This window comes from Musa acuminata, chromosome BXJ3-1 (assembly GCF_036884655.1).
Source record: "Musa acuminata AAA Group cultivar baxijiao chromosome BXJ3-1, Cavendish_Baxijiao_AAA, whole genome shotgun sequence".
Classification (NCBI taxonomy): Eukaryota; Viridiplantae; Streptophyta; class Magnoliopsida; order Zingiberales; family Musaceae; genus Musa; species Musa acuminata.
This window is the reverse complement of record NC_088349.1, coordinates 37,556,659-37,628,747: the sequence shown is the minus strand read 5'-3', so window position 1 is coordinate 37,628,747 and position 72,089 is coordinate 37,556,659. Positions and strand designations below refer to the sequence as shown.

Here is a 72,089-nt window from a genome sequence, read left to right as displayed (position 1 = left end):
CTGGGATATTCAGATGGATGAGATACTATAGTTATACGGTAACTGAGGACAGACAGGTCTAATGGATTGGATTCACATGTATCGTCTGGGGACTACGACGTAGTGGCTTAGTACGTTCATAGTCGATGAGTCGAGTGAATTATTATGGAGATAATAATTCAATGAGCGAGAAGAAGTTCTGATAGGTATAGCTCATGGCCAGCTCAATATTGGGCCTAGAGGGTCACACACATATGGTAGGTATTACGATGAGTAGAGGTTCGGATATGAGATATCCGCCAGAGCCCCTGACTTATTGGATATCTAATAAGCCCCTGAATTATTGGATCCTATGGATGAGATTCAATAAGAGCCCATAAGAGATTATTGGATAGAGATCCACTAATCTAAGAGGCTTGGATAATTGGATGCAGATCCACTACCCAATATGAGAGGATCCATTAGGGTTTGACAGGGGACCTCTATAAATAGGAGGGATTCAGTTATTCATAGGCTAGAATCTTTGCTTGCCTCTCATATTCTCCTCCCCCTCTCCACCTCAAAGCAAGCCTGGAGTTTTGAGGAGCCTAGTCGCAGCCCTATTGTGTGGATCACCGCTAGAGAGGAGGACGCTTGACTTCCTTCACCCTCTCCTAGAGATCTGCAATGATTCAGAGGTATACGATCTCTCTAGGTAACACAATCTACTATATACGCAGTTTTAAGTTTCGTGGATTTTTCAATCTTCACACGACAACGAACATCTCTTTGAGAATAGGGGATTTTGTTTTTGTTCTTCCACTGCGCATGTGATGTCGTCCTAAGATTTTTCAACAATGGTATCAGAGCCAAGTTGTTCGTGCGAAAATTGGTTTTGAATGTTTGTGTAATGATTTTGATGTCAAAATTGTTAACGCATTAGGCGAGGAAGGCCAGCAACTATTGATGCCCTTGCTACGCTCGAAGATGGCTACCTGCTTGCTGCCATCTTCGTGTAGGCAGGTCGCCTACAGCGGTGGCCGCAAGGGCAGCGCTCGCCCACCTACGTAGCAACTGCTGATGCACGCGGTTGCAACCGTCAGCTGCCGGCCACCCGTAGGCAGAGCCGCCTATGGCACGCAGACGGTGGCACCCGCAGGCGCTGCCTGCGGGCACAACGCCCGCAGCGGCGCTCGCTCACGGAGCAACTGCCTGCACGGGCGGTGGCTGCGGGAGCAGCCCCTGTGGGTAGAGGCCCCTGCTCGCGAGCAGAGTCGCTAGCGAGCACACCGCCCGTAGGCAGGGGCAGCGCCCCCGCTCCCCGCCGTAGAGGGCTACCGCCGGCAAGGGTGGCAACGCCCGCACCAAGCAAGGAGAAGAGAGGGATTAGGGCAGTCTTGGGCCAAAGATAGTTTTGCCCTTGGGAATTTAAGAAATTCCAGTTTCTGTCCTTTGTCTAAATTATGAAACTACCCCTCAAAATTCTAAAATTCTCTACATATCCCTTATTTCAGAAAATATTAATTAATTAAATGGTTTAATTAATTATTATTTTTATTATTATCTAGTAGTCCTATATGATGATGATTTATACATGTGATGTATGATGTGTGAACAGATGATCATGGACCGTATGATGTGTGTACTTATGATTATTATTATTGAGGTCTATGAGCCTCCATTATATTTCTCATTTATTATCGAGCCTGCGTGTTTATGATTAAGATGTAATCATACAAGGAGGCATAGCGGGAGCGTGGATGTGATAGCGGGACCCACGAGACGAATGATCGCAATGCATGGAGATGTATCAAGATGTCGACGGAACCGACAAGGATGAGATGGATGATCACAGGGCATGGAGATGCACCGTTGCACACATAGATCTTGATGTAAGTGATTAGGCCTATTGGCTCGGGCCTGATCACATTAGGTTGTGGTCTATGATCATCTGGTGTGATTGCTTATACACATATTAGATATGTATATATATTTGCATGCGATGTAGATATATATTAAATATGTATATGTGTGACATATCATATTAGGAAACCAAATCATAGAAACCCCTCTCTCGATAATATTAAGTCGGTAAACGTGAGGTAATTAGATTGACCCACGTGGCCCTCCATCGTTATAAGGACCGATTTTCGGTGTAGGTTGAGTTGGTCGAGTCCCTCGAGGCTCACCTATATCGCGATTCGCTATCTTGCCTACGACATAGAGATGTCACCGGTGACCTGAGGACATGGTATACTTGGTCGAGTCCCTCGAGGGTATATCATCGAATTAGACTTATCTTGTAACGATGGTGTTGACTTAACCGAGCATCTTGGTTGGTCGAGTCCCTCGAGACCATGGTGATTCGGAGGCCGAATAGGACGGGAATCACAAGGAGTTGTGATCGGCAATAGTTGCCTACCTTTTGGGCTTAGTGTGATTGGTCGAGTCCCTCGAGGTTACTCTAAAATGCTGATTGGATCCTGATCCTCACTAGAAGCTTGCCGGAGAATTTTGTTTCACATGCTGAGGGTGTCGCGTGACTTCCCAGTAAAATAGTGGGAGCATATTAAGATAAAAGTCCATATCTTGATTTTTTATTTCTTACAAAATCTGTATATTATTCATTTCTGCGGCATCTTTGTTTTCAGAAAATGTCGCTTTCAAATCCCTTACGTGACATACTTGATGTCAACCACCTTACTGGTCCAAATTATACAGATTGGCTCTGCAACTTGAGAATTATTCTCACAGTAGAGAAAATCGCATATGTCCTTGATACAGTGATGCCTACGCCCGAGAAATGGGCAAGCGAGGATGAAATCGCTTTCTACGTAAAGTATATTGATGACTCCACTCTTGCTTAGTGTTACATGTTAGACTCTATAACTCCGAAGTTATAGAGACAATATAAAAAGATGGATACCAGATCCATTCTCCTACATGTCCATAAATTATTTAAGGAACATGGAAGGACTCAGCGATATGAGATATCCAAGAGCCTCTTCGGCGCTAGGATGACTGTGGGGATACTAGTTCAGAACTATGTCCTAAAGATGATTGAGTGGATAGAGAAACTCACAGGTCTAGGAATGGTCCTAGAGGATAACTTGTGTGTGGGCATTGTGCTTCAGTCCTTACCAGATTCCTTTTCACATTTCATAATTAATTTTAATATGAACAAGCCTGAGATTACTCTCTTAGAGCTCCTCAATATGTTGAGGGAGGCAGAGAGCACTATAAAAAAGGAGAAGCCAGTTCTCTACACTGGTGAGACAAAAAAGAAAAGGAAAGCAGAAAAGTCCCTTAAGAAGGGCAATGGCAAGGGTAGATCATGTAAAGCAAAGGTTGCTAAGAAAGACTCGACAAAGGACAAAGGCCAGTGCTTCCACTATGACAAAGAAAGGCACTGGAAGAGGAATTATAAATAGTACCTTGTAGAGAGGGTGAAATAGAAGCTTAGAGAAGCTTCAGGTATATTCATGATCAGTCTCCATTTGTCAGACTCTTATGATAACATATAGGTATTGGATATCGATAGTGCTTATCTTATATGCAATTCGTTGCAGGTTCTGGCAAGGCCCAAGAGACTGGAGAGAGGCGAGATGAACCTCAAGATGGGCAATGGAGCAAAAGTTGCTATAGTAGCTATTGACGAGGTTGCCCTACATTTGCCTGGTGGAGCTATTATTGCATTAGATGCTTGTTATTTTATTTCTTCTATTATCAAAAACATTATCCCCATTTCATGTTTGACAGTTAGTGGATATAAATTAGTTTTTTAAAACAATGGTTGTTCGATATTATTAGATGATGAGATCATCAAGAAAGAAACATTACATAATTGTTTATTTATGCTAGACACTACTCCACATATCATGAATGTAAGTGTGTCTAAGAGGAAACAAGATGAGGTGAATAGTGGATACCTATGGAATTGTAGGCTAGGTCACATCCATGAGGGAAGGTTCAAAAGTTGCTAAAGGATGGATATCTAGATCCATTCGACTATGAGTCATATGCAATATGCTAGCCTTGCCTTCGTGGAAAATTGACCAACTCTCTATTTAGTGGAATTGGAGAAAGAGGCACGGAGTTGTTGGAACTCATATATAGTGATGTATATGGACCCATGTCAATTGATGCCATTGGTGGTTACTCCTACTTCATTACCTTCACTGATGATTTCTTAAGGTATGGATATGTATACTTAATGAAGTATAAGTCTGAGGCCTTTGAGAAATTCAGAGAGTATAAGAATGTAGTAGAGAACCAGACTGGAAAGAGTATCAAGACTCTTCGATCAGATCGAGGAGGTGAGTACTTAAGTACAGAGTTTACCCAATTCCTCAAGGACTATGGGATATTATCCCAGTGGATACCTCTTTATACACCTTAGCTCAATAGTGTGTTTGAAAGGAGAAAACGTACGCTGTTAGACATGGTACGATCCATGATGAGTTTCACTGACCTACCCATCTCATTCTAGAGATATGCCCTAGAGACTACAGCTTACATTCTGAACAGAGTTCCAACTAAATCGGTAGTGTCTACACCATATAAGATATAGAAAGGGAAGAAACCCGATCTTAAGGTTATTAAGATTTGGGGCTGCCCTGTCCACGTTAAAAGACATAACCCCGATAAGTTGGAATCGAGGACAGAGCGATGCAAGTTCGTGGGATACCCCAAGGAAACTTGTGAATATTATTTCTATCATCTCGAGGACCAAAAGGTCATTGTAGCTAAGAGAGCAGTATTCGTTGAGAAGGAACACACTCTTAGCGGAGACAATTGGAGCATAATAGAGTTGAGCGCGGTTGGAGAACCTAACTCAAGCACCACTCTACAGCCCGAGTTTGTTCAAGTACCTAATACACAAGTTCCAACTTTATGTAGGTCCGGCAGAGTATCCCATCCTCCGGAGAGATATGTGAGACATATTAGAGGAGAGGATGTTGAAGATATTGATCCTTAGACCTACAATGAGGCTATTATGAGTATAGACTCTGGGAAGTGGCAAGAAGCCATTAATTCTGAGATGGATTCTATGTACTCCAATAAGGTTTGGAACCTAGTTAATGCGCTTGAAAGTATTGTACCCATCAATTGCAAGTGGATCTTTAAGAAAAAGATCGGAGTATATAGAAAGGTAGACTATAAAGAAAGGCTAGTGGCTAAGGGGTATCGACAAAGGCAAGGTGTTGACTATGATGAAACCTTCTCACCCGTAGTAATGCTAAAATCCATCTGAATTCTATTGGCTATTACAGCACATTATGATTATGAGATCTAACAGATGGATGTGAAAACTACATTCCTCAATGAGAACCTCGAGGAGGAGATATATATGATACAACCCGAGGGATTTGTGTCCAAGGACTGCTCAGATATGGTGTATAAGTTGCTTAGATCCATTTATGGACTAAGGTGTGGATGACATCCTGATCGTTTGGAATGATGTAGGAATGCTATCCACAGTAAAGGCTTGGTTATCTAAAAACTTCTCCATGAAGAACTTAGGGGAAGCATCCTATATCTTGGGGATTGTGATCTATATAGATAGATCCAAGATGATGCTTGACTTGTCCCAGTCTAGGTACATAGAAACCATTGTTAAAAGGTTTAGCATGAAAAATTCCAAGAGAGGTCTCGTTTTGATAAGACATGGGATATCTCTTTCTAGGAGTATTTCCCCAAAGACTCTTGAAGAAAGAGCGAACATGAATATGATACCATATGCCTCAGCGATAAGGTCTATCATGTATGACATGCTACGTACTAGGCCTGATATAGCGCATGCTCTGAGTGTCATGAGCAAGTATTAGGAGGATCCAGCCTTGGAGCATTGAAAAGCAGTAAAGTGTATCCTTAAGTACTTGAGAATGACTAAGGATCTTTTACTAGTATATGGAGGTAGTAGCCTTAAGGTTGAAGGCTACATAGACTCGAGCTTTCAGTCCGATGTCGATGATAGCAAGTCAAATTCGGGGTTTGTGTATACCCTGAATGGAGGAGTAGTATGCTAGAAGAGTTCCAAGCATGATACTACTGCTGACTCTACCATAGAGGCGGAGTACATTGCTGCAGCAGAGGCAATAAAGGAGGGAGTCTGGATGAAGAAGTATATCACAGATCTAGGAGTCGGGCTAACTAGCAAGGAGTTGATTCATTCTATTGCGACAACTACGGGGCGATTACTCAAACAAGGGAACCCGGGTCTCATCAGAAGTGTTTTAAGGAGGTTCCAACTTATTAGAGAGATCATGACCCGAGGAGATATAATAATAGAAAGAGTTCCATCCGAAGATAATATTACAGATCCATTGACAAAGCCATTATCTCAGATTGTCTTTGAGTGTCACAATGGTCTAATAGGGATCAGACACATAGGTGATTGACTTTAGGTCAAGTGGGAGATTGTTAGTCATAGGTGCCTAGCAAGCCAATCACGTGAGTGATGGCACGTATAACTTGACACGGAATCTTTTTGCATATTATATTTTGGCATGTATCACTTTATATTGACTATTGCATATATGCATGCATATATTGTGATGTTCTTGGATCTATACAATGGGAATTGAATCGTGATAAGATCATGATAATAAGATCAATTCACCTTTAAACACATATCCTAAATAATCTCGATCATAGGTTACTCGAGAGGGATATCGAGATAACCGAACAGACTGGTGTGCTATATACCCATCCATATGATAGATGCAGCTGGTCTCATAGTTGCACATGTGGGGACACTAGAGATACAGTACATGTGCTCATTAGAGAATGAGTTCACTAATTAATCCGCTTATGAAATGCTGCATGGTTGATGATGCCTTATTGTCAGACAACGATTTTGTAGTCCTAGTGGTATATTCAGTCCTTAGACTTAAGACACAAAGGATGTCCTATATGAGTGCTCCATTCTTTGATACCAAACTTATAGGCTTGGATGTCCTAGATCTATTATAGTTGATCATTGGGAGTGACAGTCGACCTTACGAGGGCTATTGAGTGTCGAAAGAGGAGCATCCACTTTCGACGTCATGAAAGGAATATTCCATGTGTGCTTGCTCAAACAAATCCCTGGCCAGGGTCATTCGAATTGAGAGAGAAAAAGTTCTCCGGGAGAATCCGATTAGAGCGAGACTCGAGTAGAAACCATATGGGTCTAACAGCACCATACCCGGTATATGGACTTTGGGATATTAGATAAATGAGAGACTATAGGTACATTAAAATTGAGGATAGACATGTCCAATAGATTGGATTCCCTTGTAATGTCTGGGACTACGGCGTAGTGGCCTAGTACGTCCGTAGTCGATAAGTTGAGTAAATTGTTATGGAGATAATAATTTACTAAGCTAGAAGGAGTTCTAACAGGTATGACTTATGGCCAGCTCGATATTGGGCATAGAGGGTCACACATATATGGTATGCATTGCGATGAGTAGAGGTTCGGATATGAGATATCCGTCGGAGCCCCTAACTTATTGGATATTCAAGAAGCCCCTGAATTATTGAATCCTATGGATGAGTTTCAATAAGAGCCCATAAGAGATTATTAGATAGAGATCCACTAATCTAAGAGACTTGGGTAATTGGATGCAGATCCAATACCCAATAGGGGAGGATCCATTAGGGTTTGACAGGGGACCTCTATAAATAGGAGGGATTCAGTAGTTCATAGGCTAGAGCATTTGCTTGCCTCTCCTATTCTCCTCTCCCTTTCTAGCTCAAAGCAGGCCTAGAGTTTTGAGGAGTGTCGTCATAGCCCTGTTGTGTGGATCACCGCTAGAGAGGAGGATGCTTGACCTCATTCACCCTCTCCCAGAGATCTACAAGGATTCAGGGATATACGATCTCTCTAGGTAACATAATCTACTCTATATGCAATTTTAAGTTTCGCGAATTTTTACGCATCAATCTTCGCATGACATCGAATATCTCTTTGAGAATAGGGGATTTTGTTTTTGTTCTTCAACTGCGAATGTGATGTCGCCCCCAGATTTCCCAATAGCATGCCTAGTCATGTGTAATGCACATGACCAATAGATGAGTTAGCCCAATCTAGCCTAATATTGTTATTCGATTTGAGCTCAAATATTGATTGAACTAAACTAGGCTTAATTAGTCTAGATTAATTCAGGGTGATTCCGAATCGATTGACTTATTTAAGTCAGTTTAACCTAAATTGAACCTAATCTAGTCCAAATTATACTAGGCTAGGATGGTTCTAGACCAGTTAAATAAGGATTAAAGATCGGTTCGGTTAGGTTCTGGTAAATTGAGTTCAATTGGATTGATTGAACTAGGGTTCAAGTCAATTGAGGACTAATTTGTATTATTTGATATTGATAATATTTGAAATAGATGTTTTAAATGTGTTATTTCATCCCGATATGGACATGACAAGTGTGAGATTATGTTATTTCTCTACAAAGAGTAGGTAGGGCGATTCCCTTCGGGGATTAGCGGGCCGTCAGACGTGACGGTTGGACGGTTCCTCCATCCGTTGTTGGGAGGAACGTGCCCCCACTTTGGCTGGTGAGGGATACCACTTCATCCGCTGTTGGGAGTGCGATATGAGATTGCCTCCATCCGTTGTTGGGAGAACACAAACTCATCCCATAGGATAAAGCCTCTCCATCCGTTGTTAGGGGAGTGCTCCTTCGGGTATTTGATATACACCAATGGGATGATTGAATTTTGATCATGTATTCATTTTGAGTTGACTTTTAGGGTTCCTACTCAGTATTGTTGAATTTTTTTTATTTTTAATTTTCAGAGTAACCTCCCTCTAGTACTAAATTGGATTCCAGTGGAGAGCAGACCTTCCTCTACCACTAAGTAGAGCCACTTGTATGATTTTTGAAGTTAACATCACTATGTTTATTTTTCTACTTGTGATTTGATGAATAAATGAATTATAATAAATATTTATAAATGATGAATAAAATGATGTTTATCTACTTGACTCTGTATAAAAAAATATGGAAAAAAAAAATTCACCATTGACTATTGCATCTCATCATCAAGACCCCTAGTTTCTAAATTTGGTGGTATTCAATAGTTGCAAAATTCATTTAAATATAGATCGACTTTGCATTTATTGTCGTTTGACTAGTATCATTTTCAATTTAGGCTTTTCATGGTTGCTAATTTTTGGCATCTAGAATTGATAGTAGTAATTAAATTTAGTCAATGAGATTAACTACAATAACATATATGTGTTAAGTATTTGTATTTCAAATTTAGAAGGGCTCATACGAAAAAACCATCAACATTGAAAAATCTGAATGCAATTTCCCAAATAAATAGAAACATAATTTAAACTTTTTAAATAAAATTAAGAAATCAAAAATTTACATCTACAAAAAGGGAATTATATTTTTGGGATTTTTTGTTCAATGAGTTTTTGAGAGGGATCAGAGGATCACACTAGAATATGACATAATATAAAAAATAAGCAAAAAGTTATCAATTAAACCATTCACCTTCCAAATCTAATTTCATGAACAAAAACTTGAATTTTCTTCAGCCACAAGGAGAAACTCCTGAAGGTATGATCTTAAATTCTTAATTATGGATAATTTTGTGGTGTCCATAATTGTATAAGGAAGACTTAACGAGTGGAAAGCATGATTTGCAGATATAACTACAGTTGAAGGTTACACAGATATAATTGTTTTAAAACACTTCAAAAGTGGAGTTGCTAGATGGCAGCTTCTACAGCCAATATTCTTTTTTATAAAAGCTGGGATGATCAAGGACAGCATCCAACACAGGTAAAAGGAATAGTATCTCAAGTTATCTTGTTCAGGAAGGATGATAAAAACAGAAAAACACAACTGGAGGTTTTTATGCTGCATTTGCTCTCTGATGATTCTGATTATGCATGATATGTAGACAGCTAGGTTTTCTATGTAGGGAAGTTTGCTTCACCATTAGAACTACATGTGAAAAAATACTTGAAACCTCAATGAATTATGATGACATAATTGTTCTTACTTGTCATATTAGGAAGTACATTACTTCATCAGAAAATATTCCTTAAGGTTGCTGTGAATTCTTTGAGGTCACCATAGGGAAATAGAAGTCAACCAGTTCATGATGCTAGTTGTAATAGAAAAATCAGATATTGGTATGAATTGCTAGCCTCAGTGTATAAGTACTATCGAGAGATATTTCACAAGCTGATAAGCACCACAATAATGCATTAATTTTCTTGGCATGTACATTGTGAACAAAGCTCTAGTTTTCTAGACGTGGCTTCGAGGAGTGATGTTGCCTATCAAGCTCGCAAGTGCATTGTGGAAAAAGAGGTGTTAGATGTGCTTCCTAAGCATCGTGCTTTCATGCAAATCCTCACCCAAGACCTGAACATGTCTGAAACCATTTCTTTCGTAGCATGTGGAACAAAAGATCCATCGTCTCAGCAACCAACACTTCATTTTCATAAAGATAATTGCTAAAGAAATACAAGGTTTACTTTAATTTGAGATTTTCTTTTTTTTCTTTTCAAATACTGCAATCTCTATTTGTATTTGGACCTCGTAAATAAAATCACTTGATATCTCTTAAGCAACCATTCATTGTGAAGTGACTAAAACTTGGTTAATGTTATGCAACAAAGGATCAAAATTTAAAATTTATGAAATTGCATGGATGGTGATCCTAGAGCTACATATTTCAGACAAGCCAAGAATGCTTTTTATGTTTGAATCACTCCATCGATGTTGTTGCTGCTTTGCTGGTAAGTATCGATACAAACTATGTCTTTTATTTGTTTTACGTAATTCGATAGGCCATTTTGACATTGTTCGTTGTTACATAATTATTTTTTCTGCTTCTGTGTCCAAAAAGTAAGTAGCATAATTTCATCAAAAGATTGTTGAGCTAATGTTATAAAGAGATTAGGTTGACTGATACTGTTTCTTAAAGATGTGATATGATCAACAGAAGCACAAAGGAGTATGAAAATTTAATACCATTTTGCCTATCTCATCTTGATGAGAAACACTAATTGTATTTATGCTCTGAATAATTGCTTGCTTGTTTCTTGTAAGATTAACTATGTATTTATTTATTTATTTTATGTATTTTGGATGGGATCCCTTCTAAAATATGGCTTTGATTGTAATAATATTATTCTACGTAGTAAATGTCAAATGAGTTTTATTTATCACAATGGAGTAATGTGGCGAAGTAATAAAGAGAGAAAAAAAACATCTTGATGATTAAGGTCAAGAATTTAAGTCTTGATCTAAATAATTGGCTATATTATATTTGAATAAAAATAATTAAATTTTAATATAAAATATGTGTTTTATTATTCTAATATAAAATTTTCATATGGCATCCCTAATAACTGGAATCATGTGTTATCTGTATTTTTAATAAGTCGTAATGCCTCAACTATTTAAGGTGGATAAATTCTTTTTATATCTAGTCTATTTTATATCATTCACATGACTTGTTTATTTTGTGAATATTTTATATATATTTTTAGTTTAATCTACTATTACAGTCATGTCTAGTCCCATACATAATATAACTTAAATATATTTAAAATAAAAATAATTTTTAAAGTATTCATATCAAATAAGATTGATGTAAATTATAATTTTAAGTGTTAAATGTAACTTAAATATATTTAAAATAAAATTTGATTATTTAAGAATTGTTGTCATATAATATAGAATGTTGATATAAATTAAAATCTTAAGAATTAAATAGATGGTGATTGGAGGGTACCTTAAAATTATAATGCTAATAACTATATTTAGACTCGTGTATTTGCAATTTTGTGTCACTGTGAAGGCAAATAAGAATTGAGATCGGCTTCTCCTTTTATCGTCTCTCTTTCGAAGCCAAACCTCCTATGCTTACTTTCGATCTCGAGCTCTCTCGGTGGTACTCCACAAAACCCTAGGTTCCATGGGCCAGGGAACCCCCGGAGGCATGGGGAACTAGGGGCACCCCGGCGATCAGAAGCACGATGGCGACAAGAAGGATAAAAAGATTGAGTTGGCAGCATCGTCGTCCCAAGTCAAATGGAAGCAATGCAGGCAGAAGGGTTCTGAGGTTGTTGCTTGGCTCCCCACCATCACCTTGCTCTATAAGTGCCGCCTCCACATCCTCAAGGTCGAGCTCGTCAAAGACTACCTCCTCATGGAGGTGGCGTTCGCCGCCAACCAGGAGCGCCTTTGTCCCTATGAGGAGAAGAACGAGGAGGATTGCTCCAAGTTCGATGATCTTCGGGAGTCGCCGATAAGTGTCAGAAACCTGGACGAGCTCATCGATGAGAACCATGTCATCGTTTTGTCGTCGATTAGAATGAAGTACTACGTTACGATCCTATCTTTTGTTGACAAGGATCAACTGGTATTGGACTATGCTATTTTTATGCACTACAAGGTCAGTTTTGCTGGTTTAATGATTTATGGTTTTGGTCGCATGATCTCGAATTGGTGAAGATTTTTAGTGTTTAGGGTGCGAATTGGTTGTGGTTTTCTTGATATACCTAATTTGCTAGTATTCTGATAAAAATAACTTAAAATATTATGTGTATTTACATAGATCACTGGTATTTAGGCTCGACGAACTTGGTTAACTAGAGATTTAGGGTTCGAGTGTTTTGTGGTCAATTTTTATGAGTGAGCATTGTGAAGCATTTGTAGGCATCATACGTTTGCCCATATAATTTCTATTGCCGGGGGTACCTTAAATCTCCAAAAGTTAAGAAGATAACAAAATAATTGAAGTCTATAAGGTAAATGGAGCCCCATTTTGCTAGGATAGATAGTAATATGTTAGATTCATGGGTTGGACTATAGGAGATCCAAGTTCTGATGCATAATGTCTGCTTAATAATCATCAAGTTTTTTTCTTTTTAGGCACTTTGTTTCTTTTGAATGTATCTAAAAGTTTATGTGTTGAATCACTCAATGGTTGCTCCCTCAGATTGATCAACCAGCAATACCGATTGCTATTTTTGCCCATTTCTTGACCTCAGTCAGGTTTTGATAGTCGCAACTGCTATGCTGATGAACACTATCTTTCAACTCTGTTGAGTGTAAGTACATTAGATCATTTTGCATTTTGGCTTTCCTGAGTAATGGCTTATCTGGAAATTTAATAGTATCACTAACTAGACAGGACATTTCGACATCCTACAGATAGTGGATCCTATTGGAAGTGCCAATTGGTCCGTGATGCGTGTTGATTGGTCTAAAAGAAAGTGGCATCCAAAAGCATATTGAGCACAAGATGTCACTTTTGAGCTCCCGAAGAATATTTCTGTAAGCATTCTCTCTTTCAAAAATTCATACTTTAGGATGTCCATATGCCTCTAAATTCTTGTTGACTGATATGGGTTTTGTTGACAGTCTATTGATGAGAGTTATCATGTCACCATTGATGAAAAGGTAAATCTTTTAGAACTTGTGTTCATATGCTGATTCTTTCCTTTTTCTGGTTCACCTATTCCTAATTTACTTTCATTAGTGTTGTCACAATCACCGAAAGCACATCAGATTAGGCAAAAGTAACTTAATCTTTGCAAGTTGACTGCCAAGTTCTATAGTTTTTCTTTTCCTCTGAGTTACTTCAGTGTATTCATGTGCTTAGGTTTAATGAAGCATATAAAAGGAAATTGGAACATGTTGCAGATATCCATCTAAAATTCTTGCATTTTTGTCATAGATAGTGATAAGTGGTAGGACTTTGCAAGAAAATGCTTGTTCTACATGACTACGTCAACCAAAACCTTTGAGACATTATGCAATTATACAGAGTAGCACGATACATGCATGAGGCACAGTACAAATTCGAAGGGATTGATGACCCTTAATCTGAGCCTTTAGAGAAATAAATAAAAAAATAATCCGATGGATGAAATTGAATTATTCAATTAGAAGCCGATATGACTTGTAAGAAAATAATGTCATATGTCAAAAGCACCAAAAGCATCAAAAGCATCTATTTTCATTTTTGTTTAGATAGTATTATTTGGTCCTTTACTATCTCTTACCCATTATGCAAATTCTGCATACTAAAATATTTATTCATGCTTAAAAATAATAACAACAATGGGTTACAAATCGTGACAAGCATGTAAACTACATTGGAATATCGGATAATTGTTCAAAGTGATCGACTATGCAGTGTTCCGAATACTGTTACTGTTGAAGCTATCAAATAATTGTTTAATGCCATCAACTGTAACAAATCTGGTTAGTTCATGCCGAATCATAACTAATACTAGAAGAATTTCATTTTCTTTCCATGTTTGACTTGTATTTATCATCACAAAATCATTGCTGCTATCTGTTTTCAGCTAACAATTATACAACACAATCTGGAAGAGAAACTAATCACTCAAACTTGAGTACACCAAATCTGCTATTTAACTGTCCTTCCAGTGTTTTATAATCAAAGACCAACCTCAGCAATCATGTATTTATTTATTTATTTTGCAGAAAGTGGTGACAGTGAAACCTTGTTTGTGGAATGGAATGAAGAGACTTTGCTACTTGTTTGCTAGGAAATTTTATCCTGAAGCTCTTCACAACCTGATGCAGTTGTTCTCTAATGACACCCTCATATGAGACACATCAGCAGGAACACCATTGTTTGGTCTGGTTGTGCCTCCTGACATCACATTGTTGAGTCAATTGCTCCATGAAATCCATGCCAATTCTTGAACTCAAGCCACCTCATTTTGACACCAAACTCCACCATGTAGCAGCAGAAGATTGTTGGAGGCAATTGGGATGATTTGAATCTATGTTTCTCTCTAAGTAGGGATGAGGTGGATACTACTTTATTTGATGGTGCACTCCACCAAGTACTGGTCGTCTCTCTGTTTTGTGTTTTCCTGGTTATTTGATCTCTTGAGCAGCATTGTTAGTCCATTTAACTTTATAGAGTGCTCAATTCTTTTGTAGAGAGAGAGAGAGAGAGAGAGAGACATTATAAAACACTTTCTTTGTGAAGTCTTTATGGCAAATCTCTTTTTTTTTTTTTGAAAGAAAACTGAAGCAAAAAAGAAGTGAATAATTTGGTTAGCAGATTCATAAAAGATGTCATTAAAAAAACTTAAAACAATAGAGAACAACTTAAAAGTTCTGAACAACTTAACTACTTTAACTCAATGAACATTGTCAAATTATTTCTCGATATAATATTGCCCATGTTAATGGATAAGGGAACCAAACATATGCTTTATTTCTCTGACTGAACTTGCCAATTAATTAAGCATTATCATTCGAGTGCTGAACATTGACTTATAGTTTAATGAAAAGGATTAATGGAGGTGAAGTCCTATGATATTGATGTGAAAAATGAGACCATGGGAAAATGGAAAGCTTATTTAAATTATCTATAGCAATATGAATCAGTGAAATCTAAAAATGCACTTTGTTAAGGATCATTTTCCCAGTGGTTTGGACTGACCATTGACTGATGCATATCATCATCAAGACTCCCAGTTTCTAATTTTGGTGGTATTCAACAGTTGTAAAATTTATTTAAATATAGATTGACATAATATTTAGAAACTTTAAGACCAGAAGGGTGGATGAAGAACTCATTCATACATAATATCCTTATAAATGCACTAATAAGATGCATAAAGCAAACTCGCACTATAATTTCTTCATTCATATTCCTTATGGCAGATAAATTGATGAGTTTCTTTAAGCTAAGGCAAAAGTGAGGTTATACATTCTATGAAACCAAGTTATAATTAAGTGTACTATCTCATTTTCGTTCTATACTATAAGAATTCCAGAGGAGTGTAACTGGGTTTATGTGATAAACTTGAAAAATTTCCCAAGGATATAAATAAACAAACTGTTCTACTGTCGTTGGTGTTTGCTAATGATAGGTTTTCAATCTCTCCCTTATTAGAACAAGTATAATTTTGCTGAGTATTGGTTGCCAATGAAGAGTGATGTCTGGAGTAGAGAAAATTGGCTCAACATGGTCTCCAAAGATCTTTCTACGGTAGAGGTAACTGAGGCCAACCTTTTGAGGTATTGGATCTTCTATTTATAATATGAAGAGATTTGTTTGCATATCTTGAGTAACAATGAAGCTTATGTGTTGCAATAGAGATGCATTAAACTATTTCTTAAACATTAGTTCAAAACATCAAATTTATAGAGATATTAAAGAGCTTATTTATCCTATTTCACTTTGATCATATGGTTTAATTATTTTCGGTTCTGAATATCGTGTCTAAATGCTAGTATGTCTTTTTCATATTCAATTACCAAAAATCACTATTTTGAATGTTTATGCTGGCTTTTACTTTGAACTATAACTTTTGTCTTAACATCATGTTTGCATTTCCTGTAGTTTGACTAGTATCATTTTCAATTTTAGGCTTTTCATGGTTGCTAATTTTTGGCATCTAGAATTGATAGTAGTAATAAAATTTAGTTAATTTGATTAACTACAATAACATATATGTGTTAAGTATTTGTATTTCAAATTTAGAAGGGCTCATACGAAAAAACCATCAACATTGCAAAAATCTGCATGCAATTTCCCAAATAAATAGAAACATAATTTAAACTTTTTAAATAAAATTAAGAAATCAGAAACTTACATCTACAAAAAGGAAATTATATTTTGGATTTTTTTGTTCAATGAGTTTTTAAGAGGGATCAGAGGATCACACTGGAATATGACATAATATAAAAAATTAGCAAAAAGTTATCAATTAAACCATTGACCTTCCAAATCTAATTTCATGAACAAAAACTTGAAAAAAAGGTAATATTTTAGTTCAGATTGACTCTCATGAATCAAACTTGGCCAATCTACTATTACTGTTTTACTTGTGATTATTTGAGATTATTGGAGTTATAAGAAAGAGTGGAAAAAAAAGGGAAAGATGATGGCCTCAACTTCAGCTGTCCCTAACATGGAACACTCCCCTGGCAATGCTGTCGTGGCCCAAGCATGAACTCACCACAAATCCTTTTAATACTTACGGTAGAAAAAGTTACTTGTACAAACAAATGATTTGCATAACTAAAATGATGAATTCTCGTATCTCATTTATATATATTGTTGTTCATGTTACCACCAATTCTTTTTCTTTCTTCTCTAACTATCAAAATGAATGGCAAATTAACACTGTTTAGGATGTTGGTTTCATGTTAATTAGTTTTCACATTAGTTCTGTGCTTGTAGTTAATCTGTGTTTGTTCTGTTCTGTTGGGAAGAAACCTGTTAATGCGGAATAATTCTTTTCCCTCTTTGTGTATCAAAATAGGTTCATCATCAAAATACCAACTTGATATCAAAATGCTAATATCAATCAGCACAACATAAACAATAGAGCAATAAATCAATCACACAGTGAGACCAAATCTTTTTAACGTGGAAAACCCAATGTGGGAAAAACCACGGGACCGTAGTCCACCTCAAACTTCCACTATCAATAATAATGATAACAGGTTTACAGTAGGTCTTCTCTAGAATAACTAGAGGATCAGAATAACATCAAGATCATAGATCTTGGCTCAAGAATAGCATATCTTCATCACGTAGGATGGATCTCCTCAAAAGAGAATTTTAGGTCTCACGAAGTGGATATCGTAGGAAAGTATCTTAGAGAGGGTAAATTGCAGATCAACACCGTTAGGATTGTAGAGTTTGCTGCAAGGATTCTCCACATAAAATTTGGGCTGAAACTGACAACGTTTGGCCACCAATCGTCAAGCAGAAAACTCAGAAACCTTACTTTCTCTCTCTATTTCTCTCTCCTCTTTTCTCACTGCACGCCGTCGCACGCACGCTGCAATCTGATCTACTTTCCTCACCTTCTCTCTCCTCTTTTTAATTTCTTTGATTTGTTGATTTGGGCTCAATAGGCCCAATTGTCCAAGCCCACATATGGACTGGACCCAACAATTCTTTCCCTCCAGCTCATATGGTGGGCTGTACCAAGCCCGCTCTTCGCCTACATGCTTCAAGCTTCTCCTTAGGCAAAGACTTTGTCAACATATCTGAACCATTATCATTGGTATGCACCTTTTCCAACTGTAATTCTTTCATCTCAAGCACATCACGAATCCAATGATATCTCACATCAATATGCTTGGATCTAGAATGGTATGTTGAATTCTTGGAAAGGTGAATAGCGCTCTGACTGTCATAGTAAACAGTATATCCTTCCTGTTTCAAGCCCAATTCCTGTAGAAACTTTTTCATCCATAAAGCTTCCTTGCAGGCTTCAGTAACTACTATGTATTCTGCTTCTGTGGTTGATAGAGCAACACACTTCTGTAACTTAGACTGCCAAGAAACTGCTCCTCCTGCAAATGTCATCAAGAATCCTGAAGTGGACTTCCTGGAATCAGTATCACCTACCATGTCTGCATCTGTGTACCCTTCTAACATAGGTTCATCATCACCAAAACATAAACACAACCTGGAAGTACCTCTTAAATATCTTAATATCCATTTCACTGCTGCCCAATGTTCCTTTCTAGGATTTGAGAGAAATCGGCTAACAACTCCAACTGCATGAGCTATATCTGGCCTAGTACAAACCATAGCATACATCAAACTGCCTATTGCAGATGAGTAAGGCACTCTGGATATTTCTTCTTTCTCTTTCTCACTTGTAGGACATTGTTTCGAACTAAGCTTGAAATGACCTGCAAGTGGAGAACAAACTGCTTTGGCTTTACTCATGTTGAATCTTTCAAGAACCTTTTCAATGTAAGTCTCCTGAGATAGCCAAATCTTTCTTTTTTTCCTATCACGAAGAATCTTCATGCCAAGTATTTGTCTCACCGATCCTAAGTCTTTCATGGCAAAAGACTTACTTAGCTCTCTTTTAAGCTTTTCAATTTTTCCAACATCATGGCCAACAATCAACATATCATCAACATATAGCAGTAAAATAATAAAATCATCATCTGAAAATTTCTTCATAAACACACAATGATCAGATGTTGTTCTATCATACCCTTGGCTCATCATAAAGGAATCAAACTTCTTGTACCACTGTCTAGGTGTCTGTTTGAGTCCATATAAGCTTTTCCTAAGCTTACATACCAGATTTTCTTTTCCCTTGACTTTGAAACCTTCTGGTTGCTTCATGTAAATTTCTTCTTCTAAGTCACCATGAAGAAATGCTGTTTTTATATCAAGTTGCTCAACTTCTAAATTCAAGCAGGCAGCCAAACCAAGAACAACTCAGATAGAGGACATTTTCACAACCGGAGAAAATATTTCTTCAAAGTCAATACCTTTCTTCTGACTGAATCTTTTCACAACTAGTCGTGCCTTGTATCTTTGTTGTGAGCTATTATTTTCAGTCTTCAATTTATAAACCCACTTATTCTTGAGAGCTTTCTTCTCTTTCGGCAGCTTTACCAAGTCATAGGTGTGGTTCTCAAGTAAGGATCTCATCTCTTCTTGCATGGCTTTAACCCACTCACTCTTATTCTCATGTAGAATAGCTTCTTGGTAAGTTTCTGGCTCTCCCCCGTCAGTAAGCATAACATACTCATGTGGAGGATATTTGGTAGAGGGTTGTCGCTCTCTAGTGGATCTTCTCAATGGAATCTCAACTGGTGGTGGAGGTGCCTGTTCAGTTGGTTCAGCATCATCAACTGTAGGTGTATCATCACTAGTATTCTCACCACAATCTTCTTGTTCATCTCCCCCATGATCATCATGAACTATAGGTGAAGGAACTGGACCCAAACTCCAAGGAATATAAACAGAGGTTTCTGGCTTCTCAACATTATCACCATCATCAAACAATTGGTCTTCAAGAAACACAACATCTCTGCTTCTAATAATCTTCTTGTTCACTGGATCCCATAATCTGTACCCAAACTCTTCATGACCATATCCCAAGAAGATACATGCTTTTGCCTTATTATCAAGCTTGGACCTCTCATCTTTGGGAATATGAACAAATGCTTTACACCCAAAGACTCTCAAATGATTATAAGGTATATCTTTTCCTCTCCATACTCTCTCTGGAACATCACCTTGCAGAGGAACTGATGGAGAAAGATTTATCAGGTCAACTGTAGTTCTCATAGCCTCCCCCCAAAATGACTTTGGTAACTTGGCGTGGGAAAGCATACACCTAATCGTTTCTTCAATGGTTCTGTTCATCCTTTCTGCCACACCGTTCTACTGAGGAGTTTTAGGAACTGTTTTCTCAAGCCTGATACCATGGAACCTGCAATAATTCTCAAAAGGACCCCTGTACTCGCCACCATTATTTGATCGAACACACTTTAGCTTTCTGTCAGTTTCTCTTTCAACATTGACATGAAACTCCTTGAAAGCATCGAGTACCTGGTCTTTAGATTTCAAAGCAAAAGCCCAAACTTTTCTAGAATGGTCATCAATAAAAGTAACAAAATAAAGAGCACCTCCAAGAGTTCTAGTTTGCATAGTACAAACATCAGTATGAACTAAATCAATAACATCAGATCTTCTAGATGATGGATATGTCTGAAATGCAACTCTATGTGTTTTTCCAGCTAAGCAATGATCACAAGATTTAAGAGATGTACCTTGCAACTCTGGTAAGAACTGCTTTCTAGCAAGAGTTTGAAGTCCCTTCTCGCTGATATGTCCAAGCCTCTTATGCCAAAGATCTATACTTTCACCTTTTCGAATTGCATTAATCTCTCCTTTATGTAGCTTAGCTTCCATGACATAAAAAGAGTTAATCTTCTTTCCTTTTGCCACAATTAGAGAACCTTTAGTGAGTTTCCATTTACTTTCACCAAAATAATGTGCAAAGCCCTCATCATCAAGTCTACCTGTAGATATCAAGTTAAGACGAATATCTGGAACATGCCTTACATCTTTGAGTATCAATTTGCTCCCAATACTGGTCTCCAAGCAAATATCTCCAATACCCACAATCTTAGATGTACCATTGTTTCCCATTCTGACATTACCAAAATCACTAGCACTGTAAGATCTAAAGAAATCACCATGAGAAGTAACATGAAATGAAGCACCAGAGTCAATTACCCAATTACTGTCCTGAGCTACAAGGCTAACACACCCTTCATCACAAACAATAGTGATATTACCTTCAGCAGCAACTGTATTGGTCTCTTTCTCATTTTTTCTTCATTTCATTCTGTTCTCGCTTCCAAAACCTACACTCTTTCTTCATGTGACCTGGCCTATTACAGTGAAAACATTTGATATCTCTTCTAAACTTGGATCTTCCTCTATAACTATATGGATTTCTGCTATGACTTCTTCCACGTCTTTCTTGTTTTTCAGTAACAAATGCACCAGAAGAAGTTTCACCCTATTCTTTCCTTCTTACATCTTCATTTAGCAAACTGTCTTTAACCATATCTATGGTTAGAGTCCCCTCTGGCGTGGAGTTACAAATAGTCACTACATACGTTTCCCAACTTTCTGGTAAAGAGCTGAGAAGTAATAATCCCTGCATCTCATCATCTATATTCATTTTCATAGCAACCAACTTGTTTGTAAGACTTTGAAATAGGCTTATGTGCTCAACAATGTTACCACCATCTTTATACTTCAAATTTACAAGCCTTCTGAGGAGAGAAATTCTATTTCCCACTGTCTTTTTCGCAAAGAGATTTTCTAACCTTTGCCAAACAACATCAGCTCTGATTTCATCTGAAATATGCTCATGCAAGTTTATATCCATCCATCTTCTAATATAGGCAATAGCTTTTCTATGTTGAACTTCTCATTCTTCATCGTCCATAATAGAAGGTTTATCTTTAACCTTGATAGGCTTATACAAATCTTTGCAATAGAGCAAATCTTCCATCAGACGCCTCCAAGTAGAATAATTTGATGAGTTCAATTTAATCATACCATCTGATTGCTCCATTTCAATCACACAAGAAAACTAGCACCAAACAACCTGATGCTCTGATACCACTTGTTGGGAAGAAACCTGTTAATGCGGAATAATTCTTTTCCCTCTTTGTGTATCAAAATAGGTTCCTCATCAAAATACCAACTTGATATCAAAATGCTAATATCAATCAGCACAACATAAACAATAGAGCAATAAATCAATCACACAGTGAGACCAAATCTTTTTAACGTGGAAAACCCAACGTGGGAAAAGCCACGGGACCGTAGTCCACCTCAAACTTCCACTATCAATAATAATGATAACAGGTTTACAGTAGGTCTTCTCTAGAATAACTAGAGGATCAGAATAACATCAAGATCATAGATCTTGGCTCAAGAATAGCATATCTTCATCACGTAGGGATCTCCTCAAAAGAGAATTCTAGGTCTCACGAAGTGGATATCGTAGGAAAGTACCTTAGAGAGGGTAAACTGCAGATCAACACCGTTAGGATTGTAGAGTTTGCTGCAAGGATTCTCAACATAAAATTTGGGCTGAAACTGACAACGTTTGGCTACCGATCGTCAAGCAGAAAACTCAGAAACCTTACTTTCTCTCTCTATTTCTCTCTCCTCTTTTCTCACTGCACGCCGTCGCACGCACGCTGAAATATCCTCATCTTCTCTCTCCTCTTTTTAATTTCTTTGATTTGTTGATTTGGGCTCAATAGGCCCAATTGTCCAAGCCCACATATGGACTGGACCCAACATGTTCTTCCCCTTTAATTAACTTCTGATTTCTATTATGATATAGTTTTTGTATAATACATTTTTTTTGTAAATTAATTTTTCTTATACTCCTCAAATTTGTCTGAAGAAATGATTTTGCGTTTTTTTAATTGCCTCTTAACCTGTAATGGCTTTGTTCACTCCATCTGGTCTTGTAATGCAGAAGGATTTGTTGACTTCAAACGATCGCTCAACGAGATGCCATCAAGCATCTATCTTTTCTCATTCAACTAGCAACGTTGAGAACTTGCTCTTTCTCGGAGCACATCCTGTCTCCACCAATCTACTATGCAAACCATCATCTTTGACAAGATACCGTGAAGGAGGCCATTTTTAGATTTACCCATGAGTGGCAGCAAGTGCTATTTATTTGATTCTTAGAAGTTTTCAGCTTCATGTGGCAACAAGTTCTAGCTTGATGATGTCAGTGAATCTCAACAGTTTGTTCCATATATTTTGAATGGAATAATTGAAATGGCAATTGAGATGGAAAAGATTGAGAAGATTCATTGAGAAGCAAAATGCTGGAGGGGTATCTTATGGTAGCTCTGTTTGAGCCATCAACATCAACCAGACTTTCCTTTGAGCCAGCTATAAAAAGGTTAGGAGGAGAAGTTTTTTATTACAAAAGAAGCACGTGAATTTTCTTCAGCCACGAGGAGAAACTCCTGAAGGTATGATCTTAAATTCTTAATTATGGATAATTTTGTGGTGTCCAGAATTGTATAAGGAAGACTTAACGAGTGGAAAGCATGATTTGCAGATATAACTACAGTTGAAGGTTACACAGATATAATTGTTTTAAAACACTTCAAAAGTGGAGTTGCTAGATGGCAGCTTCTACAGCCAATATTCGTTTTTATAAAAGCTGGGATGATCAAGGACAGCATCCAACACAGGTAATAGGAATAGTATCTCAATGTTATCTTGCTCAGGAGAATGATAAAAACAGAAGAAAACAACTGGAGGTTTTTATGCTACATTTTCTCTCAGATGATTCTGATGTATGCATGATTTGTTGACAGCCAGGTTTTCTATGTACGGAAGTTTGCTTCACCATTAGAACTACAGGGGAAAAAATACTTGAAACCTCAACGAATTAAGATGACATAATTGTTCTTACTTGTCATATTAGGAAGTACATTACTTCATCAGAAAACATTCCTTAAGGTTGCTGTGAATTCTTTGAGGTCATCACAAGGAAATAGAAGTCAACCGGTTCATGATGCTAGTTGTAATAGAAAAATCAGATATTGGTATGAATTGCTAGCCTCAGTGTATAAGTACTATCGAGAGATATTTCACAAGCTGAAAAGCACCACAATAATGCATTAATTTTCTTGGCATGTACATTGTGAACAAAGCTCTGGTTTTCTAGAAGTGGCTTCGAGGAGTGATGTTGCCTTATCAAGCTTGCGTTCAGAAAGAAAGATTTGGTGAGATTATGCATAGACCTTTATAAAGAAATCCATGGCAAGTGCATTGTGGACAAAGAGGTGTTAGATGTGCTTCCTAAGCATCCTCACCCAAGACTTGATGAGGTATGTGAACATGTCTGGAACCATTTCTTTCTTAGTATGTAGAACAAAAGATCCATTGTCTCAGCAACCAACACTTAATTTTCACAAAGATAATTGCCGAAGAAATGCAAGGTTTACTTTTATTTGAGACTTCTTTTTTTTTCTTTTCTAAATATTACATCCTCTATTTGTGTCAGTGATTTAAAAAGCGCTAAGCGTCAAGGTTCATAAACGCCTGAGGCGCTAGGCACTCGCCTGAGTGAAGCGAGTCACTAAAATATAAAAATATATAATATAATTATTTAAAATTTTAAATATAATTATTTAAATATAATAATTTTAAATAAATAAAAATTAATTATATTAAAATCAAAATAATATATTATTAATCTAATAAATATAAATACTATTATTAATATATTGTTAATAGTATACTATATACTGTTAACAATATACTGAAGGAGAAGAAGGAAGAGGTATATTAGGGGGTGCTGATTGAGAAAAGAAGAAGCGGGAGCGAGAGCGGAAGCGAGAGCGACGAGCGGCGACAACGGCAGCAACAGCGAGCAGCGGCAACGGGAGCGGGAGCGGGAGCAATGTATGTTGTTTTCTGTTGTTTTTTCCTTCTCTTATTTGAATATTTTCAAAGTGGCTCAAAACATTTCTTGAAAATAAAGGAGAAATGTCTTATTTAGCTTGTCTACCTCTTGTTTTGGACTTCTCCTAGGAGTAAAAACAAGTGTTTGGTGCAATCCTTATTGAAGAGACAGCTGTAGAGATTGAAATATAGTTTTCTTGAAAAGCTTTCTTACAGCTGGTTGACACTTATTTTGTCTCCTTTGCAGTGTAACCTACACTGAATGGTCTGGAATATTTTTTTTGGTTGAATCAATATGCAACTTGACTTGTTTATAGGTGTGGGTGAAGAAACCGATCAAGCTACATCTAGCTCTGGATTTTTCCAATCTAGTTTTGCAGAATTATTATGTACATGTATGTTATTCAACAGAAGTGTAAAATAATTATTGGTCTTTGTCCTTTTTATCTTAGCCTGTGCTTTAGATGTTTCTAATCCTTACCTTTTATGCATCTTCACATGACATGATACATAATGATATGCTTTTTACTTGGCGACTTTTGTTCACATAATTGTTAAATTCTGAAATATTATATCAGGATATGTTGTTATTGAGTGGATAAATGGGTGATTAGATTAAAATGTCTTTTGCAGATCTTGTCTGTTGTTGGGCTTCTTCAGGATGAACTTGATCCTATGGTTTCTGTCATGAAAGTTGAAAAAGCTCCTTTTGAATCTTATGCTAATATTGGTGACTTAGATGCACAAATTCAATAAATTAAAGAAGCTGTTCAACTTCCTCTTACTCATCCTGAGCTGTATGAAGATATTGGAATTAGGCTTCCCAAGGGAGTTATACCATATGGGGAGCCAAAGTGAGAGTGTAGCATGTGAATTTCCATAACATGGACTTTACAACTTTGCCCCACACATTCTTTACCCTCCCTCTTCTCTATTTTCTCGATCTCTATTTAGTTACATTTGTATTTTGTGTTTATGTGTGCTATTTATTGGCTCTAACTCTAGCGACAACACTTTATTGATTTGTATAGTTTAGTATATCTATCAGCATTTATTATGAGTAAATAGAGAAGAGAAATGAGAAAGGATGTTTTTATTGCCTATGTATTTCTTCTTTACCAATGGATGTCTTTTTTAAAAAAATATTGACCTTCTATTATTGCAAATTTACAATCTAGATGGTGGTGGCCAATTAAAAAAAAAAGCTTAACTGAGTTTCACTTTAGAATTGGAATTATCTTTCTCTTGTGGGTTTGCGACCTAAAAGGTTTTTGCTATACAATTTGTGTTGCATGGTGATCTGAACGCTGTGGTATCTGCATTGGTTATTGCAAAGTCCTAATTTTCATACTATTTATGAATGCTTAATTTCAGGCTGTGGCAAACTCAACTTCAGCAACTTTCTTGCATGTTTTTGGAAGTGAGTTGATTCAGAAATATTTGTGTGATGGCCCAAAACATGTTAAAGAACTGTTTAGAGTGGCAGATGAACTTTCTCCTTCGATAGTCTTTATTGATGAGATAGAAGCAGTTGGCACCAAAAGGTCAGTCGATGAGAAATAAAAGTCCCACTTTTTTCTTTCTCTTGTATGTAAATCATAGTTAAAATTATCAGACTATTCTATCTGACCAATTTTAGATATGATGCTCATTCGGGTGGTGAGCGTGAAATACAGAGAACCATGTTGGAGTTGCTAAACCAGTTAGATGGTTTTGACTCAAGGGGGGATGTTAAGGTCTTGCAACCAACAGAATTGAAAGCCTTGATCCAGCCTTGCTTCGGCCTGGTCGTATTGATGGGAAGATTGAATTCCCACTGCCAGACATTAAAACTAGACATCGTATTTTTCAGGTTTGTTATGCTTCATGAACAAATACAGGATGCTTACAGAACACCAGTGCATGTTTTTGTACACTTTGCGGGTTCTTGCTAAATTCTTATTTTCATGTTAATTTCTTTAGATACATACCTCTAGAATGACGCTGGCCAATAATGTCAACCTGGAAGAATTTGTCATGACGAAGGATGAGTTCTCTGGAGCTGATATCAAGACAATCTATACTGAATCTGGCTTGCTTGCTTTAAGAGAGCGTAGGATGAAGGTGTGTCACATATTTACATGTAAAATTGTATTCTTTTATATAGAAGGTTATTGTTAGATAAAGCTTTTGTTATTACACTAATATTATCAGCAATTGTTATTGTGGTTTTATATACCTTTTGATTGGGATATATACATGCTTTTTAAAATGGATATTGACTTTTGAATGCCAATTATCCATACCCTAGGGATTTTATGAATTTTTCCTATGTTCCTATTAATGTTCAGAAATTGATCACTTAAAAAGTTAACCACTAAAAGATAGGAGAACTTTTTATATTACCTCTCCTATTCTATAAAGGTAACTCATTTCTTTATAATTTAAATGTGATGGTTCATGTAAGCTGCATTTAGTCTATGTTCTCCATTAGATTGCTTTTCAGATTCATATTATAAAGCTATATTGTCCAGATGACTTCTTCTGACCCCAGTTATAGTTCCTAGTATGTATTTATAAAGCCACTAATTTACCCGAATGAGGGTTCCTTGTTGATTCAAGTTTTTATTACTTCTCTTTCTTGGGGCAAGAGGAGCATGACCATTTGAGGAAGCATCAATCTTTATTAGTGTATCATTGCTCTGGATAGAACTTGTTATAAGAAGTATAATAAAGAACCAAAAACGATCATTCTTTGGGCTAGATGTAATAAAGTTATTTACCTGTTGAGGGAGATTTTCTTACAAAAGCATATTGGAAATTTGTTCAGGTGACATTTTTGGTGATCTCTGAACACTCAAGTCTATGCTTCGTGTTTTCAAGTCTAAAGGTCTACAACCAGGTTTAGAAGCTCGGTCGACCTCTGGTCTTGACACCTTGTTGCATTGGTATCTCACTAGTTTATCGGGCAATATTCCAACCTTTTTCACACATTATCATTAAAAGATAATACAAAAACAACACCATTTGGTATTGAACCATATGATCCATACAGGTCCTTACTCAGGCTAATTAAGGTTTGTTATAGGCTCTAAACCTCCACCAATGTGTCTTAACAGTGGTTGACCACTGAAACAGTTTGTCATGCTGCTAGAATAGAGATCCTCTTCTTCCTCCAAAAATAGAAAATGGAAAGGAAAGATGCTACTTATCTATTTTGTTCCCATTTCTTATGACAGCTTATCTCGAAGTGATGTGGTGATGCCTTGGCTCTTGGAAATGTCTTGATCTCGTCTTAATTTCTGATTCTCTGTTCTTTGTTTTTCTTTTCCCAATTCTCTTCTATAGCCTTGAGAAGTGAGACAATTTGGGAGAGAATCATTCAAGGCCCTAAATAATGAAATAAAGAAAAATTTAACTTAAAAAGTAAAATATAAACTGAATAAGATCAGTTCAACGTAAAAGAATATGGTTTGGCTTATAAGTAAAATTCTTGCTCTTGGGCACATGTTGGATCATATAATTGATAAGAAACAATACGAATAATTCAAAACTAATATTGTTGATATGGATTCTGATGGTTTTCAAATGTTTATTTTAATCAAAAGTTTTTCAAACAAGATTATCAAATACTTGAATATTATCCTTGGTTTGGTGCATATTAAGTTTGACAAATCTGATATGGTAGGGACATACCCAACAAATGGAATATTAACTAGTCTTCTTTGAAGAGACACTCTCACTTGACTAGTTTGAGTTGGACTACACGTCTTTAGTGGTTAGATCGGCTAGTTGAATTTGACTTGCATTGGATTAAGAGTTTAAACTAATACCCATTTGCTTTATCTTGCATTCCCAAAGTGCCCTAAGTTACATATCTCAGTAATTTGTAGCTACATCATCTTACGCTCAGGTAACTCATGCAGACTTCAAGAAGGCCAAGGAGAAGGTGACGTTTAAGAAGAAGGGGTGCCTAAGGGACTCTACATGTGAGCTATTAATTCGCTTGCCTCATAACATGAAGGTTTGTCTCATATGTCGCTTTTGATTATCGTGATTCTCAATATATTATTTTTAGATGTTTGTTTGTGGACCTTGATGATCGCAAATTGGATAACAAAAATGGTTCAACATAAATAATCTTTTGAGAAATATTGTGCATCTTCATGCCCAAGTTGTAATCACATACCTTTTATATAAATGTGTTGTGTTTATATGTCTTAAGAAATCAAAGAACTAATTACAGAATACCCCTTGTATTTAACTACCTTGAGCATCTCGGTCCTTATGTTTTAAAAAGTTTCATTGGCATCCCTATAATTATGAAGGTAAAACATTTAGGTCTATTTACCATAATGTTGTTCGTTTTATCAACGGAAATTCAAAAACAAAAAAAAGGTAATTTAGCATTCTAGTTGACGGCGGTGGTGGCGGATAGTGGCATTGTTGGGGGTTGCGGGTGGCTATTGTGGATGAGGAGAGTAGCGGTGAGAGGTAAGAGTGCCTCTGCTTCGGCGTTAGCGTCGGCATCGTTGCCATTGTCGAGTGGCAAAAGGGCTGCTCGGCATCTGCATTGGTGGCTCTTTCATCGCTTGGCAATTGCATCAACGTTGATGTAGATGCAAAGCGGTGTCGCTCTGCATCTGCGTAGGCGCCGACGCAAACGCAGAGCGACCGATGTAGTTGCCGAGTGACATCGCTCTGTATCTGCGACGACGTCGATGTAGTTGCTGAGTGACGTTGCTTTACATTTACATTTACGATGGCGAGTGACTTTGCATCTACGTCTGCGCGACGTAGTTGCCGAGCAAAAGGGCCATCGATGCATATGCCAAGTAGCGTCGCTTTACATCTGCATCGGTGACCCTTTCCCCGCTCGGCAACTGCATCGATGTCGATGTAGATGCATAGCAACCCTTATCTTTCATCGTCGCTCTCCTCATCCACAACAGTCACCCGTGGCGTTGTCGGTTGCCACCACTGACGTTGTTTGCCATCATCAACTGGAACATTAAGAGTACCTTTTTGCTCTTTATTTTCATGTTTCTATCGGTAAAATTAATGGTGTATGGGTAAATTGACTTAGATGTTTCATTTTCGTACTATAGGGATGCCAATGTAAATTTCTGAAGTGTAGGGATCGAAATGCTAAAGGAAGCTAATTATGGGGGGTAATATGTAATTAGTTTGAAATCAAAAGTATATGCTAAATTGTTTCATGTTGGAACATGTCTTTTTCAGGAAATAGGAAAGATAAACTAGAATGGCAATTTAGGTGGGACTTCAACTTGTCACAAATGAAAATTGAAATGGGACAAAATATACATTGATTCACTGTGTTGGCACATGACATTTCCAGAAAGGGTCAGGATTCATGCTGACTAAGTTGAACTATTGATCTTTTGGGTTTTGGCTAAAGCATAAAGAAGGATCACTGATTCACTCACAGTTTTTCTCGGAATGTTTAATTGCCGCATGAACAAGTGGTCTCAGGTATTTGTTATTGTCACTGTGGACAACCTTCAAGATATTATTGTCTAAACCGTTTCATGTCTGATATTAAGCAAGTTTTAGACATCAAAAAGATAAATCAGTTTATTCTTGTTGAAACTTGTAGGTCGTGCTAATTCCATTGAGTTTTAGACCACTAGTCTTTGTTTTTGCCGGCCTTATTCCATTTGGTTATTTGGCAAATCTTTACACAAGTGTTTTGGTCTCTCTTTATTGATCTATGTTGTTGAGTAGTTTTCTGTCTCCCTTAATTCACCATATTCATTCTGCCTTCAAGTATAATTGCTCACACTTCAAGCAAAGACTATTTTCAGGTGATCGACTATGCAGTGTTCCGAATACTGTTTCTGTTGAAGCTATTAAATAATTGTTTAATGCCATCGCAACACAATCTGGAAGAGAAACTAATCGCTCAAACTTGAGTACACCAAATCTGCTATTTAACTGTCCTTCCAGTGTTTTATAATCAAAGACCAACCTCAACAGTAGTATTGAGTTCTTTTTTGTTTATATCAATCATGTATTTATTTATTTATTTTGCAGAAAGTGGTGACTGTGAAACTTTGTTTGTGATATAAACTTTGTTTATATCAACCTCTACCTCGGCGCGGCCAACGTTGATAAAAATGATATAATAATATATCAAATAATAAAAGCCTGTCTATTGTGAGGAGGAAGAACAACTTCATGGCTTGCTCAGCTCTTTCACAGGATAATTGATATCAAAATTAGTTGCCCGTGATGTTGAGAGAGAGAGAGATTATCTTCTTCTCCTTTGCTTTAAAAAATATATACATATATATATATATATATTATTGGTGAGAATTCTGAAAACATTTTATGCTAATTATTAAATCATTATAGAGATCATTTTTTGGCTAAATACTGAAGACAGCATTTTATTGTGTTTGTAATGAATAAGCACACCGCAACCTTTTTTCTCTCCCGTACGACTACTCAGCACGTGAATCGCACATGTTTCGGATCCGTTTCGAGTGGATGTCGCATCGCACATGCTTCGGACCCGCTTCACTAGAAGATCCGATTCCAGTTGAACTTAACGCGGCCTATATATACATATATCCTCAGTCTCCACCCCCATCCCACTCCCGCTCTCGCTCTCTCTTCTCTTCCTCCTTCGATCTCTCTCCCTCTCTTCGTGTTTGGCTTCGCCGTCCTTGGTCAATCCTCCGCCGTGCCCTCCTCTCTCTCTGTCTCTCTTCGGGCGAAGATGAAGCGGCCGGTGAAGTTCATCGCCGACCCTAGGGCACGGCGCACCGCGTTCAAGAAGAGGAGGGCCTGCTTCCTCAAGAAGGCCTATGAGCTCTCCACCCTCACCGCCACCGACGTCGCCGCCATCTCCTTCGCTCCACATGATGCACCTCCCGGCGCCGTCCCCGACCTCCTCACCTGGCCTCAGGACCGGAAAGAGGTGGTCCGCATTATCCGCCGCCTCCCTAAGTACGGCGACGGCGCCGGTCCCGGCATCAATAAAACGCCGAAAATCAAGCCCCCGGAGGAGGTTGCCGTCGACCAGGCGTGGGACGACCAGGGGGCGCTTTGGACCATCGTGAGGTCCCTGCTGGAACCAGAGATCCTGGCCCTGAGAAATAGCGGAACTAAGTTACCGGAGGAACCGGAGTGCTCGAGCTCCCATCACATCCTAGGGCTTCAAGATCCTCTTCCTCCTCCTCCTCCTCTCGCGGCGGCGATCGTCGACGATGCCTCCGACCCCACTGCCATGAGGATTCACGAGCTCCTGAGTATGCCCGATACCTTCTACGGGAACGATGAGGCCTCCTTCGCTGAGTTGCTGCACCTGATGCAACAAGAGTAGACCAGCAACATCTGCGATAACTTCTTCAGCTACAAGGAAAATGGGTATTTTTTTTCTTTTTATTGCGAAGTTGGATACACAGTCAAAATCTGTCCTCTGATTCCACGAGCAATAAAATCAGCTTCTTTTTAAACAAAAATCGTGCAAAATTTTACTGGTAACATCTATTCAGCAACCAGAGTGCCAAATAGATGACTTGCATACACCATTGTTTCATACTTGTTTACCTCTCAGTACTTCTTTACATTTAGATTAGCTCAAGAAATAATAAGATTTTCTTATGCATTTTGTCTTTCCGACAAGAGTTACTTGACAACAGCAGTATCCAATTTTAGGCTTTTAGCCAATGATCTAACACTAGCGAGTTAAGAACTGCTTTCATATTTTATCCTTTCTCAATCAGTGCCATCTTGTGTTTCAATGGGTCATAGAGGAACTCTCAATTGTTCATCTCCTTATAAGTACATTTATAAGAGATGAATTATCCTACTTTGCTTTGATCATATATTTTAATTGTTTATTTTTGGGGTTTTAAGTATGCTGTCTGCAGTCCTATCACAATCACTTTTGCCTCGAGTGCAGGTATGTCTTTGGCAGGCATATTCATCTACCAAGTTAGCTGTTTTTAAATGTTTATGCTTGCCTTTACTCTGAACTATAACCTACATTGTCTTACATTATCTTGGCATTTACTGTAGTTTAACAAGTATCATTTTCAGTTTAGGCTTTTATTCATGATTATTCAATTTTGGCACCTAATTCATGATTGTTACATTATACTAATACATCCACCGTGTCCCCATTTTTTCTATTGGACATCATGTCTCGTAGTCAGCCTTAACAACATTAACTCAATGAACATTGCCAAATTATTTCTCGATATAATATTGCCCATGCTAATGGATAAGGGAACCAAACATATGCTTTATTTCTCTGGCTGAACTTGCCAATTAATTAAGTATTATCATTCGAGTGCTGAACATTGACTTATAGTTTAATGAAAAGGATTAATGGTGGTGAAGTCCTATAATATTGATGTGAAAAATGAGACCATGGGAAAATGGAAAGCTTATTTGAATTATCTGTAGCAATATGAATCAGTGAAATCTAAAAATGCTCTTTGTTAAGGATCATTTTTCCAGTGGTTTGGACTGACCATTGACTGATGCATCTCATCATCAAGACTCTCAGTTTCTAATTTTGGTGGTATTCAACAGTTGCAAAATTCATTTAAATATAGATCGACATAATATTTAGGAACTTTAAGACCAGAAGGGTGGATGAAGAACTCATTCATACATAATATCCTTATAAGTGCACTAATAAGATGCATAAAGCAGACTCGCACTATAATTTCTTCATTCATATTGCTTATGACAGATAAATTGATGAGTTTCTTTAAGCTAAGGCAAAACTGAGGCTATGCATTCTATGAAACCAAGTTATAATTAAGTGTACTATCTCATTTCCGTTCTATACTATAAGAATTCCAGAGGAGTGTAACTGGGTTTATGTGATAAACTTGAAAAATGTCCCGGGGATATAAATAAACAAACTGTTCTACTGTCGTTGGTGTTTGCCAATGATAGGTTTTCAATCTCTCCCTTATCAGAACAAGTATAATTTTGCTGAGCGTTGGTTGCTAATGAAGAGTGATGTCTGGAGCAGAGAAAATTGGCTCAACATGGTCTCCAAAGATCTTTACATGGTAGAGGTAACTGAGGCCAACCTTTTGAGGTCTTGGATCTTCTATTTATAATATGAAGAGATTTGTTTGCATATCTTGAGTAACAATGAAGCTTATGTGTTGCAATTGAGATGCACTAAACTATTTCTTAAACATTAGTTCAAAATATCAAGTTTATAGAGACATTAAAGAGCTTATTTATCCTATTTCACTCTGATCATATGGTTTATTTCTTTTCGGTTCTGAATACCGTGTCTAAATGCTGGTATGTCTTTTTCATATTCAATTACCAAAGATCACTATTTTGAATGTTTATGCTGGCTTTTACTTTGAACTATAACTTTTGTCGTAACATCATGTTTGCATTTCCTGTAGTTTGACTAGTATCATTTTCAATTTAGGCTTTTCATGGTTGCTAATTTTTGGCATCTAGAATTGGTAGTAGTAATTAAATTTAGTTAATGAGATTAACTACAATAACATATATGTGTTAAGTATTTGTATTTCAAATTTAGAAGGGCTCATGCAAAAAAACCATCAACATTGCAAAAATCTGCATGCAATTTCCCAAATAAATAGAAACATAATTTAAACTTTTTAAATAAAATTAAGAAATCAAAAACTTACATCTACAAAAAGGGAATTATATTTTGGGATTTTTTGTTCAATGAGTGTTTGAGAGCGATCAGAGGATCACACTGGAATATGACATAATATAAAAAATAAGCAAAAAGTTATCAATTAAACCATTGACCTTCCAAATCTAATTTCATTAACAAAAACTTGAAAAAAGGTAATATTTCAGTTCAGATTGACTCTCATGAATCAAACTTGGCCAATCTACTATTACTGTTTTACTTGTGATTAATTGAGATTATTGGAGTTATAAGAAAGAGTGGAAAAAAAAGGGAAAGATGATGGCCTCAACTTCAACTGTCCCTAACATGCAACACTCCCCTGGCCGTGCTGTCGTGGCCCAAGCATGACTCACCACAAATCCTTTTAATACTTACAGTAGAAAAAGTTCCTTGTACAAACAAATGATTTGCATAACTAAAATGATGAATTTCTCGTATCTCATTTATATATATTGTTGTTCATGTTACCACCAATTCTTTTTCTTTCTCCTCTAACTATCAAAATGAATGGAAAATTAACACTGTTTAGGATGTTGGTTTCATGTTAATTAGTTCTCACATTAGTTCTGTGCTTGTAGTTAATCTATGTTTGTTCTGTTCTTCCCCTTTAATTAACTTCTGATTTCTATTATGATATAGTTTTTGTATAATACATTCTTTTTGTCACTTAATTTTTCTTATACTCCTCAAATTTGTCTGAAGAAATGATTTTGCGTTGTTTTAGTTGCCTCTTAATCTGCAATGGCTTTGTTCACTCCATCAGGTCTTGTAATGCAGAAGGATTTGCTGACTTCAAGCGATCGCTCAACGAGATGCCATCAAGCATCTATCTTTTCTCATTCAACTAGCAGTGTTGAGAACTTGCTCTTTCTCAGAGCACATCCTGTCTCCACCAATCTACTATGCAAACCATCATCTTTGACAAGACACCCTGAAGGAGGCCATTTTTAGATTTACCCATGAGTGGCAGCCAGTGCTATTTATTTGATTCTTAGAAGTTTTCAGCTTCATGTGGCAACAAGTTCTAGCTTGATGATGTTAGTGAATCTCAACAGTTTGTTCCAGATATTTTGAATGGAATATTTGAAATAGCAATTGAGATGGAAAAGATTGAGAAGAATTCATTGAGAAGCAAAATGCTGGAGGGGTATCTTATGGTAGCTTTGTTTGAGTCATCAACATCAACCAGACTTTCCTTTGAGCCAGCTATAAAAAGGTTCGGAGGAGAAGTTTTTGATTACAGAAGAAGCACGTGAATTTTCTTCAGCCACGAAGAGAAACTCCTGAAGGTATGATCTTAATTATGGATAATTTTGTGGTGTCCAGAATTGTATAAGGAAGACTTAACGAGTGGAAAGCATGATTTGCAGATATAACTACAGTTGAAGGTTACACAGATATAATTGTTTTAAAACATTTCAAAAGTGGAGTTGCTAGATGGCAGCTTCAACAGCCAATATTCTTTTTTATAAAAGCTGGGATGATCAAGGACAGCATCCAACACAGGTAAAAGGAATAGTATCTCAATGTTATCTTGTTCAGGAAGGATGATAAAAACAGAAGAAGACAACTGGAGGTTTTTATGCTGCATTTTCTCTCAGATGATTCTGATGTATGCATGATTTGTTGACAGCCAGGTTTTCTATGTACGGAAGTTTGCTTCACCATTAGAACTATAGGGGAAAAAATACTTGAAACCTCAATGAATTATGATGACATAATTGTTCTTACTTGTCAGATTAGGAAGTACATTACTTCATCAAAAAATGTTCCTTAAGGTTGCTGTGAATTCTTTGAGGTCATCACAAGGAAATAGAAGTCAACCGGTTCATGATGCTAGTTGTAATAGAAAAATCAGATATTGGTATGAATTGCTAGCCTCAGTGTATAGGTACTATCGAGAGATATTTCACAAGCTGATAAGCACCACAATAATGCATTAATTTTCTTGGCATGTACATTGTGAACAAAGCTCTGGTTTTCTAGAAGTGGCTTCGAGGAGTGATGTTGCCTTATCAAGCTTGCGTTCAGAAAGAAAGATTTGGTGAGATTATGCATAGACCTTTATAAAGAAATTCATGGCAAGTGCATTGTGGACAAAGAGGTGTTAGATGTGCTTCCTAAGCATCCTCACCCAAGACTTGATGAGGTACGTGAACATGTCTGGAACCATTTCTTTCTTAGTATGTAGAACAAAAGATCCATTGTCTCAGCAACCAACACTTAATTTTCACAAAGATAATTGCCGAAGAAATGCAAGGTTTACTTTTATTTGAGACTTCCTTTTTTTTCTTTTCTAAATACTGCATCCTCTATTTGTGTTTTGACCCCCATAAACAAAATCACCTGATATCTCTTAAACAACCATTCATGGCGAAGTGACTAAAACTTGATTAATGTTATGCAACAAAGGACCAAAATTTATGAAATTGCATGGATGGTGATCCTAGAGCTGTATATTTCAAACAAGCCAAGAATGGTCTTTATGTTTGAATCACTCCATTGATGCTGCTGCTGCTTTGCTGGTAAGTATCGATACAAACTATTTCTTTTATTTGTTTTACGTAATTCGATAGGCCATTTTGACATTGTCCATTGTTACAGAATTCTTTTTTCTGCTTCTGTGTCCATTGTTAATGGCTGAAAAACAAGTATCTTAATTTCGTCAAAAGATTGCTAAGCTAATGTTATAAAGAGATTAGATTGACTGATTCTGTTTCTTAAAGATGTGATGTGATTAACAGAAGCAGAAAGGAGTATGAAAATTTAATGCTATTTTGCCCATCTCATCATGATGAGAAACACTAATTGTATTTATGCTCTGAATACTTGCTTGCTTGTTTCTTGTAAGATTAACTATTTATTTATTAATTTCTGCTTCTGTGTCCATTTTTAATGGCTGAAAAACAAGTATCTTAATTTCGTCAAAAGATTGCTAAGCTAATGTTATAAAGAGATTAGATTGACCGATTCTGTTTCTTAAAGATGTGATGTGATTAACAGAAGCAGAAAGGAGTATGAAAATTTAATGCTATTTTGCCCATCTCATCATGATGAGAAACACTAATTGTATTTATGCTCTGAATACTTGCTTGCTTGTTTCTTGTAAGATTAACTGTGTATTTATTTATTAATTTTATATATTTTGGATGGAATCCCTTCTAAAATCTAGCTTTGATTGCAATCATATTATTCCACATAGTAAGTGTCAAATGAGTTTTATTTACCGTAATGGAGTAATGTGGTGAATCATTAAATAGAGAAAAAAAAACATCCTGATTATTAAAGTTAAGAATTTAAGTCTTGCTCTAAATAATTGGCTATATTATATTTGAATGAAAATAATTAAATTTTAATATAACATATGTGTTTTATTATTTTAATACAAATTTTTCATAAGGCATCCCTAATAATTGGAATCATGTGTTATCTCTTCCACGGTATTTCTAATAAGTCGTAATGCCTCAACTATTAGGATTGATGAATTCTTTTTATGTCTGGTCTATTTTTATATCATTCACATTGACTTGTTTGTTTTTTGAATATTTTATATAATTTTTTTAGTTTATTCTTCTATTGCAGTCATGCCTAATCCCATATATAATATTACTTAAATATATTTAAAATAAAACTAATTTTTAAAGTATTCCAATCAGATAAGATTGATGTAAATTATAATTTTAAGAGTTAAATGTAACTTAAATATATTTAAAATAAAATTTAATTTTTTAAGCATTCTTGTCATATAATATAGAATGTTGATGTAAGTTAGAATCTTAAGAATTAAATAGATGGTGATTGGAGGGTACCTTAAAATTAGAAGGATAATAACTATATTTAGAGGGGTGTATTTGTAATTTTGTGTCACTTTGAAGGCAAATGAAAACTGAGATCGGCTTCTCTTTTTCCGCCTCTTTTCCAAAGCCAAATCCCCAAGCCTTACTCTCGATCTCGAGCTCTCATGGTGGTACTCCTCGAAACCCTAGGATCCATGGGCCAGGAAACCCTCGGAGGCATGGGAAACTAGTGGTGCCTCGGCGATAGGAAGCACGATAGCGACAAAAAGGACAAAAAGTTCGAGTACTACGTTAGGATCCCGTCTTTTGTCGACAAGGATCAACTAGAACTGGACTTTGCCATTCTTATGCCCAATAAGGTCAGTTTTGCTGGTTTAATGATTATGGTTTGGTCGCATGATCTCGGATTGGTGAAGATTTTTAGTGTTTAGGGTGCAAATTTGATGTGGTTTTCTTGATATACCTAATTTGCTAGTTTTCTATGGAAAATAACTTGCAATATTATGTGCATTTGCATAGATCACTGGTATTTAGGCTCGACGAACTTGGTTAGCTGAAGATCTGGGGTTCGAGTGATTTGTGGTCAATTTTTATGGGAGAGAATTTCTTGTATTATGAAGCCTTTGTGGGCATCATACGTTTGCCAACATAATTTCTATGGCCGGGGGTATCTTAAATGTCCAAAAGTTAAGAATATAACAAAAGAATTAAAGTCTAGAAGGTAAATCGAGCCCCATTTTGCTAGGATACATGGTAATATATTAGATTTATGGGCTGGACTGTAGGAGATCCAAGTTCTGTTGCATATGCCTGCTTAAGAATCATCATGTTCTTTTCTTCTTAGGAACTTTGTTTCTTTTGAATGTATCTAAATGTTTGTGTGTTGAGTCACTCAATCTAGGAAACCTATATTGGGTAGCTAGAGCATTGATTTTGTTTTTACAAATTATATTATCTACTCTGTTTGATTTGAATTCTAATCCTTTAAGATTGTTTCATTTATTTTCAGTGGTTATTTAATTCTGTGAGTTAGTCAAAGTCTTTGATAAAGTGACAGTTTGGGTTCATTTTTTATCTATATGTTTGAATAATTGGATATTATTCAAATGGTGGCCTCATTAGCTTCTTAATAGATAGGTTGTGTACTTGCTTTCAACAATCGTAGAAATTCTAAATGTGAGAAGAAATTTGGGTCGCCCACTCCTGTATGTCTTGCCTCCATCTCCACCTCCACCTCCACCTCTTCCTTTTGTTTTCTGTTGTTTTTTCCTTCTTCTCTTATTTGAATATTTTCGAAGTGACTCAAAACATTTCTTGAAAATAAAGGAGAAATGTCTTATTTAGCTTGTCTACCTCTTGTTTGGACTTCTCCTAGGAGTAAAAACAAGTGTTCGGTCCAATCCTTATTGAAGAGACAGCTGCAGAGATTGAAATATAGTTTTCTTGAAAAGCTTTCTTACAGTTGGTTGACACTTATTTTGTCTCCTCTGCAGTGTAACCTACACTGAATGGGCTGGAATATTTTTATTGGTTGAATCAATATACAACTTGACTTGTTTATAGGTGTGGGTGAAGAAACCGGTCAAGCTACATCTAACTCTGGATTTTTCCAATCCAAAAGATTTTGCAGAATTATTATGTACCTGTATCTTATTCAACTGAAGTGTAAAATAATTATTGGTCTTTGTCCTTTTTATTTTAGCCTGTGCTTTAGATGTTTCTAATCCTTACCTTTTATGCATCGTCACATGACATGATACATAATGATATGCTTCTTATTTGGTGGCTTTTGTTCACATAATTGTTAAATTCTGAAATATTATATCAGGATATGTTGTTATTGAGTGGATAAATGGGTGATTAGATTAAAATGTATTTTGCAGATCTTGTCTGTTGTTGGGCTTCTTCAGGATGAACTTGATCCTATGGTTTCTGTCATGAAAGTTGAAAAAGCTCCTTTGGAATCTTATGTTGATATTGGTGGCTTAGATGCACAAATTCAATAAATTAAAGAAGCTGTTGAAATTCCTCTTACTTATTCTGAGCTGTATGAAGATATTGGAATTAGGCTTCCCAAGGGAGTTATACCATATGGGGAGCCTGGAACTGGGAAAACTTTACTTGCCAAGGTGAGAGTGTAGCATGTGAATTTCCATAACATGGACTTTACAACTTTGCCCCACACATTAGTATATCTACCAGCATTTATTATGAGTAAATAGAGAAGAGAAATGAGAAAGGATGTTTTTATTGCCTGTGCACTTCTTCTTTACCAATGGATGTCTTTTTTTTAAAAAAATTGACCTTCTATTATTACAAATTTACAATCTAGATGGTAGTGGCCAATTAAAAAAAAAAAGCTTAACTGAGTTTCACTTTAGAATTGAAATTATCTTTCTCTTGTGGGTTTGCGACCTAAAAGGTTTTTGCCATCCAATTTGTGTTGCATGGTGATCTGAATGCTGTGGTATCTGCATTGGTTATTGCAAAGTCTTAATTTTTGTACTATTTATGAATGCTTAATTTCAGGCTGTGGCTAACTCAACTTAAGCAACTTTCTTGCATGTTTTTGGAAGTGAGTTGATTCAGAAATATTTGGGTGATGGCCCAAAACTTGTTAGAGAACTGTTTAGAGTGGCAGATGAACCTTCTCCTTCGATAGTCTTTATTGATGAGATAGAAGCAGTTGGCACCAAAAGGTCTGTCGATGAGAAATAAAATTATCAGACTATTCTATCTGACCAATTTTAGATATGATGCTCATTCTGGTGGTGAGCGTGAAATACAGAGAACCATGTTGGAATTGCTGAACCAGTTAGATGGTTTGGACTCAAGGGGGGATGTTAAGGTCTTGCAACCAACAGAATTGAAAGCCTTGATCCAGCCTTGCTTCGGCCTGGTCGTATTGATGGGAAGATTGAATTCCCGTTGCCAGACATTAAACATCGTATTTTTCAGGTTTGTTATGTTTCATGAACAAATATAGGATACTTATAGAACACCGGTGCATGTTTTTGTACACTTTGCGGGTTCTTGCTAAATTCTTATTTTCATGTTAATTTCTTTAGATACATACCTCTAGAATGACGCTGGCCAATAATGTCAACCTGGAAGAATTTGTCATGACAAAGGACGAGTTCTCTGGAGCTGATATCAAGACAATCTGTACTGAATCTGGCTTGCTTGCTTTAAGAGAGCGTAGGATGAAGGTGTGTCACATATTTACATGTAAAATTGTATTCTTTTATATAGAAGGTCATTGTTAGATAAAGCTTTTGTTATTACACTAATATTATCAGCAATTGTTATTGTGGTCTTATATACCTTTTGTTTGGGATGTATACATGCTTTTTTAAATGGATATTGATTTTTGAATGCCAGTTGTCCATGCCCTAGGGATTTTATGAATTTTTCCTATGTTCCATTAAATGTTCAGAAATTGATCACTTAAAAAGTTAACCACTAAAAGACAGGAGAACTTTTCATATTACCTCTCCTATTCTATAAAGGTAACTCATTTCTTTATAATTTAAATGTGATGGTTCATGTAAGCTGTATTTAGTCTACGTTCTCCATTAGATTGCTTTTCAGATTCATATTATAAAGCTGTATTGTCCAGATGACTTCTTCTGACCCCAGTTATAGTTTCTGGTATGTATTTTATAAAGCCACTAATTTACCCGAATGGGGGTTCCTTGATGATTCAAGTTCTTATTACTTCTCTTTCTTGGGGCAAGAGGATCATGACCATTTTAGGAAGCTAAATTTTGCATCAATCTTTATTAGTGTATCATTGCTTTGGATAAAACTTGTTATAAGAAGTAGAATAAAGAATCGGAAACGATCATTCTTTGGGCTGGATGTAATAAAGTTATTTACATGTTGAGGGAGATTTACTTACAAAAGCATATTGGAAATTTGTTCAAGTGACATTTTTGGTGATCTTTGAACACTCAAGTCTATGCTTCATGTTTTCAAGTCTAAAGGTCTACAACCAGGTTTAGAAGCTCGGTCGACTTCTAGTCTTGACACCTTGTTGCATTGGTATCTCACCAGTTTATCGGGCAATATTCCAACCTTTTTCACACATTATCAATAAAAGATAATACAAAAACAACACCATTTGGTATTAAACCATATGATCCATATAGGTCCTTACTCAGGCTAATTAAGGTTTGTCATAGGCTCTAAACCTCCACCAATGTGTCTTAACAGTGGTTGACCGCTGAAACAGTTTGTCATGCTGCTAGAATAGAGATCCTCTTCTTCCTCCGAAAATAAAAAATGGAAAGGAAAGATACTTCTTATCTATTTTGTTCCCATTTCTTATTACAGCTTATCTCTGGTATAGAGAAGTGATGTGGTGATGCCTTGGCTCTTGGAAATGTCATGATCTCGTCTTAATTTCTGATTCTCTATTCTTTGTTTTTCTTTTCCCCATTCTCTTTCATAGCCTTGAGAAGTGAGACAATTTGGGAGAGAATCATTCAAGGCCCTACATAATGAAATAAAGAAAAATTCAACTTAAAAAGTAAAATATAAACTAAATAAGATCAGTTCAACGTAAAAGAATATGGTTTGGCTTATAAGTAAAATTCTTGCTCTTGGGCACATGTTGGATCATATAGTTGATAAGAAAAAATACGAATAATTCAAAACTAATATTGTTGATATGGATTATGATGGTTTTCAAACGTTTGTTTTAATCAAAGGTTTTTCAAACAAGATCATCAAATACTTGAATATTTTCCTTGGCTTGGTGCATATTAAGTTTGACAAATCTGATATGGTAGGGACATACCCAACAAATGGAACATTAACTAGTCTTCTTTGAAGAGACACTCTCACTTGACTAGTTTGAGTTGGACTACACGTCTTTAGTGGTTGGATTGGCTAGTTGAATTTGACCTGCATTGGATTGAGAGTTTAAACTAATACCCATTTGCTTTATCTTGCATTCCCAAAGTGCCCTCAGTTACATATCAAAGTAATTTGTAGCTACATCATCTTACGCTCAGCTAACTCATGCAGACTTCAAGAAGGCCAAGGAGAAGGTGACGTTTAAGAAGAAGGAAGGGGTGCCTAAGGGACTACATATGAGCTATTAATTCGCTTGCCTCATGAAGGTTTGTCTCATTCGTTGCTTTTGATTATCGTGATTCTCAATATATTATTTTTAGATGTTTGTTTGTGGACCTTGATAATCGCAAATTGGATAACAAAAATGGTTCAACATAAATAATCTTTTGAGAAATATTGTGCATCTTCATGCCCAAGTTGTAATCATATACCTTTTATATAAATGTGTTGTGTTTATATGCTTTAAGAAATCAAAGAACTAATTATAGAATACCCCTTGTATTTAACTACCTTTAGCATCTCGGTCCTTATGCTTTAAAAAGTTTCATTGGCATCCCTATAATTACGAAAATAAACATTTAGGTCTATTTACCATAACGTTGTTTGTTTTATCGACGGAAATACAAAAACAAAAGACAAAAAGGTAATTTTAGCATTCTAGTTGACGATGGTGGATGACGTCGGTGGTGGCGGATGGTGGCATTGTATGGGGTTGCGAGTGGCTATTGTGGATGAGGAGAGTAGCGGTGAGAGGTAAGAGTGCCTCTGCATCGGCATCGGCGTCGGCGTCGACGTCGTTGGCATTGTCGAGTGGCTAAAGGGCTACTTAGCATCTGCATTGGTGGCTCTTTCTTCGCTTGGCAATTGCATCAGCGTTGACGTAGATGCAAAGCAGTGTCACTCTGCATCTGCGTAGGCGTCGACGCAAATGCAAAGCGACCGACGTAGTTGCCGAGTGACGTCGCTCTGTATTTGTGTCGACGTCGATGCAGTTGCCGAGTGACGTTGCTTTACATTTACGTCGACATTGATGTAGTTGCCTAGCGACATCACTTTGCATCTGTAAGGGTCGTCGATGCAGATGCTGAGTGATGCCACTTTGCATCTACGTCGGCGCGACGTAGTTGCCGAGCAAAAGGGCCATCGATGCATATGCCGAGTAGCGTCACCTTACATCTGCATCGGTGACCCTTTCCCCGCTCGGCAACTGCGTCGACGTCGATGTAGATGCATAGCGACCCTTATCTTTCATCGTCGTTCTCCTCATCCACAATAGTCACCCGCGGCGTTGCCGTTTGCCACCACTGACGTTGTTTGCCATGACCAACTGGAACATTAAGAGTACATTTTTGCTCTTTATTTTTATGTTTATATCGGTAAAATTAATGGTGTATGGGTAAATTGACTTAGATGTTTCACTTTCGTAACTATAGGGATGCCAATAGTTTTCGTCTCTCTTAATTCACTAGATTCATTTTGCCTTTAGGTACAATTGCTCACACTTTAAGCAAAGACTATTTCCAGGTGACTTTGATGCCCCTAAGTCGGAGCTTAAAGATCATTTTTATCTTAATCTTTTTTGCTTTTTTTGCATGTTTCTTTCCTCTCACCTCAATTATGTGGATTGTATTATAATTATTTGAATTTATTATATTTGCACATTTAATATTTGGGATTTGCCACATGACGAAGATATGATTGAATGTTTCTGAACCAATTAAGCTTTTACCTTATTGTTTGATGATTATACTCAGACGTCAATGATGGGAAATAATTCACATAATTGACCCTAAATAGTTGGATTATAGTGTTTTTGTTGGTATAATGTAGTTCAAATATTGATTTAATTGTGTCGAAATGTTTGTCTTGATAGCGCTAAACCATTTTGACCAAATTTCTGCATAGGACAAGTAGCACATTTAACATTAATATCCTGTGGAACTTTATTTTGTTACGGGGAAAGGATTTTTGGTTACATGAAAACATCATGAGGTAAATCTAAAACTGATATTCCTGTAAAGTTAGGAGTTTAACAATGCAAGCATGCTACGTGGTTCTGTTCTTGGATATTTGGAATCTACATATTCATATAGCAGTAGTAAGATCTTATGATAAATTACCATTTCTGAAATTGTATCTAATTAGCTCTCATTTCCATGAGACTGGGTGTATACCCCATCAGTAGAAAGAGTTTTGGTTTGTACTCATGATATGCATGACTTTAGTTACATTGATATCAAAGAAAGATGTAGAATGTCAAAAACTAGTAGAATGGACTGTAAGATTTCTTGTGGGTTAATTTATGGGATGTTGTTTTGTTTAGACCGGTATGAGATGGGCGATGTTTAGCAGTCTCTGAATAGATACGTGGACCCCCCTTGTTTTGGGTGTTTTGATCTAACTTATTAAAAAAAAAAACTATTTATTAAATGGTTTAGAATGCGAGCCCTCTTTGCCCACTAGCTGCCTGCTATCAGTTGTCGTCGCGCATATGCTGCTCATAGTGCGCACCATGTGCCACTAATTCTGGGTATGCTTCCTCCTCTTTGCTTTCATCTTCCTTCCAGTGATTTAAAAAGCGCTAGGCGCCAAGGTCCAAAAACGCCCGAGGCGCTAGGCGCTCGCCCGAGCGAAGCGAGGGCTAAAATATAAAAATATATAATATAATTAATAAATATAATTATTTAAAATTTTAAATAAAAATATGCTATTAAATTAAGAAAATCTAAGATACAAAATCACAATGTCACATTAACAAAAAGTTTTAACATTCAAAATAATAAAATTTTACATCAAAGTCATTTATCATAATCAATATTATCGTCATTTTCACACAAATCATCTTCATTAAATTCGTCTTTTTCCTCTTGTCCTTCGACTTCTTCCTCTTCATCAAAATATGTTTAATTCTCTATGTCTTCAATAATAGCAGGAGCCGAGCTTGATGCTTTTGCACTCATTTTTCTCTTTGTCATCTGTCTTATATATGTTTGTAATTCTCCAGCACCTGAAGCTCTTGCTACATCTCCTTATGTTAATCTATCATCTTCAAATACAAGCTCGTCTTCGGCATCTTGTAAGTTAGCACCCATTTTTCCTACCAACCACTCATTTGAATCATCAATATCTTACGATGAGATTGAATCGATTCTATTTTACAAATCATGATGAGCCTTCAAAGCTTAATTATACTTTATGTAAAAAAGATCGTGCAATCGTTGATGTTCCAACCGATTTCTTCTCTTCGAGTGAATCTGTCATGTCATATAATTTAAAAATATATTAATATATCTATCTAAATAAATTAATTAATTAAAATAAAAATATTTAGTGATCCTTACATGCTCAAAGACACTCTAGTTTCGCTCACAACCCGAAGCACTACATGTCAAACTAAGTACTTTGATAGCAAATTGCTGTAAGTTCGGAGTGAAGTTTCCAAATAGACTCCACCATTCAGCTACAAAATTTATGTTATTATTAGCAATAACATAGTAACATAATATATATGAAATTAATTATATCAAATTATTAATACTTAGAGACGTAGTTGTCCTGGATCGAACGACCATTGGAATTCCAAAAAGACCTTCGGTATTTTTATATAAAGATAATTCACGAATAATCTTATCTTAAACCTCAAGGTTGGGAACTAATCTTGCAACGCACTGATATAACCGATCCAAAACTTATGCATCAAACCCAACAGATTTAATTTTATAAAAGAATTCAGGGTTCAAATAATATCCTGCTGCATGTAAGGGACGATGAAATTGACAATTCCATCTTTCATCAATTATTGTAAAAAATTTCTCATATTTTTCTTCATTTTCATTAAAAAACCTTTTAATCGTCTCATTTGTTCTATCCATAGCCTCATAAATATATCCCATTACAGGCTTATTTTCATTATCCACCAACCGAATGACTCGAACAAAAGGGCTCATTACCTTTAATGTATAAACTACATGATTCCAAAAGGATGGCATTAAGATGATATCAGTAGCCCTCTTGCCTTTTGCTTCTTTTGTCCATTTGCTTGTCACCCATTTCTCAGAGGTAAACATGTTTCTCGGATTATGTTTTTGATGATGCACGCTCTGTAATGTCAAGAATGAAGTAGCAAATCGGGTGACACCATATCTCACTAATTCTTTATTCCCTATAAATTCTCTCATCATATTCAAAGCCCCAATATGATTATAAAAAAATCCAACAACAAAAATTGCCCTTTCTTGGGTTTTCTTGATGTCTAAGATCTTTCCAATATCCTCCAACATTAAATTAATACAATGTGCTGCACATGAAGTCCAATATAAGTGTTGTCTTTTTGTTTCAAGCAATTTACTTGAGATAAATGATAACAAAAATGATAAGACTTAAGAGTTTAACACATTTAATTGAAGATAAAATAATTAAAAATTTTAAAAGATTAATATTACCAGCTAATACATAGTTGCTTCCATTGTCGATTATGATTTGAACGATATTTTGTTCTCTAATTTCTTTCACGAAGTTGTCAAGTAAATCATATATCTTATCTCAAGATTTTACAAAAGATGAAGCATCTATTGACTTTACAAACATTGTCCCTGAAGAACAATTAACCATAAAATTAATTATACTCCTGCGCCACTGTCAATCCAAATATCTGACATAATAGAGCAACAATGTGTTGCCCATGATTCTTTATGACCCTTTAGTAAGTCATTTGTATAATTCAACTCTTTTTGCAACAATGGAACTCGCATCTCATAATATTAACTTGGAGGTTTTAATCCTGCACTATATCTTCCAATAGCTTCAATCATATCCTTAAAACTGTCTAAACGAGTTGTAATAAGGGGAAGACCAGCCTGATAGAAGAAGCGAGCAATGTGCTGAATTGTTTTTCCTCTTATTTTTTATCACAAGCATCACTTATATTTGTTTGTCTAAATTTTGAGCCTCCTGCTTGGCCTTGTTGTTTCTGGGATCCTTGAAACATATATAGATCCATCGGTCTTTTTTTACCATTTTTAGTACTCATAACTTCTTTTTCTCTTTTGTCGTATACTTTTTTTCCACTTGAGTTAATACTCATAAAATAATCTTCTTCTTCGTCTCTGAGATGTTCAACATTGTCTTCTGGTAAATTCCCATAAGATTCATTCTTTTGTGTCTTCTTTTTATTCATATAACTCAGCAACTCTTCTTTTACCTCAGGTGGACACTTTTTGCAAGCTACTGCATTCTTGAAATTTCCTACTAAGTGTTGTTTTGCACGAAAAATACCACCTCTAGTAGTCTTATCGCAGAATATGCAAGTCACTGCATTAGGATCTTTCGGATCCTTCAGATAATTATAACTCCATGCAGAATCTTTTTTTGATGCTATTGGAGACTTTATTGAGTTGCTCTGTATACTTGCCATTTATCTTGAAACCTAACAATAATTTCAAATAAATAAAAATTAATAGTATTAAAATCAAAATAATATATTATTAATCTAATAAATACAAATACTATTATTACTCTATTATTAACAGTATACAGTATACTGTTAACAGTATACAGAAGGAGAAGAAGGAAGAGGAGTGTAAGGGGGTGCTGACTGAGAAAAGAGGAAGCGGCAGCGGCGACAGCGGCAGCGGGAGTGGGAGTAGGAGCGGCGAGCAATAGGAGCGGCGACAGCGGTAGCGGTAGCGAGCAGCGACAGCGGCGAGCAGCGGGAGCGGCAACGAGCAGGGTTAGGGTTGGGCAGCGACAACTGATATCGGTTTTAGTTGGTTCGATTGAAGCAACTAAAGCACCAAGACCGAACCAGACCTAAAATCCTGGTTCGGTCGCCTGGTTTAACCCAGGCGCTCGCCCAAAGCGTCCAGCGCCTAGGCTCGGGCGAGCACCCAAGCAGCACCTCTTTGAAGCGCGCCGCCTGGAAGTGAAGCGAGGCGCTCGGGCCTCGCCTTGCCTCGCCCGCGCGCCTAGGCGAGCGCCCAAGCGTCTTTTTAAATCACTGCTTCCTTCACCACTTTCTCCACGTCTTTCTTGTTTCCCTTCCTCTTCCTCCACCATCTCATCTTCTTCCTTTCTCTTCCTCCTTTCTCCTTCTCTTATCCTTTTATCTTCCTCCTCTTCCTCCATCACCTCCTCTTCTTCCTACCTACTTCAACTTCCTCCTCTTTCTCCACTGCCATCTGTGCCTTTCTCATCTCCTTCTTTTTCCTCTTTGAGTCTTCGGTACATACTAGTGTACAACATGTCGATACACAAACCAACTAGTACATATCGGTCTGGTTAGGGACCGATACCGGTGGTCATACGAGACAACAATCCTTGGGTTACTTAACAATGATGTTAATGTGAACAATTATTCTTGGGTTTCAATACAAACAAATGCTTAAGAGTTAAGAAATTAAAAGCGTGAAGGATGTTGAGAATCAGGAGAGGGGAAAGATGGTCACAATATTTTCTTTCATTGGTAATCTTTTAAAGTGCTAATAAGTAATAACTATATATTTCATGCGAGATCGTATTCTACTCTAGGATTTATTTGAAGCAAAAGTATCTTCTTTCTTCAAATCCTTGCTTGGCACTTGTATTTTTGCCAATCTAGCAACATCTTTGGAAAGAAGTTCTTAATTTATCTAGTTGTTTTGTGTCACCATTCAGTATTTTGTACTCTTTGCAGTGTGATTGTTGAAGCTTTGAAAATGGACAGTCTGCAGAAAATTTGCTCATCATTGGAGCCCATTCTTCGAAGAGTTGTAAGAGAGCTTAAAACTTATTCCACACGGAGTTTTCTTAAAATCATTTTCCAGCATTCTATGATCTGCCAATTTAAGTTACTTAATTTCATTAAAGAATTTGCACTTGAAGAATCCACAACATGCCCATGTTATCATTTCTCACTTTGATTTTCCAGTGCGACATCTGATTATTGTATAAATACATCTTTGACACCATTATTTGAGATAATACATTTTTTAACTAGTTTGTTTGTGTACACAAGGAACTTATTCAATCAAATAATAAAAGAAGATGAGCTCTATTTTTTTAATCTTGATTAGTATTTAAAGTTAAGTCACGTCGTGTTGACTTTCTATGTAAATGATGTTTGTTTGGAAGAATTTGAGTGACACCTCTAAATTACATGTGTAATATACTATAGTTAAATTGCTCATGTAGCAGATATTTCTCTCATCTTGAGATTCTATAGAGAGAAAGAGATCTGCAAAAGCGATTGCCTCTTGTTGGTGACTGACAACCAGACAACCTGAGTCCTTTCCTATTCATTGGGATGCTAAGTCTTCTCTATGAGTGGTTTTCAGTCTCTAAAAATTGCATTCGGCTAATTTGTAAATCTATCTATAGTTTGGTCAGATAATTAATGCTTAAGATTGTTTGAATCCTTTTATTCTTAAGTAAGTGTAAAGTATCTCTTTCTTTTTGTCTGATTGCTTTGGATATATGTTGTGATTTGTAAAACTTCATTTCTTTATTCCGTAATTGTGTTGTTTTCTCATTCTGTTGGATGTTGAAACATGGCCCCTAAAAATTATTCTCGATCTTTTTCTATGACATTGATAACTCACCTTCTATGAACTTTCAATTTTTTGGTCTCGAAGTTCTATATTCTGAATGGACCCTATTTATTAGCAATATCTGATGTTTCTTCTTGACAATCTGATGCTGTATGGTGCTTCATTAGGTCAGTGAAGAAGTTGAACGAGCCTTAGCAAAGCTAAGTCCTCCAAAAATTGGTGGAAGGTAAGACATATTATGACATCATACATCATGAATCAGATGGATTCTTTGAGAATGAACTTATTTTGGATTTTTTTTCCTCTGCATGGAATTATAAGTGACTAAGATGTTATAACCAAATAGTTATGTTGCCATGCTTTCTGATACAATCTTTCCGGTAAAATATCTGAAAGCATGTCAAGTTTCTTGTGAACTTGTTACAGGCTGCACAACTAGTGTTTAAATTTAATGAAATGAAGGATGGTTGAGACAGATAACAGCTGTATATTATGATTTTTAAATTGTTGTCCTAGAGTCTGATTGCTAGAATTTTAATTTATGGTCATTCTGCTTAACAGATTGTAGTCTATTTTTCAGAAGCTACTATAGACATATATAGGCATGATGTTATTTTCCTACCGAGAATTTTATGTATCTTATATTAAAAGGAAAACAAAATTATTAACATTTGCTTGGTTTAGCAAAAAAAGCTGCAAAAAGTCATGCAAACACACTATGATTATGATTTTCATACAATCTTTATGATTATACAAGCGGCACTGTTTCTTCATCCCTTTGTGACCAAGTAAGCTGTCTTTTTAATCTTGGACTTTTAGATTTTGTTTCGTGTGCCACTGTCAGTATCGGATTGCTTTGGGGAGACTATAGTAAATGAAGAGTGCATTACATCACAAACAGCAATATGAAGCAAAAGTCTGCAAGGTAATAAGTTAAAAGAAAACAGGAACAAACTTTTCTGTTACAGCAGAAATAATGGAGTATGACGAAAGAAGAGAAACATGAGGAGAACAAAGAGTAAGTTATGACTGGGTTACCAAATTTGTTTGATGAAAATGCATTCTGTAAGAATGATCTTTGCTGCACATCTTTCTGTTTTTCTATGACATTGATAACTCACCTTCTATGAACTTTCAATTTTTTGGTCTCGAAGTTCTATATTCTGAATGGACCCTATTTATTAGCAATATCTGATGTTTCTTCTTGACAATCTGATGCTGTATGGTGCTTCATTAGGTCAGTGAAGAAGTTGAACGAGCCTTAGCAAAGCTAAGTCCTCCAAAAATTGGTGGAAGGTAAGACATATTATGACATCATACATCATGAATCAGATGGATTCTTTGAGAATGAACTTATTTTGGATTTTTTTTCCTCTGCATGGAATTATAAGTGACTTAGATGTTATAACCAAATAGTTATGTTGCCATGCTTTCTGATACAATCTTTCCGGTAAAATATCTGAAAGCATGTCAAGTTTCTTGTGAACTTGTTACAGGCTGCACAACAAGTGTTTAAATTTAATGAAATGAAGGATGGTTGAGACAGATAACAGCTGTATATTATGATTTTTAAATTGTTGTCCTAGAGTCTGATTGCTAGAATTTTAATTTATGGCCATTCTGATTGTAGTCTATTTTTCAGAAGCTACTATAGACATATATAGGCATGAGTCTCATGCCTATATGGAGGTTAGGGAGGGGCAACATATTTAACCTAATTATTGCAATAGAGGCAATAACATTAAGTTGTTGACAGGCCTCAATGAGATAAATGGTGCAAATGTATCTATTGGGTTTTGAAAGGTAGTGTTCAATAGTCTTTAACAGAATTGTCTGAAAACCTATCCTGATGTTATTTTCCTACCGAGAATTTTATGTATCTTATATTAAAAGGAAAACAAAATTATTAACATTTGCTTGGTTTAGCAAAAAAAGCTGCAAAAAGTCATGCAAACACACTATGATTATGATTTTCATACAATCTTTATGATTATACAAGCGGCACTGTTTCTTCATCCCTTTGTGACCAAGTAAGCTGTCTTTTTAATCTTGGACTTTTAGATTTTGTTTTGTGTGCCACTGTCAGTATCAGATTGCTTTGGGGAGACTATAGTAAATGAAGAGTACATTACATCACAAACAGCAATATGAAGCAAAAGTCTGCAAGGTAATAAGTTATAAGAAAACAGGAACAAACTTTTCTGTTACAGCAGAAATAATGGAGTATGACGAAAGAAGTGAAACATGAGGAGAACAAAGAGTAAGTTATGACTGGGTTACCAAATTTGTTTGATGAAAATGCATTCTGTAAGAATGATCTTTGCTGCACATCTTTCTGTTTTAAGTCTAACCACATACTGTTCCTATAAAAGATAGGAGTCCTTAGGGATAAAAGTAGGTAATAAAGGTAGTTGACCAAATCGGATAAAGATCATAATCAGAAAGTACCCAATCAATTACAAAAATTTCATAAGTGGAATACAACTAAATAAGCTCATGTCTAATGATATCTAGCTTTGTGAAGATGTTCTAAAGTTGTGATAATATTGCCTTGTAAATTGAGAATAGGCCAATTAATCTAATTAACTCAAACAAGAATTAATAGAACTCTGCACAAACCTAACTTTAAGACTTGCTTTATCATATTCAAGCCATTCAATTTCAGTCCATCTTGTTAGTCTTTGCTTGTTAGTTGTGATGTTTCCCAGTAATTGATGTGCACATCTAAGAAAGATTATTTCCTTCAGTTTGTTGCTTATTGTTTGAAGAAATATTAGCTTCATTTTTATCTTCCGATAGTAAAGAACTGATTCATCATCTAGCCTATAAGAAGTTCACCAATTCATCTTCTAGCCTATGAGAAGTTCATTGTCGCAGCATCATTTCTCTGAGGGGTAGATTTGGTAATTTTCCAGATTTAATAGTTTTAAGGGTATTCTTGGAATCATCAAATTTCAGAATTGGTCCTGCAACTCAGCTCTTCCACTTGGACATATGAGTTATCCTATGCCTAATATGCATCTTTGACTATTTATGCTTGTTTCGATTCCTGGATTAGGTGCTTTATGAATAAAGACTAGTATTATTGCTTGTTGTTTTGCTTCAATCTTCTTGTTCTCCAATTCATCTGCAAAACTAGAAGTTGTAGTCCTTGAGGGTGATTTTAGCAATGAAGACAATGATGATTGGACAGAAGAAGAGTTTGACAGTCATGTAGTGAAAGAACGCGAAGGAAAAAGGCCTCTTTTGATTGGAGACTTATACGTCTCATGGAAAGAAGGTATAGGAACCCTTGGAGAGCTCACATTTCCAGACAATTCTAGTTGGATACGGAGTAGGAAATTTAGGCTTGGACTGAAGATTGCTTCAGGTTTTTGTGATGGTATTCGAGTCCGTGAAGCGAAAACAGAAGCTTTCACTGAAAGGACCACAGAGGGGAATGTAGGTTAGCTTTGCACTATCTTTGGTTTCTTTTTCTCCATTTACCTAAGTTTTCTTTTTGATGTTTATAGTGGACAAGAAACACTATCCACCTGAATTGAAAGATGAAGTCTGGAGATTGGAAAAGATTGGTAAGGATGGTTCATTCCACAAGAGGTTGAATAAATATGGACTCTTTACAGTTGAAGACTTTCTCAGACTTGTTGTTAGGGATCCCTAGAAACTCCGCAAGGTAAGTTTTTGGTTTTCTTGTTTGCTGTAATGAGTCTCTTATTACCTCCACTGTTTGTGGATCTAATTTACTTCACAATGTAGGTTCTTGGAACTGCTATGCTGATGAACACTATCGCAACTGCTATGCTGATGAACACTATCTTCTTGACCTTAACCAGGTTTTGATAGTCGCAACTGCTATGCTGATGAACACTATCTTCCAACTCTATTGAATGTAAGTACATTAGATCATTTTGCATTTTGGCTTTCCTGAGTAATAGCTTATCTGGGAATTTAATAGTATCAATAACCAGACAGGACATTTCGACATCCTGCAGATGGTGGATCCTATTGGAATTGCCAATTGGTCCGTAATACATGTTGATTGGTCTGAAGGAAAGTGGCATCCAAAAGCATATCGAGCACAAGATGTCACTTTTGAGCTCCTGAAGAACATTTCAGTAAGCATTCTCTCTTTCAAAAATTCATACTTTAGAATGTCCAGATGCATCTAAATTCTTATTGGCTGATATGGGTTTTGTTGACAGTCTATTGATGAGAGTTACCATTTCACCAATGATGAGAAGGTAAATCTTTTAGAACTTGTGTTCGTATATGCTGATTCTTTCCTCGTTCACCTTTTCCTGATTTGCTTTCTCTATAGTTGTCACAATCACCGAAAGAACATCAGATTAGGCAAAAGTAACTTAATCTTTGCAAGCTGACCGCCATGTTCTATAGTTTTTCTTTTCCTCCGAGTTACTTCAGTATATTCATGTGCTTAGGTTGAACGAAGCTTATAATAGGAAATTGGAACATGTTGCATATATCCATCTAAAATTCTTGTATTTTTTGTCGTAGATAGTGGTAAGTGGTAGGACTTTGCAAGAAAATGCTTGTTCTACATGGTTATGTCAACCAAAACCTTTAAAATACTATGCAATCATATAGAGTAGCATGATACGTGCGTGAGGCACAGAACAAATATGGAGGGATTGATGACCTACTATCTAAGCCTTCAGAGAAGCTAATAAAAAAATATGCGGATGGATGAAACAGAACTACTCAATTAGAAGCCGGTATGACTTGTAAGAAAATAATCATGTCTGTTGAAACAAGTCAAATATTTTCTCAGCATGTTCACTAGTTGGAGGATTGAACTCCAAAGCACCAAAAGCATCTATTTTCATTTTTGTTTAGATAGTATTATTTGGTCCTTTACAATCTCTTACCCATTATGCAAATTCTGCATACTAAAAGGTTAAGTCATGCTTAAAAATAATAACAACAATGGGTTACAAATCGTGGCAAGCATGTATACTATGTTGGAATATCGGATAATTGTTCAAAGTGATCGACTATGCAGTATTCCGAATAATGTTACTGTTGAAGCTATTAAATAATTGTTTAATGCCATCGACTGTAACAATCTGGTTAATTCATGCCGAATCATAACTAATACTACAAGAATTTCATTTTCTTTCCATGTTTGACTTGTATTTATCGTCACAAAATCTTTGCTGCTATCTGTTTTCAGCTAACAATTATACAACACAATCCGGAAGAGAAACTAATCACTCAAACTTGAGTACACCAAATCTGCTATTTAACTGTCCTTCCAGTGTTTTATAATCAAAGACCAACCTCAACAGTAGTATTGAGTTGTTTTTTGTTTATATCAATCATGTATTTATTTATTTATTTTGCAGAAAGTGGTGACAGCGAAACCTTGTTTGTGGAATGGAATGAAGAGACTTTGCTACTTGTTTGCTAGGAAATTTTATCCTGAAGCTCTTCACAACCTGATGCAGTTGTTCTCTAATGACACCCTCATATGAGACACATCAGCAGGAACACCATTGTTTGGTCTGGTTGTGCCTCCTGACATCACATTGTTGAGTCATTTGCTCCATGAAATCCCTGCCAATTCTTGAACTCAAGCCACCTCATTTTGACACCAAACTCCACCATGTAGCAGCAGAAGATTGTTGGAGGCAATTGGGATGACTTGAATCTATGTTTCTCTCTAACTAGGGATGAGGTGGATGGATACTACTTTATTTGATGGTGCACTCCACCCAGTACTGGTCTTCTCTCTGTTTTGTGTTTTCCTGGTTATTTGATCTCTTGAGCAGCAAAATTTTGTTAGTCCATTTAACTTTATAGAGTGCTCAATTCTTTTGTAGAGAGAGAGATTATAAAACACTTTCTTTGTGAAGTCTTTATGGCAAATCTCTTATTCTTTTTTTGAAAGAAAACTGAAGCACAAACAGAAGTGAATAATTTGGTTAGCAGATTCATAAAAGATGTCATTAAAAAAACTTAAACAATGGAGAACAGCTTAAAAGTTCTGAACTTCTAAGATCTGATCTCAAACACAAGCTATATGGTATATTGTGAACATAGTGAATAACAATTATTATGCAATGGATGTTAATACGTACAACATACATATAATGTTATGATGTATAAATCAAATGTAATGTTCTATATCACATTAAAATCTGACATAATTTATAAATCATACATAAAAATGATATAATAATGTTTAAAATAATAAAAATCTTCTTGGGTTTGGTCGGATACTATAGAAGATTTGTAGAAGACTTCAAAAATAGCAGCACCATTGATCACACAAAAACATATATAAAGTTCATATGGGATGATAAAAGTCAACAAAGTTTTTAGGAATTGAAGAAAAAATTAACCGGTGCTCCTATCTTAGTGATTCCTTGCTTATGCATCTAGGCAATTAAAGCCTCATAAGAAAACTATCCTACTTATGACTTAGAGCTATGAGCTATCATTTTTGCACTGAAAATTTGGAGGCATTATCTCTATGGACAGACTTTTAAAATCTTCACAGATCATAAGAGTCTCAAATATATTTTCGTACAGAAAGATTTAAATATGAGACAAAGAAGATGGTTGTAGTTTCTAAAGAATTATGATTTTAATATCAACTATCATACTGGGAAGGCTAATGTAGTTGCTGATGCCTTAAGCAAAAATACCTATAGTCTTATAGCCTATATGAATATTTAAAGAAATTCTATGATGATGGAGTTAGCAGACTTAAAACTTAAACTTTTATCGGAGACAAATAAAGGTTTTCTTGCGTGTCTGATGACACATTCATATTTGGTGGAAAAGGTTAAATAATGTCAGAAGGAAGATACATATATTTAGATGATAATTAAGGAGATAGCTCAAGGATTTAAACCCAAATTCCTCCAAGCCGAAGATGGTTCTATTACATTCTACAATCGACTTTGTGTTTCCGAAAGCCATCTAGTAAAGATTTAATTATTGGAGGAGGCACATAGATCAAAATTTAATATCCATCCCGGGACTACTAAGATGTTTCGAGATTTACGTCAAAACTATTGGTGCCGTGGTTTGAAGAGAGATATAGTAGAGTTTGTTTCTAAATGTTTGATATTCCAACAAGTGAAGATAGAACATCGAGTACCTATGGGGAAATTACTTAGGATTTCGATTCCTGAATGGAAGTGGGAGCAAGTCATTATGGATTTTGTAACAGGATTACCCAAGACTGCGAAAGGATATGACAGAATTTAGGTAGTAGTAGACAAACTTACTAAATCTGCTCACTTCCTCCCTTTTAATAAGAAGTATTCATTGGATAAACTAGCAAGCTTATATATTAAGGAAATTATTCGGGTGTCAATTAGCATTATCTCAGATAGAGATCTTTGGCATATAGTTAAAGTTTAATACAACTTTTCACCCCCAAACTGATGGCTAATTTAAAAGGAGAATACAAACTCTTGAAGATCTCTTAAGAGCATGTACTTTGGATTTTGGTGGGAGTTAGGATATGCACTTATACCTAATTGAGATTTTTTATAATAATAGTTACCATTCTAGTATACAGATGGCTCCATTTGAAGCCCTTTATGGAAGAAAGTGTAGATCACCTATATATTGGGATGAGATAGGAGAACGGAAGCTTTTAGGACCTCAATTAATTCAAAAAGATACTGATAATGTTCGAATTATACGTTAAAGATTATTAACAGCTCAAAGTCATCAGAAAAGTTATACAGATCGAAGGCGAAGAGATCTAGAGTTCGAAGTTGGTGAGCACGTCTTCTTAAAAGTGTCGCCAACCAAGGGAGTTATGAGGTTTGGTCAAAGGGGGAAGTTAGCCCCAAGATTCATTGGCCCATTTGAGATCTTATAAAAGATCGGGTCTGTGGCGTATAGATTGGCATTGCCCCTAGCTTTGGCTAGTATCCATGATGTATTTCATGTGTGTATACTTCGAAGATATATTAGGGATCCATCACATGTCATATCTTACCAACCTCTACAACTAAGAGATGATGCTACTTTTGGAGAACGACCAACTCAGATCTTAGAAAAGAAAGAATATATTCTAAGGAATAAAATTATACCTTTGGTAAATATTTGTTGGCAACACCCAGACCAAGAGGCAATGAGGGAAAGAGAAGAAGATATGCGAGAGCAGTATATTCATCTATTCTATTAAGGTGAGCTAAATTTGGGAACCAAATTTTTTTATAGGAGGGGAGAAATGTAATCAAACCAAATAATTAAGTTAGTAATTAATTTTTTTCCTTACTTGCCATTGTAATTTAGGAAATATTAATCTATTTTCTTATTTGTTAATACGAATTAGGAAATAACTATTAAATATTCCAAGTAGGGTGATATCATATTAGTATATTAAATAGAAATAATTTATATTAAATAAATATGAAAATAAAATAAATTTTCTTTAATGGAGACTCACCTCCTCCTATTTAAGGGGAGGGATTTCTCTCTTTTGTTTCTCACTTAGCCAAACCTAACAACGGTAGGAACGAGGAATTACACCCTATTGACGAGAGGTAGGTTTTTATACCTTTCTTGAAAATAAAAGTTTTAGTTTTTATTTTGATTCTTTAAATATTGAATGTTTTGTAGTTTGAAAAATATTTATCAATTCTTTAAATATCAAAATTTTTATTATTGCATTAAAGTCTATTAACTGAAGTTTTTATAATGTTCTTTAGTTTATTTAATTTTATATTTAAATAATTTACAATTTTACATATTTCATGTATTAAATATATGATATTTCTTGGCATTACCACTTGCCTTTAATCTTATTTGGATTAAGATTTTTGTTAAATTAAAATATATTATTTAAAATTTTTGATATTCTTTGATCTGAAAATTTAAATTAAAATATACTATTCTGAATTATTTAAAATTTATTTGACTAGAATATTTTAAAATTATACATGTGTTAAAATTTTAATTTTTATTTGAATTTAGAAGGTTATTTTCTTGTATTAAAACTTATCTTACAATTTATCTTTTAATGGGTTATTATATTTTTTTTGTTTATATAGTTGTTAGTGAATATATGTTGCTGTATGAAATTTGATATGAATTGGATTGAAATTGCTCACAGGCCCAACCCATAGGTTAGGCCACAACCCACTAGCAGCCCGTAAGCCTAACACAACCCAATGGTCAGGCCTTGGCCTGTAGGCTAGCCCAGCCCAACCATCATGGGCGGTCACATGCGACGCACATGACTAGTCCATGGGCCTGGGCTAGGTCAATCTTGTGTGATGCATGTGCTAGTCATAGGTTCCCAGTAAGCCAATCACGTCAGTGATGACACGTGTGACTTGACACGAAATTTTTTTGATTATTATATTTTTGGCATTTATCATTTTATATTGATTATTGCATATATGCATGTATATATTGTGATGTCTTTGGATCTGTGAAATGGGAATCGGATCGTGATGAGATCACGATAATGAGATCAATTCACCTTTAAACACAGATCCTAAATAATCTCGGTTATAGGTTACTCGAGAGAGACATCGAGATAACTAGATAGATTAGTGTACTGTATAGCCGTCCATATGATAGATGTAGCTAGACTTATAGCTGCTCGTGTGGGACACTAGGGATACAATACAGGTACTCATTGGAAAATGAGTTCATAGATTGATCCGCTTACGGAATGCTGGATGGTTGATAATGCCTTATTGTCAGACAACGATTTTGTAGTCCTAATGGTGTATCTAGTCTTTGGACTTAAAACACCAAGATGTCCTGTATGAGTGCTCCATTCTTTGATACCAGACTTATAGGTTTGGATGTCTCAGATCTAGTACAACCGGTCATTGGGAGTGACAATCGACCTTACGAGGGCTAGTGAGTGTCGATAGAAGATCACCCACTCTCAGCGTCATGAAAGGAATATCCCATGTGTTCTTGCTCAAGCAAATCCCTGGCCAGGGTCATTCGGATTGAGAGAAAAAGAGTTCTCTGGGAGAATCTGATTAGAATGAGACTCGAGTAGAAACCGTATGAGTTTGACAAAATCATACCCGGTATATGGTCTCTGGGATATTCAGATGGATGAGATACTATAGTTATACGGTAACTGAGGACAAACAGGTCTAATGGATTTGATTCACATGTATCGTCTGGGGACTACGACGTAGTGGCTTAGTACGTTCGTAGTCGATGAGTCGAGTGAATTATTATGGAAATAATAATTCAATGAGCGAGAAGAAGTTCTGATAGGTATAGCTCACGGCCAGCTCAATATTGGGCCTAGAGGGTCACACACATATGGTAGGTATTACGATGAGTAGAGGTTCGGATATGAGATATCTGCCAGAGCCCTTGACTTATTGGATATCTAATAAGCCCCTGAATTATTGGATCCTATGGATGAGATTCAATAAGAGCCCATAAGAGATTATTGGATAGAGATCCACTAATCTAAGAGGCTTGGATAATTGGATGCAGATCCACTACCCAATATGAGAGGATCCATTAGGGTTTGACAGGGGACCTCTATAAATAGGAGGGATTCAGTTATTCATAGGCTAGAGTCTTTGCTTGCCTCTCATATTCTCCTCTCCCTCTCTACCTCAAAGCAAGCTTGGAGTTTTGAGGAGCCTAGTCGCAGCCCTATTGTGTGGATCACCGCTAGAGAGGAGGACGCTTGACTTCCTTCACCCTCTCCTAGAGATCTGCAATGATTCAGAGGTATACGATCTCTCTAGGTAACACAATCTACTATATACGCAGTTTTAAGTTTCGTGGATTTTTCAATCTTCACACGACAACGAACATCTCTTTGAGAATAGGGGATTTTGTTTTTGTTCTTCCACTGCGCATGTGATGTCGTCCTAAGATTTTCCAACAATGGTATCAGAGCCAAGTTGTTCGTGCGAAAATTGGTTTTGAATGTTTGTGTAATGATTTTGATGTCAAAATTGTTAACGCATTAGGCGAGGAAGGCCAGCAACTATTGATGCCCTTGCTACGCTCGAAGATGGCTACATGCTTGCTGCCATCTTCGTGTAGGCAGGTCGCCTACAGCGGTGGCCGCAAGGGCGGCGCTCGGCCAACTACGTAGCAACTGCTGATGCACGCGGTTGCAACCGTCAGCTGCCGGCCACCCGTAGGCAGAGTCGCCTATGGCATGCAGACGGTGGCACCCGCAGGCGCTGCCTGCGGGCACAACACCCGCAGCGGCGCTCGCTCACGGAGCAACTGCCTGCACGGGCGACGGCTGCGGGAGCAGCCCCCGTGGGTAGAGGCCCCTGCTCGCGAGCAGAGCCACTAGCGAGCACACCGCCCGTAGGCAGGGGCAGCGCCCCCGCTCCCCGCCGTAGAGGGCTACCGCCGGCAAGGGTGGCGACGCCTGCACCAAGCAAGGAGAAGAGAGGGATTGGGGCAGTCTTGGGCCAAAGATAGTTTTGCCCTTGGGAATTTAAGAAATTCCAGTTTCTGTCCTTTGTCTAAATTATGAAAATACCCCTCAAAATTCTAAAATTCTCTACATATCCCTTATTTCAGAAAATATTAATTAATTAAATGGTTTAATTAATTATTATTTTTATTATTATCTAGTAGTCCTATATGATGATGATTTATACATGTGATGTATGATGTGTGGACAGATGATCATGGACCGTATGATGTGTGTACTTATGATTATTATTATTGAGGTCTATGAGCCTCCATTATATTTCTCATTTATTATCGGGCCTGCGTGTATATGATTAAGATGTAATCATACAAGGAGGCATAGCGGGAGCGTGGATGCGATAGCAGGACCCACGAGACGAATGATCGCAATGCATGGAGATGTATCAAGATGTCGACGGAACCGACAAGGATGAGATGGATGATCACAGGGCATGGAGATGCACCGTTGCACACATAGATCTTGATGTAAGTGATTAGGCCTATTGGCTCGGGCCTGATCACATTAGGTTGTGGTCCATGATCATCTGGTGTGATTGCTTATACACATATTAGATATGTATATATATTTGCATGCGATGTAGATATATATTAAATATGTATATGTGTGACATATCATATTAGGAAACCAAATCATAGAAACCCCTCTCTCGATAATATTAAGTCGGTAAACGTGAGGTAATTAGATTGACCCACGTGGCCCTCCATCGTTATAAGGACCGATTTCCGGTGTAGGTTGAGTTGGTCGAGTCCCTCGAGGCTCACCTATATCACGATTCGCTATCTTGCCTACGACATAGAGATGTCACCGGTGACCTGAGGACATGGTATACTTGGTCGAGTCCCTCGAGGGTATATCATCGAATCAGACTTATCTTGTAACGATGGTGTTGACTTAACCGAGCATCTTGGTTGGTCGAGTCCCTCGAGACCATGGTGATTCGGAGGCCGAATAGGACGGGAATCACAAGGAGTTGTGATCGGCAATAGTTGCCTACCTTTTGGGCTTAGTGTGATTGGTCGAGTCCCTCGAGGTTACTCTAAAATGCTGATTGGATCCTGATCCTCACTAGAAGCTTGCCGGAGAATTTTGTTTCACATGCTGAGGGTGTCGCGTGACTTCCCAGTAAAATAGTGGGAGCATATTAAGATAAAAGTCCATATCTTGATTTTTTATTTCTTGCAAAATCTGTATATTATTCATTTCTGCGGCATCTTTGTTTTCAGAAAATGTCGCTTTCAAATCCCTTACGTGACATACTTGATGTCAACCACCTTACTGGTCCAAATTATACAGATTGGCTCTGCAACTTGAGAATTATTCTCACAGTAGAGAAAATCGCATATGTCCTTGATACAGTGATGCCTACGCCCGAGAAATGGGCAAGCGAGGATGAAATCGCTTTCTACGTGAAGTATATTGATGACTCCACTCTTGCTTAGTGTTACATGTTAGACTCTATAACTCCTAAGTTATAGAGACAATATAAAAAGATGGATACCAGATCCATTCTCCTACATGTCCACAAATTATTTGAGGAACATGGAAGGACTCAGCGATATGAGATATCCAAGAGCCTCTTCGGCGCTAGGATGACTGTGGGGATACTAGTTCAGAACTATGTCCTAAAGATGATTGAGTGGATAGAGAAACTCACAGGTCTAGGAATGGTCCTAGAGGATAACTTGTGTGTGGGCATTGTGCTTCAGTCCTTACCAGATTCCTTTTCACATTTCATAATTAATTTTAATATGAACAAGCCTGAGATTACTCTCTTAGAGCTCCTCAATATGTTGAGGGAGGCAGAGAGCACTATAAAAAAGGAGAAGCCAGTTCTCTACACTGGTGAGACAAAAAAGAAAAGGAAAGCAAAAAAGTCCCTTAAGAAGGGCAATGGCAAGGGTAGATCAGGTAAAGCAAAGGTTGCTAAGAAAAACTCGACAAAGGACAAAGGCCAGTGCTTCCACTATGACAAAGATAGGCACTGGAAGAGGAATTATAAATAGTACCTTGTAGAGAGGGTGAAATAGAAGCTTAGAGAAGCTTCAGGTATATTCATGATCAGTCTCCATTTGTCAGACTCTTATGATAACATATGGGTATTGGATATCGATAGTGCTTATCTTATATGCAATTCGTTGCAGGTTCTGGCAAGACCCAAGAGACTGGAGAAAGGTGAGATGAACCTCAAGATGGGCAATGGAGCAAAAGTTGCTATAGTAGCTATTGGCGAGGTCGCCCTACATTTGCCTGGTGGAGCTATTATTGCATTAGATGCATGTTATTTTATTTCTTCTATTATCAAAAACATTATCCTCATTTCATGTTTGACAGTTAGTGGATATAAATTAGTTTTTTAAAACAATGGTTATTCGATATTATTAGATGATGAGATCATCAAGAAAGAAACATTGCATAGTTGTTTATTTATGCTAGACACTACTCCACATATCATGAATGTAAGTGTGTCTAAGAGGAAACAAGATGAGGTGAATAGTGGATACCTATGGAATTGTAGGCTAGGTCACATCCATGAGGGAAGGTTCAAAAGTTGCTAAAGGATGGATATCTAGATCCATTCGACTATGAGTCATATGCAATATGCTAGCCTTGCCTTCGTGGAAAATTGACCAACTCTCTATTTAGTGGAATTGGAGAAAGAGGCACGGAGTTGTTGGAACTCATATATAGTGATGTATATGGACCCATGTCAATTGATGCCATTGGTGGTTACTCCTACTTCATTACCTTCACTGATGATTTCTTAAGGTATGGATATGTATACTTAATGAAGTATAAGTCTGAGGCCTTTGAGAAATTCAGAGAGTATAAGAATGTAGTAGAGAACCAGACTGGAAAGAGTATCAAGACTCTTCGATCAAATCGAGGAGGTGAGTACTTAAGTACAGAGTTTACCCAATTCCTCAAGGACTATGGGATATTATCCCAGTGGACACCTCCTTATACACCTTAGCCCAATAGTGTGTTTGAAAGGAAAAATCGTACGCTGTTAGACATGGTACGATCCATGATGAGTTTCACTGACCTACCCATCTCATTCTAGAGATATGCCCTAGAGACTACAGCTTACATTCTGAACAGAGTTTCAACTAAGTTGGTAGTGTCTACTCCATATAAGATATAGAAAGGGAAGAAACCCGATCTTAAGGTTATTAAGATTTGGGGCTGCCCTGTCCACGTTAAAAGACATAACCCCGATAAGTTGGAATCGAGGACAGAGCGATGCAAGTTCGTGGGATACCCCAAGGAAACTTGTGAATATTATTTCTATCATCTCGAGGACCAAAAGGCCATTGTAGCTAAGAGAGCAGTATTCGTTGAGAAGGAACACACTCTTGGCGGAGACAATTGGAGCATAATAGAGTTGAGCGCGGTTGGAGAACCTAACTCAAGCACCACTCTACAGCCCGAGTCTGTTCAAGTACCTAATACACAAGTTCCAACTTTACGTAGGTCTGGCAGAGTATCCCATCCTCCGGAGAGATATGTGAGACATATTAGAGGAGAGGATGTTGAAGATATTGATCCTTAGACCTACAATGAGGCTATTATGAGTATAGACTCTGGGAAGTGGCAAGAAGCCATTAATTCTGAGATGGATTCTATGTACTCCAACAAGGTTTGGAGTACATAGAATCGGAGTATATGGAAAGGTAGACTATAAAGAAAGGCTAGTGGCTAAGGGGTATCGACAAAGGCAAGGTGTTGACTATGATGAAACCTTCTCACCCGTAGTAATGCTAAAATCCATCTGAATTCTATTGGCTATTACAGCACATTATGATTATGAGATCTGACAGATGGATGTGAAAACTACATTCCTTAATGAGAACCTCGAGGAGGAGATATATATGATACAACCCGAGGGATTCGTGTCCAAGGACTGCCCAGATATGGTGTATAGGTTGCTTAGATCCATTTATGGACTAAGGTGTGGATGACATCCTGATCGTTTGGAATGATGTAGGAATGTTATCCACAGTAAAGGCTTGGTTATCTAAAAACTTCTCCATGAAGAACTTAGGGGAAGCATCCTATATTTTGGGGATTGTGATCTATATAGATAGATCCAAGATGATGCTTGACTTGTCCCTGTCCAGGTACATAGAAACCATTGTTAAAAGGTTTAGCATGGAAAATTCCAAGAGAGGTCTCGTTTCGATAAGACATGAGATATCTCTTTCTAGGAGTATGTCCCCGAAGACTCTTGAAGAAAGAGCGAACATGAATATGATACCATATGCCTCAGCGATAGGGTCTATCATGTATGACATGCTACGTACTAGGCCTGATATAGCGCATGCTCTGAGTGTCATGAGCAAGTATTAGGAGGATCCAGCCTTGGAGCATTGAAAAGCAGTAAAGTGTATCCTTAAGTACTTGAGAATGACTAAGGATCTTTTACTAGTATATGGAGGTAGTAGCCTTAAGGTTGAAGGCTACACAGACTCGAGCTTTCAGTCCGATGTCGATGATAGCAAGTCAAATTCGGGGTTTGTGTATACCCTGAATGGAGGAGTAGTATGCTAGAAGAGTTCCAAGCATGATACTACTGTTGACTCTACTATAGAGGCGGAGTACATTGCTGCAGCAGAGGCAATAAAGGAGGGAGTCTGGATGAAGAAGTATATCATAGATCTAGGAGTCGGGCTAACTAGCAAGGAGTTGATTCATTCTATTGCGACAACTACGGGGCGATTACTCAAACAAGGGAACCCGGGTCTCATCAGAAGTGTTTTAAGGAGGTTCCAACTTATTAGAGAGATCATGACCCGAGGAGATATAATAATGGAAAGAGTTCCATCCGAAGATAACATTACAGATCCATTGACAAAGCCGTTGTCTCAGATTATCTTTGAGTGTCACAATGGTCTAATGGGGATCAGACACATAGGTGATTGACTTTAGGTCAAGTGGGAGATTGTTAGTCATAGGTGCCTAGCAAGCCAATCACGTGAGTGATGGCACGTATAACTTGATACGGAATCTTTTTGCTTATTATATTTTGGCATGTATCACTTTATATTGACTATTGCATATATGCATGCATATATTGTGATGTTCTTGGATCTATACAATGGGAATTGAATCGTGATAAGATCATGATAATAAGATCAATTCACCTTTAAACACATATCCTAAATAATCTCGATCATAGGTTACTCGAGAGGGATATCGAGATAACCGAACAGACTGGTGTGCTATATACCCATCCATATGATAGATGCAGCTGGTCTCATAGTTGTACATGTGGGGACACTAGAGATACAGTACAGGTACTCATTAGAGAATGAGTTCACTAATTAATCCGCTTATGAAATGCTGCATGGTTGATGATGCCTTATTGTCAGACAACGATTTTGTAGTCCTAGTGGTATATCCAGTCCTTAGACTTAAGACACAAAGGATGTCCTATATGAGTGCTCCATTCTTTGATACCAAACTTATAGGCTTGGATGTCCTAGATCTATTATAGTTGATCATTGGGAGTGACAGTCGACCTTACGAGAGCTATTGAGTGTCGAAAGAGGAGCATCCACTTTCGACATCATGAAAGGAATATTCCATGTGTGCTTGCTCAAACAAATCCCTGGCCAGGGTCATTCGAATTGAGAGAGAAAAAGTTCTCCGGGAGAATCCGATTAGAGCGAGACTCGAGTAGAAACCATATGTGTCTAACAGCACCATACCCGGTATATGGACTTTGGGATATTAGATAAATGAGAGACTATAGGTACACTATAATTGAGGATAGACATGTCCAATGGATTGGATTCCCTTGTAATGTCTGGGACTACGGCGTAGTGGCCTAGTACGTCCGTAGTCGATAAGTTGAGTAAATTGTTATAGAGATAATAATTTACTAAGCTAGAAGGAGTTCTAACAGGTATGACTCATGGCCAGCTCGATATTGGGCATAGAGGGTCACACATATATGGTATGCATTGCGATGAGTAGAGGTTCGGATATGAGATATCCGTCGGAGCCCCTAACTTATTGGATATTCAAGAAGCCCCTGAATTATTGAATCCTATGGATGAGATTCAATAAGAGCCCATAAGAGATTATTAGATAGAGATCCACTAATCTAAGAGACTTGGGTAATTGGATGCAGATCCAATATCCAATAGGGGAGGATCCATTAGGGTTTGACAGGGGACCTCTATAAATAGGAGGGATTCAGTGGTTCATAGGCTAGAGCATTTGCTTGCCTCTCCTATTCTCCTCTCCCTCTCTAGCTCAGAGCAGGCCTAGAGTTTTGAGGAGTGTCGTCATAGCCCTGTTATGTGGATCACCGCTAGAGAGGAGGACGCTTGACCTCATTCACCCTCTCCCAGAGATCTACAAGGATTCAGGGATATACGATCTCTCTAGGTAACATAATCTACTCTATATGCAATTTTAAGTTTCACGAATTTTTACGCATCAATCTTCGCATGACATCGAATATCTCTTTGAGAATAGGGGATTTTGTTTTTGTTCTTCAATTGCGAATGTGATGTCGCCCCCAGATTTCCCAATAGCATGCCTAGTCATGTGTAATGCACATGACCAATAGATGAGTTGGCCCAATCTAGCCTAATATTGTTATTCGATTTGAGCTCAAATATTGATTGAACTAAACTAGGCTTAATTAGTCTATATCAATTCAGGGTGATTCCGAATCGATTGACTTATTTAAGTCAATTTAACCTAAATTGAACCTAATCTAGTCTAAATTATACTAGGCTAGGGTGGTTCTAGACCAGTTAAATAAGGATTAAAGATCGGTTCGATTAGGTTCTGGTAAATTGAGTTCAATTGGATTGATTGAACTAGGGTTCAAGTCAATTGAGGACTAATTTGTATTATTTGATATTGATAATATTTGAAAGAGATGTTTTAAATGTGTTATTTCATCCCGATATGGACATGAGAAGTGTGAGATTATGTTATTTCTCTACAAAGAGTAGGTAGGGTGATTCCCTTCGGGGATTAGCGGGCCGTCAGACATGACGGTTGGACGGTTCCTCCATCCGTTGTTGGGAGGAACGTGTCCCCACTTTGGCTGGTGAGGGATACCACTTCATCCGCTGTTGGGAGTGCGATATGAGATTGCCTCCATCCGTTGTTGGGAGAACACAAACTCATCCCATAGGATAAAGCCTCTCCATCCGTTGTTAAGGGAGTGCTCCTTCGGGTATTTGATATACACCAATGGGATGATTGAATTTTGATCATGTATTCATTTTGAGTTGACTTTTAGGGTTCCTACTCAGTATTGTTGAATTTTCTTTGTTTTTAATTTTCAGAGTAACCTCCCTCTAGTACTAAATTGGATTCCAGTGGAGAGCAGACCTTCTTCTACCACTAAGTAGAGCCACTTGTATGATTTTTGAAGTTAACATCACTATGTTTATTTTTCTACTTGTGATTTGATGAATAAATGAATTATAATAAATATTTATAAATGATGAATAAAGTGATGTTTATCTACTTGACTCTGTATAAAAAAATATGGAAAAAAAATTAATTCACCATTGACTATTGCATCTCATCATCAAGACCCCTAGTTTCTAAATTTGGTGGTATTCAATAGTTGCAAAATTCATTTAAATATAGATCGACATAATATTTGGAAACTTTAATACCAAAAGGGTAGATGAAGAACTCATTTAGACATAATATCCTTATAAGTGCACTAATAAGGCAAAACTGAAGCTATGCTTTCAGTGAAACCAAGTTATAATTAAGTGTACTACCTCATCTCCATTCTAAACGAAAGGGATTCCAGAGGAGTGTAACTCGGTTTATATGATAAACTTGAAAAATATCTCGGGGATATAAATAAACAAACTATTCTACTGTCATTGCTGTTTGCTAATGATAGGCTTTCAATCCCTCCCTTATCAGAACAAGTATAATTGTGCTAAGAGTTGGTTTCTAAGAAGGAGTGATGTCTAGAGCAGAGAAAATTGGCTCAACATGGTCCCCAAAGATCATTACACGATCGAGGTAACTGAGGCCAACCTTTTGAGGTATTGGATCTTCTATTTATAATACGAAGAGATTTGTATGCATATCTTGAGTAACAATGAAGCTTATGTGTTGCAATAGAGATGCACTAAACTATTTAAATTCTTAATTATGGATAGTTTTGTGGTGTCCATAATTGTATAAGGAAGACTTAACGAGTGGAAAGCATGATTTGCAGATATAACTACAGTTGAAGGTTACACAGATATAATTGTTTTAAAACACTTCAAAAGTGGAGTTGCTAGATGGCAGCTTCTACAGCCAATATTCTTTTTTATAAAAGCTGGGATGATCAAGGACAGCATCCAACACAGGTAAAAGGAATAGTATCTCAAGTTATCTTGTTCAGGAAGGATGATAAAAACAGAAAAACACAACTGGAGGTTTTTATGCTGCATTTGCTCTCTGATGATTCTGATTATGCATGATATGTAGACAGCTAGGTTTTCTATGTAGGGAAGTTTGCTTCACCATTAGAACTACATGTGAAAAAAAACTTGAAACCTCAATGAATTATGATGACATAATTGTTCTTACTTGTCATATTAGGAAGTACATTACTTCATCAGAAAATATTCCTTAAGGTTGCTGTGAATTCTTTGAGGTCACCATAGGGAAATAGAAGTCAACCAGTTCATGATGCTAGTTGTAATAGAAAAATCAGATATTGGTATGAATTGCTAGCCTCAGTGTATAAGTACTATCGAGAGATATTTCACAAGCTGATAAGCACCACAATAATGCATTAATTTTCTTGGCATGTACATTGTGAACAAAGCTCTAGTTTTCTAGACGTGGCTTCGAGGAGTGATGTTGCCTATCAAGCTCGCAAGTGCATTGTGGAAAAAGAGGTGTTAGATGTGCTTCCTAAGCATCGTGCTTTCATGCAAATCCTCACCCAAGACCTGAACATGTCTGAAACCATTTCTTTCGTAGTATGTGGAACAAAAGATCGATCGTCTCAGCAACCAACACTTCATTTTCACAAAGAAAATTGCTAAAGAAATACAAGGTTTACTTTAATTTGAGATTTTCTTTTTTTTCTTTTCAAATACTGCAATCTCTATTTGTATTTGGACCTCGTAAATAAAATCACTTGATATCTCTTAAGCAACCATTCATTGCGAAGTGACTAAAACTTGGTTAATGTTATGCAACAAAGGATCAAAATTTAAAATTTATGAAATTGCATGGATGGTGATCCTAGAGCTGCATATTTCAGACAAGCCAAGAATGGTTTTTATGTTTGAATCACTCCATCGATGTTGTTGCTGCTTTGCTGGTAAGTATCGATACAAACTATGTCTTTTATTTGTTTTACGTAATTCGATAGGCCATTTTGACATTGTTCGTTGTTACATAATTATTTTTTCTGCTTCTATGTCCAAAAAATAAGTAGCATAATTTCATCAAAAGATTGTTGAGCTAATGTTATAAAGAGATTAGGTTGACTGATACTGTTTCTTAAAGATGTGATATGATCAACAGAAGCACAAAGGAGTATGAAAATTTAATACCATTTTGCCTATCTCATCTTGATGAGAAACACTAATTGTATTTATGCTCTGAATAATTGCTTGCTTGTTTCTTGTAAGATTAACTGTGTATTTATTTATTTATTTTATGTATTTTGGATGGGATCCCTTCTAAAATATGGCTTTGATTGTAATAATATTATTCTACGTAGTAAATGTCAAATGAGTTTTATTTATCACAATGGAGTAATGTGGCGAAGCAATAAAGAGAGAAAAAAAACATCTTGATGATTAAGGTCAAGAATTTAAGTCTTGATCTAAATAATTGGCTATATTATATTTGAATAAAAATAATTAAATTTTAATATAAAATATGTGTTTTATTATTCTAATATAAAATTTTCATATGGCATCCCTAATAACTGGAATCATATGTTATCTATATTTTTAATAAGTCGTAATGCCTCAACTATTTAAGGTGGATAAATTCTTTTTATATCTAGTCTATTTTATATCATTCACATGACTTGTTTATTTTGTGAATATTTTATATATATTTTTAGTTTAATCTACTATTACAGTCAT

At 36.7% G+C, this 72,089-nt stretch overlaps 1 long non-coding RNA gene and 1 pseudogene across 1 annotated transcript; both read left to right on the top strand.

Moving 5' to 3' along the window:
• The first annotated feature begins 11,901 nt into the window (after positions 1 to 11,901).
• Positions 11,902 to 28,698, top strand: LOC135629261 (26S proteasome regulatory subunit 4 homolog; annotated as a pseudogene).
• A 20,858-nt stretch (positions 28,699 to 49,556) lies between these two features.
• LOC135628862 (uncharacterized) lies at positions 49,557 to 54,447 on the top strand. Its single transcript, XR_010493033.1, has 4 exons — positions 49,557 to 49,781; positions 50,726 to 53,999; positions 54,071 to 54,231; positions 54,315 to 54,447. It is a non-coding gene; the product is annotated as an uncharacterized LOC135628862 (long non-coding RNA).
• Positions 54,448 to 72,089: the final 17,642 nt, after the last annotated feature.